Source organism: Coffea arabica, chromosome 3e (genome assembly GCF_036785885.1).
Source record: "Coffea arabica cultivar ET-39 chromosome 3e, Coffea Arabica ET-39 HiFi, whole genome shotgun sequence".
NCBI lineage: Eukaryota > Viridiplantae > Streptophyta > Magnoliopsida > Gentianales > Rubiaceae > Coffea > Coffea arabica.
The window spans coordinates 37,661,706-37,733,794 of NC_092315.1; the positions used below are offsets into that span (position 1 = coordinate 37,661,706).

Genomic DNA, 72,089 nt, shown 5'->3' on the forward strand with positions numbered 1-72,089 from the left:
GTGTATTTTGTTTGATTGATGAACGCTCCTTCTCGGGTTTGAACCACTTGGAGTCCAAGGAAGAAATTTAATTCTCCCATCATGCTCATTTCAAACTGTTTTTGCATGATATTGGAAAAATCCTTGCACAAACTCTCATTAGTAGCACCAAATATAATATCATCCACATATATTTGCACAATTAAAAGATCATGTGAACTTTGCTTAGTGAAAAGAGTAGTATCCACAATGCCTCTTTTAAAACCATTTTCAATCAAAAAATCACTCAAACATTCATACCATACTCTTGGAACTTGTTTTAAACCATACAAAGCTTTTGAGAGTTTAAATACATGATTTGGATAAATTTCATTTTCAAAACCAGGAGATTAATCAACATATATTTCTTGATCTATAAATCCATTTAAGAAAGCACTTTTAACATCCATTTGAAATAGTTTAAAGTTCTTGAAACATGCAAAGGCCAAAAACATTCTAATTGATTCCAGCCAAGCTACGGGTGCAAATGATTCATCAAAATCAATTCCTTCTTCTTGAGTGTATCCCTTAACTACAAGTCTGGCTTTATTTCTTACTACCTCACCTTTGTCATTTATTTTGTTTCTAAAAATCCACTTTGTGCCAATGATAGGATGGTCTTGTGGTCTAGCAACTAATGTCCACACATTGTTCCTTTCAAATTGACTTAACTCCTCTTCCATAGTTAAAATCCAGTTCCCATCTTTCAATACATCAACAACATTTTTGGGTTCAAAGTGTGAAACTAATGCAGAATTATCCATCAATTGTTTAGACATGGAACGAGTTCTGACCTTTTCGGATGGATCACCAATGAGAGCTCCTTAGGGTGGTTTTGAACAAATTTTCAAACTCTTGGAAGATTGTTAGGTATACTAGTGTCTCTGTCATTGTCTTCCCTTGCTGGACTGTCTTGAGTTTCATCTTCTTTTGAATCATTTTCTGGTAAAGCAATGCCTTGGTCAGTGATTGTGAGTTTCTTTTGTTCTTCTTGAATACCTGCATCATCATCTTCACCTCTACTTATGGAAGTGTCACTATTAGATTCATCAAAAGTGATATGCATAGTTTCCTCTATAACCAAAATTCTTCGATTATAGACTCTAAAACCTCTCTTATTCTCATAATATCCTAAGAAAATTTTCTCATCAGATTTTTTATCAAACTTTTCAAGATGTTCCTTGATGTTGAAAATGAAGCATTTGCAACCAAAAACTTTAAAATATCCAACAACAGGCTTTTTATCAAACATCAGCTCATAGAAGGTTTTGTTCAAAATTAGTCTTAAAAGAACTCTATTCATGGTATTTCATGCTGTATTTATAGTTTTAACTCAAAAGTATTTTGGTAAATTACACTCACTTAGCATGGTTCTAGCAGCCTCTTGAAGAGTCCTATTTTTTCTTTCAACAACCCCATTTTGTTGGAAAATTCTTGCAATTGAAAATTCATGTGTAATACCATTATTGTTACAAAATTCTAGAAAGTCACAAAAATGAAATTCTGAGCCATTGTCACTTCTGATTTTGATAATTTTCAATCCAATCAGATTATGAACTTTTGCAAATAGTGAAACAAAGTTTTTGAAAACATCATCTTTGTGTGCAAGAAACATCACTCAAGTAAAATCTTTTGCCATCTAAGCTAGTAGTTTGTGTAGGACCAAATAAATCAAAATGTAAAAGTTCTAGATGTTTTGTAGTGGAAACACATTTCTTGGCTTTAAAAGACACTTTGACTTGTTTTCCAAATTGGCAAGCATCACAAATTCTGTCTTTTTCAAATTTGATCTTTGGCAACCCTCTAACAAATTTCTTTTTGAAAATTTTTTTAACAGATCTATATTGAAATGACAAACCTTCTATGCCACAACCAGGAGTCCTCATTTGCTATTTTGAGACAACTAAGACTAAAAGAATCAACTTTTTCAACGATAACTATATAAATGTCATTAACTCTTTTTTCTTTGAAAATAGTGTTGAATTTTGAGTCAAGAACACGGCATTCATACTTTTTAAATAACACAAACAGATTCCTATCACATAATTGGCTAACACTTAATAAGTTATAGCTCAAATTGTCAACTAAAAGAACATTGTGAACAAAGGTTTGACCATTCTTACCAACATCACTAATTCCAACAGTTTTGCCTTTGTTATCATCTCCAAATGTTACCTTTTCGCTTGCTTTTGGCTTGAACTTGATGAACTGTGATGGATCACCAGTCATATGTCTTAAGCATCCACTATCTATGAACCATTTTGATTCCTTAACAATGTTCATCAGATTCACCTACACAAAAATTTACAAGATAATATTTGGTACCCTTTACTTTTTGGGTCCTTGAGAGTTAGCATTATGTCTGATCATCCACATGCATCTCATGCCATTTCTCATATTTTTTCTAATATAACAATTACTTTTTATATGGCCAAATTGACAACAGAAGTTGCATATAGTCAATGAATTATTCAAATGAACAGGTTTATTAAATCTGATTTGTCTTCTCTTATAGATAGTAAATTCATTTGCACTGTGATTCAACCTTTTCTGATGAGTACCAAAATAAGGTTTTGTATCATTCCTTTGAAACAGTTTTGTTCCTTATGTTGAAGCAACTGACTAAGATCATCCATTCTTCTTTTCAAGCTACTTTGTTCATTTTTGAGCATGTCACAAAAGTTTGTCTTTCTATCAAGTTCAGCATGCAAATCATTTTCAATCCTTTTCAGGTTCTCATTTTCATTTCTCAGACATTTGTTTTGTCGAAAAAGGTTTGCATTGTCTTGAATCAGAAAGTTAATTTTCTGTTTTAGTTCCTTGTTTCTAACATAGAATTCTTTCAAGTGGTTATGCATTCTTTCCATAAAAGAGTTAACATCATCATCAAATTCGTTATTACTATAAGTTTGAGAGTTACAAGTAATTATCTCTTCATTACCAATGGCCATGAAAGTCATTTGGGCAGATTCCTCTTCTTTTTCGACTTCACCTTTTGAATTGCAGTCATTCCAGGTGATATGAAAATTGTTAAATTTTGGTTTTCATTCAACCTTGCTTTCCTTCTTTTTCTTTATTGGACATTCATTTGCGTAGTGTCCAAGTTGGCCGCATTCAAAGCACTTATCAGTTTGGTTTTTGTTGAACTCTAGCTTTCCTTTGTTTCTCGAGTTGTTGAACTGATTTGAGAATGAATTGTTGGGTCCACCTTTTCTAAATCTCCTCTTGTTGAGTATTCTTTTGAAACTTCTTGTGATGAGTGCAATGTCGCTATCATCACCTTCCATGTCACTCCATCTAAGGAAGCTGAATCATTTTCATCTTGTGAGGCTTTTAGAGCAATACTCTTTCTCAACTTTGTATCTTCTTCCTCCTGCATCTTGGACTTGAGTTTCAACTCATAAGAAATTAGAGAGTTAATAAGAGATTCAGTGGGCAAGATATTTAGATCTTTAGCTTCCTCAATTGCAGTCACTTTACTCTCCCAATCCTTGGATAAAACATTCAGAATTTTTCTGTTTTTCTCACCTAGAAAGTAATTCTTTTCAAGTACTTTTAAGTCCTTAATAGGATCATTGAATCTGGAGTACATTTTGTCAATATTTTTATGAGATTCCATCTTAAAAGATTCATACTTAGTGATCAGAATGGACTTTTTTTGTTCTCTCACATTCCCACTTCTTTCATGGATTTCTTTGACTTTATCCCAAATCTCTTTTGCAGATCTATAGCTTTTGACTCTAATAGACTCATTTGAATCTAAAGCACTTATAACACATTCATAGTCTTGGCATTTAAAGTAAGATAAATTCTATCATCACCAGTCAACTCACTCCTTATTTTTGGTTTCAGTCTATGAGTAACTTCATCAATAATAGAGGCATCATATGGACCTTTATTGACAATAAATCACAACTCAATATCAATAGATTGTAAGAAAATAATCATCCTCTCCTTCCAACTCACATAATATGATCCATTGAACATTGAGGGTCTAGTGATGGATTGTCCTTCAAAAAACATGGCATTATTGGTTGTTATTTTTACTCCAAAGTCGATTGAGCTTAATCTCTAAGAGACCAAGTTCTGATACCAATTGTAAGGATCGAAAACAACTTAAGAGGGGGGTGAATTAGGTAGTTAAAAAAACTCGCCAAAATATGAGTCACTCTTTGAGTACTTGCCCTCTTTTCTAAACGACCACACAATGGAGCAATTGATAAGAAAGCGCAAGTGCTCGGAGTAGAGGAGATAAACAATTTATATTGCAAGACAATAAGTAAAGGGATAGTGTGACAGCCCCACCTTCCCCTAAGGCGAACCAAAGGGATTAGCGGACTGCCTGCCCAACTCTTGCCAGGACTAACGAGACAGTTTAATGCGATCTAAAACATTTCGAAACATACAGGCGCGCTTAAACACGTCAAAATTCATAAAATAAAAAAAATGAAAATCGGAGCCGACATGAACCGTGCCGGAACGTCAGAATCCGGCTGGATACTGGCCAGTGAGCAAGGCTGGATTTCCAAAATTTCTCAAGGCAATCCGGCCGCCAATCCGGCCAGTTTTTGGCCGGATTCTTGGCCGGATTTGACCCTGTTCTTTCCCGCCAAAATTTTTCCTTTCGCCGTTTGAAACCCGAATCTGTCCAATGTCCATCCAAACCTTCACAAAGCATATATACCTTGAAATCAACATTTACAAGTCCAAAATAGAATACAAAAATGATCCAACAAGTTTATACAAGAACGGTTCCAAAATTACACTTCAAACAAGAAAGTTAAGTCCGAATCCAATTAGGGTTTGGTCTTTTGAGGAGCACTTCAAAAATTATGCCACTAGCTCAACTCGGTCACAAAATATCAAGGCCATACAAAAGGTGTTCCAATTCCTGTAAGAAAAGCAAAAGAGAATAGGATGAGCTTTCGCCCAATGAGGTACTTCCACTCAAGCAAGGATGTTCAATTAAGCATAAATCCAATCATTCCAAAGTCATTCAATAAGGAAACCAACTAAAGTCACATATCAATACAAGTAGTAAAAGGATACGGACAGCTCTCAAGAGCCCCTTTCCTCGATTGGCATCCTTGATCGTATCTCATTGACCCTCCGTCAATGTGCAAAGTGTAACCAAACGTAGACTCCACTTTACTCCCTTTTCCGTCCACCACACATACCCCAACCGGGCCCGAACTCTAAACAGTTTAGATTTGGTAATACTCGAGTATACCGGAATCGAGAGTCTCATACTCCAAAATTCCATATAACAGTCCCCATGACTCGTCAATTTTCACGACCAAGGCCTTGCCGGCTCGATTCAATCGACCACCAATGGGGTTGAGATCAGTAATAACAGTAATGGCTGTTGGATACTCGTCCAAACGACACCAATTCAAGTATCATTCCAGTTACACAGTAAACAGTCATATAAGATATAAAGGGTGAGAGTGATCAAGTACACCCTCACCTCAATCAATGTCAACAATGCAAATAAGCAATCAAGTCATCGATTTCAAGTGTAACAAAACCACATAGTAACAATCAAGTGAGTAGTACACTCATCAAGCAAGCAAAAAGAGTTTTCACAAATTTCCGTCCGAGTGTCTTGAAGCACCGTCACGCCCTAAAACATTAAACAAGTATAATGAGACTCGATTACGAGTCATAAGTCCAAACCGCACATTACTAATGTAAAATCGTAATAACTTACAAGTACTATAAGTACACTTGGGCTAAAGGTTTAGACAACCCTAGGGTTATTCATTACCCCCCTAAAGCATCCCAAATCCAATAAAACACAAAATATTACAGTTTGGACAGCATTTTCCTTTAAACTTCAAGTTTCCAATCTATGAACATTCACCCTTACTTTCCAAATACAATCCCCAAACCATTACAAGTCATAAACCCTTCAATACACCTTACTAGAGTCTCAAAACTTTTCAATCCAAGCCAATTAAAGTGCTATATAGAAACCCTAGAAAAGCCCCAAATTCAAACCCTAAATCTGAAATTTTCCGAACAATGCGGAAATTTTCCGCAAACAACCACAATCTACGCACTATAGCCTCATTCTAAACCATTCCAAGCCATCATCCATGGCCCAACAACATTAAACATATAAAAATAGAAAAATCATGAACAAATATAAAAATTCACCAATTTCTACCAAAAGTCATGAAACAACACCTAAAATCATCACTTTATCTCACATAAGTCACTAATTAAGCATTATTGAGAAAAAAAGAGAGGTCCCTTAGCTACTCACCTTACCAACCCAAGAAAGGAAGCAGCTTAGCATCTTAGTCTTCCAAACCACTTGATAACCAACCTTGCTACCACTAGACTAGGAGTTTTTATAGAGAAAATCCAAATTTAATCGGTTGAATCACAAGATTTAGGCAAGATTAGAAGCAAAAGGTTGAGAGTTTTCTTTTCTTTTCTTTTGAGAGAGAGAGTCGGCCAAGAGAGGGAGGGAAGATGATGAATTTTGGGTCAATTTTTGGTTTATTTAGTAAAGTTAGTCAATTGGTCAAAGTCCAAGAATAAATCACAAAGTGACACTTTTCACTCTAATTAATGCATGGCTATCCTTTTGTCCCTCTCACACTAATTCATTTAGCAACCTCTAGTTATCTCTTAACACCTGTTAAATTAATCCCGGTATATGAAACTTAACCTAATGATAGCATCATGATACGTGGGCGCGCCAACAGTGGTTCGAGTGCTCGAGGAGCTGAGGAGCGCGCACAAGCTCCAAGCGGACCCATTACTAGGGCTCGCGCAAAGAAACTTCGTGAGCAACTCAATGTACTTATTCAGGCCATACACAAGTCCTTTGAAGGATTCATACACTCAAGTGAAGGTGGTCGCGGTCCAGTAATGAGCATTGAAGTTACACCTGAGGATTAGGGTTTTTGCCAAACCCTAGTTTCCGTTTTAGCATCATAAGTTTGTTATTTCCACATTAGTTGATTAGATTGAATAAATGGCTAAGTGCATGTTGCACGTAGAATCGCCAAGGGCAGGATTACTATTTTGTTCATCATTTAGTTGCTAGAGTGGGCTACCTAGGCAGGAAAGCCCATGTGAGGCCTAACCCGTCGAGGGATGAGCCCGTAAACGTCTGTTGTCGTTTCGTCATTTAGTAGGCCCATATCAGCCGCACCTTTAGTTCTTTCCCTTACTAGATTAGGTTTTTCACTTGTAGCCTGTATAAGGCACCATATTACATCAATGAAGGGTAGACACTTTTATCATAAAACCTAGTGTGAGAATTTTCTCCATAGCTTTCGAGCAACCCTTGAACAACTTAGAGTTTTACTCTAGTGTTCTTGTTTTGCTTATCAATTCAAGAACCACACTTGAATTGTGGCGCCTTCTACATTTGCCTGAGGTTCGCTAATTCGTTTGATTACGAGTTGAGATAATATCAACAAGTTCGTAGTCACGGGAATTAGAGGGGTTGTAGGGTTTCCGCTGCTACCGTTGCTTGCGTTCGAAGTCAAATCCAACAAGTGATCTTGGGTCGCGAATCTTCTCACCAACGAGATTCGTATCAACTGGCATCAGAGCTAGCTTGTTGGTAAAATCGTTATCCCTCTTTTTGTGCCTTAATTCATATCTGTCTCGGTAGCGCAAAAAAAAAATATTTTTTTTTGCACGTTGCTTTCTGTCCGCGAGTTCCTGGCCGCGAGTTTCCTTTGTTTTCAAGTCTGGTCGTCATTGTTTGGTTCTGTTTTGTTGTCGCCTTCAATTTCTGGAATTCCTAGGAGTCACTTGTGTGGTGTCTGGGTTATTTGTGTGTTCCATCGTTTGTTAACAAAAAAAAAAAAAACCGCTGGTGTCTTAGTTGTCGCATCCTTATTACTGTTTTCTATTGACTCGTGGGCAACCTGTCCGTGTCTTGTTTATTGTTAATTTCTATTGAGTCTTGTGCGAAATCTGCTCGTGTCTTGCTGTCTTTGTTTCCACCATTTGTGTCCAGCAAATTAAAGAATCAACTAGTGTTGATAGTCGTGTCCCAAGTCGCACATAAAATATTGAGTCATTAGGAATTTCTGTCTTGGCGCACTTGCATTGATAAATCTGTCCGAATTGTCTCCTCATTGTTTGTGCGTGATAATTGTTCAGCAGCTTGCTATCTTATTGTTCTTGTGATTGAGCCCAATTTGAGTCAAACAAATAAAAAACAAAGGGAGGCAAGAAAATTCTGGTCGAAGTCTCCTTCCAAGTCGCGAAGTGCAGTTTGAAGTTTCCAAATTCTGGTCGTGACTCTTGTTGAGTTGTGGTTGCTCCTAAGCCCCAGCTTGTTCCATTCCAAGTTGTTTTTTTTCTTTATCTAGGAGAATATTTGTACCTTGTTCTTGAATTTCGTAAGCAAAACTTCACGGTTTCTTGGAGCTCTTGAAAAGGTTCTTGATCCTTTGAAATCTGGAAATTTGCAGCGATATTCTTGAAGCTATTTGCTGGAAATTTTTGTGTTTGGTTTACAACTCTTGATTGTTAAAGGTTGGTTTATACCAGGTGCTGAACCTTGACCCGTTTGGGAACCAAAACCTAGCCTATCTGATTACCAAAAAAAAAATAAAAAGAGAACAGTCGCTAGATTTCCAAACCTGATTGGTTCCTAAAACCGAAGGGGCTTCCAACTTCATTTTGTCTCCCAATTCATAGCCACCGCTTGCCATACTTATCACCAGTCTTGGTACCTTTCTCAAGCACGCAGGAAAGGAACTCACTCGACTGAACAGCTAGAGCAAAAAAAAAAAAAAAAAAAAAGAGGAACAACTGTTGGAGGACTTCCAATCCTGATTGACTTCTAAATCCAAAAGGGACCCGACAAGACCAAGTGGCCCTCCAACTCACTTGTCTTCTATTTGGTAGCCGACCCTTCCCTAGAATTACTCCTAAGATGTGTCCACACCTCTGCCAAAAAGGAAACCAGCGCCTTGAGTCAGCTAGAACAGGAGTAAACATTCCACAAAAATCTAGCAAAGCAAAAGGACCGACTTCCTTGTCGGTTAGGGCCTTGAACGTCATTCTTAATTTTTTGTAGCTTTTGTGTCCATTCTTTTTCCAATTTTCATTCTTAAATATATTCTACCACTCCATTCTTAGTGTCTTAATTTTGTTTTCCAAGAAAATCTCCACTCTTATGAGCCTCAAATTCTAGCGTGAACTTGATTTTTGAGCTAAACGTGAGCACTTGAGGAATTCTAATTTCTTCAAGGTTTGCAAGGGGCTGTGGGAAAATTTTGGTGAGCTCATTGGAGTGATCTGAGTGACCATATACGAGTGTGAGAGTATACACTTAGGGAGTGAAGTGAAAAAAAAAGGGGGGAGAGACAAACGTTTCTCCTCTCTTTTCCCTTTTCTTTGCTACTAACTCTTGCAGGTACACTTGAGACTCCATGTCTAGTGGAAACGATGGAGTATCCCACCCCATGGACTTTGAACAGATGATGGAGCAAATGGAGAGGCGTTTCCAACGCATGCTAGAACCAATCAAAGATGAGTTGCTACAACTCCGGGTGTCAGGAACACCAAGAACGTCTAAGTCCACGCGAAGGCGAAGGGACGTGGAGGAGTCCCATGGTTCCAACGATGATGATGAGGACGGAGAACCTCGCATTCTGCCAAGGCAAAGGAACAAACCTGGACCTACCGATGTATTTAAGGGCATCAAGATGCAAATCCCTGAATTCAAAGGACGGTCCGATCCCGAGGCCTTTCTCGAATGGTTATCCAAGATCGAAATGTCTTTTCTTGCCAAAACTACACTGAAGTGCAAAAGGTGCAATTGGCAACCATGGAATTCACTGAATATGCTGTGGTTTGGTGGGATCAAATCAAGAAGTCTAGAAGGAGAAATGAGCTCCCTGAGCTCGTTCCATGGCCCGAGTTTCGAGCCATGATGCGCACCTACTTTGTGCCTGGATATTACACTAGGGATTTGTACCACCGACTACAAACCTTAGTCCAAGGCAATCGGAGTGTGGATGAGTACCACAAGGAGATGGAGATCCTGATGCTTAGAGCGGATGTACAAGAGAACCCCGAAGCCATCATGGCCAGGTTCTTGAACAGGTTAAGACCCGATATTGCTGAACGAGTGGAGCTCCAACACTACATGGAGTTGCATGAGCTTGTCGACAAGGCCATTAAGGTCGAGCAAAGGCTCAAGAGGAGGGGGGTACTACTCGATCGAATTTCGGCAATACCACCTACCCTACCAATCGGCCATTCCAACCACGAAATGATTCTCGGCCTTCGTCAAATGCGCCTACACCTAAGCCGAGATTCGAGGGAGGTAAGGGGGGCAATTCTAGTGTTAGTAAACCATCCACTTCTACTCCAAAATTTGAGGAGCCTAGGGCACAAACTAGAGCTCGTGATACTCGATGCTTCAAATGCCAAGGTAGAGGCCATATTGCTAGTCAATGTCCCAATCAAAGGACTATGGTTATGATGCAAAATGGCGAGATCGTGAGCGAGGACGAAGCCGAGTACGAAGGCATGCCACCCCTTGAAGGAGGTAGTGATGGTGAGTCACCAAATGAAGAGGAGTTTAGTGCACCCGAGGGTCACTTTGGGACCGCCTTGGTTGCAAGGAGAGCATTAACTGCACGTGTTAAGGAGGACGAGCTTCAACGGGAGAACATCTTCTACACTAGGTGCTTCGTCAATCAAGCACTTTGTAGTGTGATTATTGATAGTGGGAGCTGCACAAATGTAGCTAGTTCACTCATGGTGGACAACTTGAAGCTGCCTACGAGGGATCACCCGCGACCCTACAAACTCCAATGGCTCAATAATTCTGGGGAGGTTCGAGTAACCAAACAGGTTCTTATATCCTTTCAAATTCATAAATATACTGATGAAGTATTATGTGATGTAGTTCCTATGCAGGCTAGTCACATTATACTAGGTAGGCCGTGGCAGTTTGACAGGCAGGTAACTTTTGATGGTGTGACTAACAAGTATAGCTTCTTGTACAATAGTAAGAAAGTCACCCTAGCTCCCCTTTCTCTAAAACAAGTGCATGAGGACCAATTGAAATTGCAACAAGAGTTTGAGAAGTATAGTGCAAAAAAGAAAGAAAATAAGAAAGCCGAGGCAAAAAAAGAGAGGAATAAGGCTTTAGATAGCTCGGCAAGTGAGGTAAAACCCGAGGGAAAACAAATGCTCCTGATAAAAGCCAAGAAAGTGAGGAAATTAATGAGAGATGAGCAACCGCTTCTTATGCTTGTTAGCAAAGAAGTAGCTCAGAATGTGCATGAACTTGATACTAACTTACCGCTTGAGGTTAAGTCTCTTTTGCAGGAATATGCTGATATCTTTCCCGAGAACGTACCAAGTGGATTGCCACCGCTTAGAGGCATTGAGCATCAAATAGACTTCGTACCTGGAGCTTCATTACCAAATTGGTCAGCTTACAAGAGTAACCCGGAGGAAACTAAGGAGTTGCAAAGGCAAGTGGATGAGTTGCTTGGCAAAGGCTGAGCACGTGAGAGTTTAAACCCGTGTGCGGTTCTAGTCATTCTGGTGCCCAAAAAAGATGGTACGTGGAGAATGTGCATCGATTGTAGAGCCGTCAATGCCATTATGGTAAAGTATCGCCACCCTATACCTCGCTTAGATGATATGCTTGATGAGTTACATGGAGCTGTGTTCTTTACCAAAAATTGATCTCAAGAGTGGGTACCATCAAATTAGGATTAAGGAGGGGGACAAATGGAAAACTGCCTTCAAGACTAAGTATGGATTGTATGAGTGGTTAGTGACGCCTTTTGGGCTAACTAATGCACCTAGTACCTTCATGCGGTTAATGAATCATGTTCTGCGTCCATTCTTAGGAAAATTTGTGGTAGTTACTTTGATGATATCCTAATTTATAGAAAATCTTATGATGAACACCTAGAGCATATTAGGGCTATTATGGATGTACTTTGACGAGAGAAGCTCTATGCCAATCTCAAGAAGTGCAATTTTTGCACTAATGAGCTTGTGTTTCTAGGGTTTGTTATAAGTGCGCAGGGAATGAAGGTAGATGATCAAAAGGTGAAAGCTATTCAGGAGTGGCCAACACCCAGGTCTGTGGGCGATGTTCGAAGCTTCCATGGCCTTGCGGGTTTCTATAAGAGATTCGTGAGGGACTTTAGCACCATTGCTGCGCCCTTGACCGAGTTGATCAAGAAGAATGAGAACTTCCAATGGGGAGATTCTCAAGAACAGACTTTTCGCGCTTTAAAGCACAAACTCACACATGCACCTGTACTTGCTTTACCTGACTTTTCTAAAACATTTGAAATTGATTGTGATGCTTCAAGTATTGGGGTTGGAGCTGTGTAGAACCAAGGTGGGAGACCTATTGCCTACTTTAGTGAGAAACTCAATGGGGCTGCACTGAACTACTCAACTTATGATAAAGAGTTGTATGCCCTCATTCGAGCACTACAAGTGTGGAAGCACTACTTAAGGCCTAAGGAATTCGTGATACACACTGATCATGAGTCCCTTAAATACCTTAAGGCCCAGCACAACTTGAGCAAAAAGCACGCAATGTGGATCGCTTTCGTGGAATCCTTTCCATACGTGATTAAATACAAGGCTGGTAAGTCTAATGTGGTTGCGGATGCACTCTCCCGAAGGTACTCTCTACTCACCTCCTTAGATGCTAAGTTATTAGGGTTTGAACTGATTAAAGAGCTCTATACCCAAGATAGTGACTTCGGTGAGCTTTACACTTCTTGCAAACACACTGGGCAAGTTAAGTTCTTCATTTCCGATGGTTACTTGTTTTGTGCCAATCGGCTTTGCATCCCACATGGATCACTCTGAGAACTCTTGGTAAGGGAATCCCACTCAGGTGGACTCATGGGACATTTTGGGGTTGATAAGACTCTTGCCATGCTACAGGAACGCTTCTATTGGCCGCACATGAAGAGAGATGTTGCACGGGTGGTGGAGCGATGCTTAGCTTGTAAGAAAGCTAAATCCAAGGTACACCCGTATGGCCTTTACACCCCGTTACCTATTTCTAGTGCACCATGGGTCTATATTTCTATGGATTTTATACTTGATTTGCCTCGATCCAAGCATGGCCATGACTCCATTTATGTGGCAGTTGATAGATTCTAAAAAATGGCACACTTTATTGCTTGTCATAAAACAGATGATGCATCTCATATTGCTAACTTATTCTTTAAAGAGATTGTGAGATTGCATGGCATCCCTAGGACCATTGTATCTGATCGAGATGTCAAATTTTTAAGCTACTTTTGGAAGACACTCTGGTCTAAGGCACCAAATTGCTATTCTCTACTGTTAGTCACCCCCAAACTGATGGTCAAACTGAGGTGGTGAATCGTACGTTAGGTACCTTGTTGCGTGCCATCACCAAAAAGAACTTGAAATCATGGGAAGAGTGTTTACCACATGTAGAGTTTGCTTATAATAGGGCTGTCCATTCTACTACTGGTTTCTCTCCATTCGAGTGTGTTTATGGTTTTAATCCGCTAACACCACTTGATCTAGTGCCATTACCTAGTAATGAGTGCGCGCATTTGGATGGTAAGAAACGTGCAGAGTTTGTTAAGCAACTGCATGAGAGAGTCAGGGCCAACATTGAGAGGAGAACTGCTCAATATGTGAAGCAAGCCAACAAAGGTTGCCAAAAGCTAATTTTCGAACCCGGGGATTGGGTGTGGTTACACATGCGCAAGGAACGATTCCCTGTTCAAAGGTGAAATAAATTACACCCACGTGGTGATGGACCGTTTCAAGTGTTGGAGCGCATCAATGACAACGCCTACAAAATTGATCTTCCTGGTGAGTATGGAGTTAGTGTTACATTTAATGTTTCTGACTTAGCTCCTTTTGATGCAGATGATGCGTTTGATTTGAGGGCGAATCCTTCTCAAGAGGAGGGGAATGATAGCATCATGATACGTGGGCACGCCAACAGTGGTTCGAGTGCTCGAGGAGCTGAGGAGCGCACAAGCTCCAAGCGGACCCATTACCAGGGCTCGCGCAAAGAAACTTCATGAGCAACTCAATGTACTTCGAGATTCGTATCACCTAACTGGCCAAATTTTACCGAACTTTCAGCGCTAGCGGGTCCCACGCCCGGTATCCACTTCTAAAATCTCATGAACTAACTTATACTAGGAAAATAATTGAAAAACCATATTTACCCATAAAAATGATTTAGAAAATTTTCCTAATAAAGAAATTATAGAAAAGCGTGCGATTAAATAAAATAAAACCCTAGAAAATAAGAAAATTTACGGGTTCTCACACTCTCTCCCCCTTAAAAGAATTTCGCCCTTGAAATTTCCTCACCTTGATTCACGAACAGTTTAGGATATTTCTTTTGCATTTCTTCCTCCACCTCCCAGGTAGTCTCTTCTACCCCATGATTTCTCCATAATATCTTTAGCAAAGGAATCTGTTTGTTCCTCAGTTTTTTAACTTTGCGGTTCAGCAACTGTACAGGTTTCTCTTCATAACTGAGCGATTCATCTATTTTGACTTCCTCCGATTGTAAGATATGAGACGGGTCGGGATAATACTTCTTAAGTATCGAGACGTGGAATACGTCATGAATTCAAGAGAGACTTGGCGGCAGTTCTAGTCGATACGCTACGGTACCCACTCTCTGGAGAATCTTGTAAGGTCCGACGAACCTCGGTTGCAATTTCTTTCCTCTACCCGCCGTGATACTCCGTAATGGCGTAACCTTGAGGAAAACACGGTCCCCAACTTTGAACTCCAAATCTTTTCTTCGATTGTCCTCGTAGCTCTTTTGTCGGCTTTGAACCGTTTGGAGTCTTTGCCGTATCAATTTAACTTTTTCTCGTGCCTCCTCCATCCACGGAATAGCCGTTGGGTCCAGAACTTTCCTTTCACCGACTTCATCCCAATAAATTGGTGACCGGCACTTTCTCCCATAAAGTGCCTCGTATGGAGCCATTTGTATCGATAAATGGTAGCTGTTATTGTATGCTAACTCCACTAAGGTCACGTGTTCTTCCCAATTCCCTCCAAAATCCAAAATACAGGTTCTTAACATATCCTCGAGAGTTTGGATTGTTCGCTCCGATTGTCCATCCGTCTGAGGGTGATAGGTGGTGCTTAGATTGAGTTTAGTCCCTAGAGTCCCTTGGAACTTCTGCCAAAACCTAGATACAAAGCGGGGATCTCGGTCGGAGACGATACTCACTGGGACGCCATGTAACATCACAATCTCGTCCATGTATACCTGAGCCAATTTGTCCATGGAATACTTCATGTTTACCGGCAAGAAATGAGCCGATTTGGTTAATCGATCAACGATTACCCATACGGCATCGTGTCCTCGTTGCGTTTGCGGCAACCCTGAAACGAAGTCCATGGTGACGTTCTCCTATTTCCATTCGGGTATCTCGAGAGGTTGTAGTAAGCCTGATGGTTTTTGGTACTCTGCCTTAACCTGTTGGCAAACGAGACATTTCTGCACGTACAGAGCGATTTCCTTCTTCATATTATCCCACCAATAGGCTCCTTTTAGATCCTGATACATCTTCCTACTAATCGGATGGATCGTATACTTGGATCGATGAGTTTCCTCTAAGATCTCCGTCTTCAACGCTTCGTTTTTAGGCACCACTACGCGGTTTCGGTACTTTAAAATACCCTCAGGACTAAAGTTGAAGTCAGTTGATTCTCCATTTTTCACCTTCTCTCCCCATTTCTGCACCATTGAATCCTCCTTTTGAGCTTCCTTAATTCGCTCCAGTAGGGTGGATGTTACCTTAATATTGCCAAAAACCACCTTATGACTCCCAAGGCAGGGTTTCCACTCACACAGGATTCTAACAAATCCCACGCTTTAATCATTAACCCTGCTACCTGAGCCTTGCGACTTAAGGCATCGGCCACCACGTTTGCCTTCCGTGGATGGTAGTTGATAGTGCAGTCATAATCCTCCAGAAATTCCATCCACCGCCGCTGCCTCATATTCTATTCCTTTTGTGAGAAGAGGTACCTAAGGCTCTTGTGGTCTGAGTACACCTCGAATGTTATCCCGTACAGATAGTGCCTCCACTTTTTCAGAGCAAAAACAACCGCGGCTAATTCCAGATCATGTGTTGGGTAGTTCCGCTCGTGGGGTTTTAACTTCCTAGAGGCAAAAGATATCACATTTCGATTCTACATCAGTACACACCCTAGGCCTTCCCATGACGCGTCGGTATAAACGGCAAACCCGTCAACTCCGTTAGGCAGGACTAGAACTGGCGCCATGGTCAACCTTGTCTTTAATTCCTGAAAACTCGCGTCGCATTTGGCATTCCACATAAACCAGCCATGCTTCTTCGTCAGGTCGGTTAAAGGACTGGCTAGTTTAGAAAAGTTTTTGATGAAACGCCGGTAATACCCCGCTAAACCTAAGAAGCTACGAATTTTGGTGGGGTTTTCTGATTTTTTCTAATTAGTCACGGCCTCTACTTTCGCCGGGTCAATCGAAATGCCCTCTCGAGAAATTACGTGCCCTAGAAAGGAAATTTTCTCCAGCCAAAATTCGCACTTACTGAACTTGGCGTACAGTTGATGGTCTCTTAGGGTTTGTAAGACAACCCTCAAGTGCTGCTCATGTTCCTCACGCGTCTTAGAGTAGACCAGAATGTCGTAAATAAAGACAATGACGAATCGATCCAGGTAGGGCTTAAAAACCCTATGCATTAAGTCCATGAAGGCGGCAGGGGCATTGGTCAGTCCGAAAGGCATAACCGCGAACTCATAGTGCCCGTATCTCGAATTGAAAGCGGTTTTCGGAATATCCTCTTTTCTAATCAATAACTGGTAATACCCCTGGCGGAGGTCCAGTTTCGAGAAGACCACCGCTCCTTGCAACTGGTCGAACAGTTCATCTATATGGGGCAGGGGATACTTATTTTTAACCGTGACATTGTTCAGGCCCCGATAATCAATGCACATCCTAAAACTGCCGTCCTTTTTCTTCACAAACAGTACGGGAGCTCCCCAGGGAGATCTACTCTCTTGAATGAACCCTCGCTCCAGAAGGCCTTGTAACTGCAATTTCAGCTCCTTAAACTCCACAGGGGCCATTCAATACTGAGATATGCGAGGTTCCCGGTAGTAAGTCGATCTTGAATTCTACCTCTCTCTCCGGAGCCAAAGCTACTAACTCATCAGGAAACACGTCCGGGTATTCCCTCACTATGGGTACGTCCTCCACCTTCAATTTATCCGTGGGGGTGTTAATTAGAAAGGCTAAAAATTCTTGCGCCCCTCTATTTAGCAGTTTCCTAACTCGAATGCCCGAGATCAAGGCGGATGAGGCTAATCTGCCCCTTATATCTAATCTTAGGGTCGCCTTCCTAGGAATGCGGAACTCCACCACTTTCTTTTTGCAATCTAGTTGGGTATTATACCTGGCTAACTAATTCATGCCTAAGATCACATCATACCCCTTGATGGACAGGCTAATCAAGTCCCCTAACAACCTCCTCTCTGCTACCCAAATTTCACAATCCTTATAAACCAAACTAGTAACCAAACGATGATCCCCCGTAGGCGTACTAACTTCTAGGTCGTAAGGTAAACTAGCAGGTTTTATATCGATGCCACACATGAAATTAGGGTTAATGAAGGAATGAGTGGCACCGGGATCTACTAAAACTTTTGGAAAGAGGTGAAATATAGGGATCGTACCTTCTATGTTCTCAGAAGAGTTTGGGACCTACTGTGGCTCTAATGAGTATACTCGAGCCGCGACCTTGGGTTTCGTCCCCTCTCCCTTAGCTGGTCCAGCGTTAGTCCTCGACGGTTGCTGACTCCCCTTTCCATCTTGCTTTAGAATCGGATAGGTGGCAAGCTGGTAGTCTGAGATTCTGCAACGCAGACATTTCCCCTCTTTCTTTCAGCAGTTATCCTCAGAATGATTTGGCTTCCCACAGTACCCACAGGATCCACGGGACGCCAAACCTGAACCCCTCTAGAAATTTCCACCTTGGCCTCTCCTAGCTGGGCCACTCCTGGATGGATTCCCTCTACCTGCTCCTGACTGTCGTCCATCTCTGACGCCCCATCCGAACTTGGAAGGGGTTCCCTTATCCCCCTGCCCTAAACTGCTTCCAGGAAAGTCTCGTTTCTTTGCCTGGAAGTTCCGTACTTGTAGCCTAGCGCTCTCCACCCGTTGAGCTTTCTCCACGGCCTCGCTAAAAGCATTAATCTGGGCTACCGCGAGGTCCTTCTGAATTTCAACATTCAGGCCCTGGATAAAGCGCCTTATCCGCCGTTGCTCGGTCATCATCAGCTCAGGGGCAAACTTAGATAAGCGGGTGAACTGGCTCTCGTACTTCGCTACAGACTGGGCCCCTTGGCGAAGTCGAATAAACTCATTCTCCTTCCGTTCCTGGACTAGATGAGGGAAGAATTTAGCATTGAACTCGCGCATGAAGTTCACCCAAGTCCGAGGCGTCTGCTCCCGTTCCCACTTCTGTCGGATGACGTTCCACCAGGAATGGGCCGCCCCTTCTAGCTGGAAGACGGCGAAGGTCACCTGCCTTTCTTCGGTGTAATGCAAGGCCGCAAAGATATCCACCATTTTCTCTAGCCACCTTTCGGCGACATCCGGATCGGGCCCCCAAATGAATTTCGGTGGCGCAAACTTCTGGAATCTCTCGAGAGCCCTGTCGTAGCTCTCGACGTGGTTTTCAGGGTTAGGATTAGGGTTTTGACCCTGTTGCTGCACCACCTGTGCCAGTAAGTTGGTCATTTGCTGAATTGCAGCAACTATTTGAACGTTGGGGTCAACCTTAGGTTCAGGATTAGGTCCAAATGAGGTTTCTCCAGCGCCCCTGTCCGATGTGGGTTACCTAATTCCGCCCACATCCCCGTCCACTACGTGTGCCTTCCATGAAATCAATTTGATCTAGGCAACCGTAACTAAAACAGTAAAATAACAATGCATGTAAGTAACACCCTAAAAGTTTTCACAATAACTCATATATACATTCCAAACAAAATCAAACAAAACACATATCAACAAGCAGTCAAGTGAAGTACACCAAAACAGTCGACAAGGGAAAGGCATTATCAAAAGCAATATACACATTGCTAGTTCAAACGTACAAAACGGCTAGCTAACGTTCTTTCCCAGGTCTACCCGTCCCTATCTGTCCTATATACAGTAGTCAAAAGCCTCCAAAATACTCCAAAGGTGGTGACGGCCTAGTCCGTCGTTGGGCTTGTGGACCCACCCGACGGGGTGGATTCACCTCTAACCCCGGGCCCCGTACACGACGTCTCGTCGCTCTCCTCCTCGAGCATATCATCGCAAATGTTCAAGATCGACTCGGCTCGAACCCTCACCTTCCTAACCCTCTTGGTCATACGCTCGTGTGCCTCCCCAAGTTGAGCGCAAAGGTCATCCACTGTATCTTGACTTTCGATCACGTCATACTCCAATTCCTTGATTCGCTCAGCTTGCTTCTCGTTGACATCCCTCAATTGGTTCACCTCGGCCTCGAGCCTAGCGTTATCCCTTGCCAGCTCCTTTCGTTCCTCGACCACGGCCAACACGACGGTGTGGGGGTAGGCGTAGGTGTGGCGGCACTCACATCATCGGAGGCGGTTAGCCGGGCTCCAACGTACGACGGTACCTCGCTGCCGGATCTGATACTTAATCACCGGAAGCACTCCACGTGGTCGCTCCCCAGCGGGGCTACCACTCGGCCTACTAGATCCGTCCATTCTACACCCAAAAACGCAGTTAACTTAAGGATTCTTAAAGAAATAACCAAATATAACCCTCAAGTCGAACATTTCTAATACGCCCAGGCTAATTCAAACCTAGACTCTGATACCACCTGTGACAGCCCCACCTTCCCCTAAAGCGAACCAAAGGGGTTAGCGGACTGCCTGACCAGCTCTCGCCAGGACTAACGAGACAGTTTAATGCGATCTAAAACGTTCCGGAACATACAGGCGCGCTTAAACACGTCAAAATTTACAAAAATGAAAATCGGAGCCGACATGAACAGTGCCGGACACGTCAGAATCCGGCCGGAATCTGGCCGGATACTGGCCAGTGAGCAAAGCCGGATTTCCAAAATTTCGCAAGGCAATCCGGCCAGTTTCTGGCCGGATTCGACCCTGTTCTTTCCTGCCAAAATTTTTCCTTTCGCCGTTTGAAACCCGAATCTGTCCAATGTCCATCCAAACCTTCACAAAGCATATATACCTTGAAATCAACATTTACAAGTCCAAAATAGCATACAAAAGTGATCCAACAAGTTTATACATGAACGGCTCCAAAATTACACTTCAAACAAGAAAGTTAAGTCCGAATCCAATTAGGGTTTGGTCTTTTGAGGAGCACTTAAAAAATTATGCCACTAGCTCTACTCGGTCACAAAATATCAAGGCCATACAAAAGGTGTTCCAATTCCTGTAAGGAAAACAAAAGAGAATAGGATGAGCTTTCGCCCAATGAGGTATTTCCACTCAAGCAAGGATGTTCAATTAAGCATAAATCCAATCATTCCAAAGTCATTCAATAAGGAAACCAACTAAAGTCACATATCAATACAAGTAGTAAAAGGATACGGACGGCTCTCAAGAGCCCCTTTCCTCGATTGGCATCCTTGATCGTATCTCATTGACCCTCCGTCAATGTGCAAAGTGTAACCAAACGTAGACTCCACTTTACTCCCATTTTCGTCCACCACACATACCCCAACCGGGCCTGAACTCCAAACAGTTTAGATTTGGTAATACTCAAGTATACCGGAATCGAGAGTCTCATACTCCAAGATTCCATATAACAGTCCCCATGGCTCATCAATTTTCATGACCAAGCCCTTGCCGGCTCGATTCAATCGACCACCAATGGGGTTGAGATCAGTAATAATAGTAATGGCCATTGGATACTCGGCTAAACGACACCAATTCAAGTATCATTCCAGTTACACAGTAAACAGTCATATAAGATATAAAGGATGAGAGTGATCAAGCACACCCTCACCTCAATCAATGTCAACAATGCAAATAAGCAATCAAGTCATCGATTTCAAGTGTAACAAAGCCACATAGTAACAATCAAGTGAGTAGTACACTCACCAAACAAGCAAAAGGAGTTTTTACAAATTTCCACCCGAGGAGTGTCTTGAAGCACCGTCACGCCCTAAAACATTAAACAAGCATAATGAGACTCGATTATGAGTCAGAAGTCCAAACCGCACATTACTAATGTAAAATCGTAATAACTTGCAAGTACTATAAATACACTTGGGCTAAAGGTTTAGACAACCCTAGGGTTACCTATTACCCCCCTAAAGCATCCCAAATCCAATAAAACACAAAATATTACAGTTTGGACAGCATTTCCCTTTAAACTTCAAAATTTCAACCTATGAACATTCACCCTTACTTTCCAAATACAATCCCCAAACCATTACAAGTCATAAACCCTTCAATACACCTTACTAGAGTCTCAAAACTCTTCAATCCAAGCCAATTAAAGTGCTATATAGAAACCCTAGAAAAGCCCCAAATTCAAACCCTAAATCTGAAATTTTCCGAACAATGCGGAAATTTTCCGTAAACAACCACAATCTACGCACTATAGCCTCATTCTAAACCATTCCAAGCCATCATCCATGGCCCAACAATATTAAACATATAAAAACAGAAAAATCATGAACAAATATAAAAATTCACCAATTTCTACCAAAAGTCATGAAACAACACCTAAAATCATCACTTTATCTCACATAAGTCACTAATTAAGCATTATTGAGAAGAAAAGAGAGGTCCCTTAGCTACTCACCTTACCAACCCAAGAAAGGAAGCAACTTAGCACCTTAGTCTTCCAAACCACTTGATAACCAACCTTGCTACCACTAGACTAGGAGTTTTTATGGAGAAAATCCAAGTTTAATCGATTGAATCACAAGATTTAGGCAAGATTAGAAGCAAAAGATTGAGAGTTTTCTTTTCTTTTCTTCTTGAGAGAGAGAGTCGGCCAAGAGAGGAAGGGAAGATGATGAATTTGGGGTCAATTTTTGGTTTATTTAGTAAAGTTAGTCAATTGGTCAAAGTCCAAGAATAAATCACAAAGTGACACTTGTCACTCTAATTAATGCATGGTTATCCTTTTATCCCTCTCATACTAATTCATTTAGCAACCTCTAGTTATCTCTTAACACATGCTAAATTAATTCCGGTATATGAAACATAACCTAACTGGCCAAATTTTACCGAACTTTCAGCGCTAGCGAGTCCCACGCCCGGTATCCACTTCTAAAATCTCATGAACTAACTTATACTAGGAAAATATTTGGAAAACTATATTTACCCATAAAAATGATTTAGAAAATTTTTCTAATAAAGAAATTATAGAAAAGCGTGCGATTATATAAAATAAAACCCTAGAAAATAAGAAAATTTACGGGTTCTCACAGAAAGAATATCAAACCAAGTTTCAAACTCCACTTGAGTTTGAAAATCACTTTATATAGCAAGGTTCTTCAAGTTGATGAACTTATAACTAATCTCTTGTGTACAAAGGAAGGATCACTTTCTCCTCACCCCAAACCGCACTTGGTCAAGCGAGGAAGTTTTACTATCACTCGAATAACCCTCACAAAGTTACACTATTGAAGAAATTGAAACACACTTGAAAAGCTTATTGAAAGTTACACAACTAAGAGTACAAATCTTCTTTAAAGAGTATTCTCACACTTGAATCACTTAAGATCTAATGTAGTCTCAATGTGTAAAGTCACTTTGAAGTAGTTGACTTTGTTCTATTTATAAGAGACCAAAAAATTTTTCAATTAATGCTACAAACAGATAGAAGGCAGCTGAAGAGTCAACTAGCCGTTGGTGGTGTCGGACGTCCAGTAGGCTAGTTTTCTGCGTCCGAATGCAGGCAGTGAGTTCAAGAAGTTTTCTTGAAATATTTAGGACATCCGGTACCTCCAGAATATGCGTTCGAAGGTATGATGTAAAACAGGGAATTCTTCTTTAATTTTTCGGACGTCCGGTGCCTCCAATGCTTTGCGTCCAAAGTGTCGCAATGTTTGTCGGACATCCGGTACTCAGGTGTTGTACGTCCGATCGAGGTCAGTGAGCTTAGAGGACTTGGCTTATCATCTTTGGACGTCCGAGGGTGGATTCTTTATGCGTCCGAAGTTACTCAATAGTTGGCAGACGGCCGATGCAATCTTTTTGTGCGTCCGACAGCTATTTCAGCATATGTTAGTCTTTGAACCTGTTTTGCTCTAATTCTGAAAAAGGTCTAATAAGAGAATATTAGAAACATGCATTTGTTTTGTAATCATCAAAAGTTACGGATTGAGATAAACATATATACTCGTAGAAAATCACGTAGGAGGTAATTAAGAATTTATAAATGTAAACTTAATTGTGAATGAGCGAATTGTTATATATATACCCCACGCTCGTACAAGATATTTTTATATCTCCTAGAAACTTGGTAGTTGTTGTTGCTATATCAATTTCAACATTTTTGGCATTTTAGAGTTTAGGAGAGACACTAGCATAATGGCCATGCTTGACTTTCTTCTTTTGATATTGCATTTGTGTTGACACCTAATGTAGTTGTTGTATGCTTTTCAAGTTTTCGTTTTTAAGTTTGTTTGGCTTGGGCTAATGCTAATAACTTTAGTTGAACTTTGTCTTTTCATTTCTTTTCTTTTGCATTTAAAGTTAGGAACGACATCAACAAGTGGTTTTGATCATCAATGCCTTAATAAAAGGTCGAATGTGTGCTTTATCGCACTCGTTATCTTTTATGTGAATTTATAATTGAATTGTGTGAAGTGAATTGTTAAGTAAATTAAGTGAATTGTTGCAATTGTAAATTATACTTGGGTTGGATCAATGTCGATTGGAGTGAATCTCATCGACTTATACATATAATCGTGGGGAACGCAAAAACTCATTGGCCGACCTTGCAATTTGAAGCGGCATGGGCTTGGTCGAGAAGTTCGGTGAGCCTTGAGAACATCATAAACTTGATCTATTTGAGAGATCTCACTTTGCATACTCGAGTAGTGTTGCCTTTTATATCTGAAGAGCGGGCCCAGTACAGGAGTTGTAACGACGTTCGGAATTGTGAAATAAGCGGAGTTTTATGGACTTAATAACTATCCGATTGACGGAGTATCATCACGTGGAGGTATTGGATCAAGTCTCGACAAAGCAAGTGGAATCTATCTCCTGAGAGCTCTCGTATCCTTATTGAGTGTGTTTTCGTCACGCCCCTATTTCTCCCTAAGGCGAACCTGTCGCGCCCCATTTTTTAATAAAGAAAATAAAAGACGAGTTTAAAAATGGCTTTTGATTCAATTTTTGATTAAAAAATGAAATTTTGATTTAAAAAGAAAATGAAAAAAACATGGGTCTAAATGGGACTTGAAAATGCGACGATTTGACCCAAAATATAGCTTAAAAAGGGTTTTTTTGAATGAAAAATGGAATCGCCACTTGGTATAGAGTTAAAGTGTACCAAGTCACCAAAAATGAATTTTTAAAGAAAAAAGTAGAAAACCCTTTTTAAACGACTCCAAGTCTACGAAAATCAGAGAAAAAGATTCGGGAGTCACATTTGAAGAAAGGGAAGGCAAGGATAAGAATCCAAGGCACCCTTTCAACCTAGCCAAGGCTAGTTGCGCGATTTAGTCAAAGATTTTCTCATTTTACTCTAAAGATTTATCACATTTGGATGTACTATATGAATGCATACCCTAGACCTAGGAAGGTGTCGGGGGGTCGAAATGTATCTTCAAAACTTACTTGATACCAATCACATTGATTGTGATGCCCAATAAAGACTCTTCGAAGAAGTCACGAATAATTCAAGTCATGAGACTCGAAAGAAAGAAAAAGTAAAGAAAATAATAATATACAAATACGTATGACCTAAAGGAATGCATCATAATGGGTGCGGGGGACTTATACTCATGACTTTCAATGTTCCCTTTAATAGAGGGCATACGAGCGTGCTAAGGCTAGAAAAGCCAAACTCATCCATATCCCATATCCAAGGGGTAATTTCCCTAATCTAATCATGCAAATGTACTAGCCTAATTCTAATGCTTAGATGAAATGCAAGTCTAATGTCATGTTTCATACAAAGGGGTAAGTAATATACATATAAGGGAAAATATGGGGGAAGGGATATATGTATAAGGAGGGATGTCATGCAAAAAATGATAAAAGACCCTAAAAAGTGAAAAAATATGCATGAGAATGTAATGTAGTCATACAAGCATGATCTAGCGTAGGAGGTCCCTAAGAGTCTAGCATTGGACTAGCCCATATCTATGAATTCTCACTAGCATTGGACTAGTGAGAAAAGACGGATCAAAGGACCACAACTAGCGTTGGACTAGTGTGTATTCGGGAAAGAGACCACAACTAGCATTAGACTAGTGTGGTGACGTCACACATTCATTACAATCAAATAAATCATGTAAAGCCTAATAAAGCAAAATAAACACATAAATCACATATAGCACATAACACATAAGCATGGTATCTAGATGCAAACCCCTAAGAAAGCAAGTAACACGTAGCACATAAGCATGCAAATCACACAAGAAAAAAATGAAGCAAATAAAACCCCTAACTATTACACTTGGGAAGGCCCTACTACAATCTAAGGTGGGGAAAGGAAGAAATAAATAAATAATAACCTAGCTATTACAATTTTGGCATTCAAGTGCCTTCAAATGACTTGCCAATTAAAGAAGGCAAAATAACAAGAAAGCGAAACAGGCAATTAAGCATTAATAAAATGAAAAGCGAATTAAAGCATGCATATCTGATGTGAACCCCCGATCTAGACAACCAAAACATCATGGCTTAGGCAGCGGAAATTTAACCCAACTAATCCCTAGAAGTCACGAACAATTTTGATATTATCTCAACCCGTCACTACTCTAATTAACGAACCAAATTAGAGGTAGTAGAACGCCACAATCAAGGAGATACTCGATTGATAAGTTCAGGTGAATAACTTGAGAAGATTCTCAAGTATTCAAAGGAAACTCTCTTGCCAAAGAGAAAGTGAAAACTCACTAATTGTATTTAATAGTCAAAAACTGATCCCAAACAAAGAGGAAGTGGGGCTATTTATAGCCCTTACAAGCATTAACCCTAATCCAAAAGTTGACCAAACTACCCTACATATTTAAGAAAGATTTTGGCCTTACTTACTAACAAATGGGCCGCAATTAAACTATCTTAATTACCTAGGCTTTTTAAAACGAGAAATAACCAAAATCAACGAGAAAAATCAAATAATCCTACTAAACTCAAGCATTCGTGCAATCAACTAGTCTTCACTTGAATCTTCCAATTCCCCATGTGCTTGAATGGGCCTTGGTCTTTATATTCTCATCATTCCCCTCCTTTTAAAAGCAATTTGCCTACAAATTGAAGCACGAATGGTGACAAGACGAGTTACATGCCTTCGACTCAATCTTGTTATGATGGCTACAGATGGCATCCAATGCAAAGCCCATGTGCTAAGTTGGAAAATAACCCTCGTCGAACCTTGACTCTCACAAACCATCTTCACTGTATGCTCAACTTTATTGTTTGTGGTCATGAGGTAAGGGTCCTCAAAGTGGTATGAAGTGTATCCCGTGAAATCGAACTCCGGCTCGATCACACTTGCAAGGCACCAAGGCAGATTTGGTGATGTTGGAGCTGCATGTGGACTAAGAGCAAGACGAAAATCATAATGGTCATTGAGGTACTTGTTCTTTAAACGAACCCTTGGTACACAACCATCCCTAAAATATGGAGTGTTCCCTTCAAGATGAGCTCGAATCAACTCCCCTTTGGTGTGGACTGATTTGAGTTGACATTGTTCCATGAATGGATACCAAGGGGGTTTAACTCTTGGAGTACCAACTCCATGGAGGCTTGCAACGTCTACAATTGATTTTGGAATGGAACACACCAAGATCAGCTCAACTTGCCTTTGCTTGATCTGTATAAAAGAAGAAACACTAAACAAAACAAAGGTAAGTTTGTTAAGAAAATAATAGGCCTTCACCGGGTTTCTCAAGATCAGCCCACTTTCTCTTCTTTCTTCCCTTTTACCACCCATGTCATTAGATTTTTCCATCTCTTTTTCTAGTTCAACAGCTGACCCTTTTATCTCATTACTTTCAACTTCCTCGGATTTTACCTCTGCAGGCACAATTCCCTCATCTAGCTTTTTCTCCATTCTATAACGCTCGAGCTCACTTTTCATGCATGCTAGATCAATACAAAGTTGGTCATAAGTAAGTGATACAAGTGCAAGACGACGACTATTAAATACGAAGGAATACTTATTAGTATGTCTATCAATTTTAACTTCTCGCCTCGACATCCATGTTTTGCCCAACAACACACGTGTCACTTGAATTGGGACTACATCACACAACACCTCATCCATATATTTGCCGATTTGAATAGGTTCAAGTGTGTGCTTAGTAACCCAAACATCCCCATGAGTGCTCGTCAACTTGTACGGTTGAAGATGATCAATGGTTGGAAGATTTAATTTCTCAACCATGATAGCACTTGCAAGATTGACTTCACAACTACCATCAATGGCCAAGCTACAAATTTTATCTTTGACACCGCAACGAGTATAAAACCAACCAAGCAACTGAGATTTGACGAGGTCCAATTATCATCTACACCACGTAATGCCACTTCTTTGACTCCCTTAGGATCAGGAAGACAATGTTGTGGGCTAGCTTTTATGCGTCTTATACTCGCCATGACGTATGAGGGAACCTGTAAAAAGTTAGCAACGAAACCGAAGATATTACCTTTCACGCTCCCTTACGTGTATCCACTCGCCCTCGTGTATGTCACTCAAAGCGCTCCAATGGACTTACCAAACACCTTTACCTGTTGGGTTAGGTAGTTTGAGAAATGCTGCTCAAGCCCAAATAATTGTCACCAACTTCTTCCTCAAGAGTAATCACGGAGATGTAGGAGAAAGTGTAGGGAAGTGTTCCTAAAAACTAGGAGAAAATATAGGAGAAAATATAGGAGAAAGTGTAGGAGAGTGTTCCTAAAATCTAGGAAGAGAATATAGGAGAGTTTCCTAAAGTGAATTAGAGAATATAGGAAAGATCCTAAAAATGTATGAGAGAATTTAGGAAAGTTTCCTAAAAATAGATGGGAGACTTTAGGAAAGTTCCCAAAAGAAATGGATGAGAGAGTTTAGGAAAATTTCCTAAAAAATGGATGAGAGAATTTAGGAAAGTTTCCTAAAAAAATGGATGAGAGAATTTAGAAAAGTTTCCAAAAAAAAAAAAAAAATGGATGAGAGAGTTTGGGAAAGTTTCCTAAAAAGGTAGGAGAGAGAGTGTCCAAATGAGTACAAAGAGTTATCCAAGTACTTTACTTAGTTTCCTAATTGATTTTAGAAACAAGTTAGTTTTTGGAAACCCTTTGAAAATCCTTTTCCTCTTGAACAACTTTTGGTAACTGAAGAGGTGATTTTCGGCGGATAGGTGAGCCGACATAAATCAATCCTCTCTGAGATGAGGTGAACCTGCTTTTCTCACCTCGGGTGGGAGGAAGTGAGGTTGCACGGTCGAAGTGGAAAGCGGGGCTTCTCCCCTGGGATCACTCCGACGATCAAGTTAGTATGAGAATGAGAAAAAGCTATATTATCAGCAAATGAACAGTGTTCCTACTTGAGGTGTGCTGGAGAGGTATTTATAGAGTAGGAGTAAAGGACAGATCGGAGGGCTCATGCTGGTGGGACCCGCATCCTGATATTACGGCCCCCTGCAGGAGATCTGATTCTGACACTGTAGCCTTCTGGGTAGCATGACGGGGGGACTAAGCACAGTAGCCATCAAGTACCTTCAGTACTTTCCAGATAAAGCACACTGACTCTGGAGGATGTCAGATTGGTTGACATCATCAGCGTGCAGCCGAGGTGGATGTGCCGAGGTCACCTACACGGTAGACTAGGGACCCTGCCGAGCTCAGGGGTCGTGAACAAGACACGGGTGAGCTCCGATGAGGGACGAGGTGAGTTCACCTCGGACACGCGGGGTGGCCGAGGTGAGCATCCTCAATAAGCCCCCCAAGCCTGGGGAGCTCCGGGCCTGGGAGGTACCGAGGCTTCCTTGCGCCGAAGTCATGAAGAGTCGGGGTCCCGAAACTGCTCCGGAAGATGCGGGGACTTGACACGTGGGCGAGTCGGTTGACAGGACGTGGAGGGTCAGTTGACACGCAACCGTCACGTCGTGAAGTAGTGGAACGTTTCGCAGTGATGAGGTGTCAGTCGAAAGGACGGGTCATTAATGAAGAGAGAGAGGTGTGGCGTTTTGAATTCGAAGGTGGCTGCCTTCGCATTCTTGCCGCCTCTTCGGTTCCCTTCGGACTCCTATAAATAGGGGGTCTTTTTCACCGAAGGGCCCATCACTTTCCTTCTTTGCCTGCGACTTGCAAAATTTGCGAGTGTTGCCGAGATCAATCTTGCCAGCCGAGATCAATCTTTCCAGCCGAGATCACAACCGAAGTCATCCACTTCGTTCAATACCATAGTCAACAGTAAGTATCTTTCTTTCCATCTCGTCTTACACTCATGGCCAAAATAGCTAAGACCCATAAAGAAACCGTGGCACCGAGCTTCCAGACCGAGGTGAGGCCGGATCCTGAGGAAGAAGCGACGACATCCAGTTCGGAGGGGTCGACACCGAGCTCTGAGGAAGGATCAACCGAGGTGAGAGCCGGAGAGGTAGCCTCGGAGTTGGGGTCGTCCGAGATGAGCGAAGGTGGTTCCGAGGTGGACTATAATGAGGAGCTCGGCGTCGAGATACCACATGACGAGGACGTATTGGAGCCCGTCGCTCCTAAGGATGTAGCCAACATTGACTTCGGCAAGATGCCGAAGTTTAGAAGTCGCGTGGGAAGAGATAGGGCCGAGAAGGTGATAAATAAGTACCCTTTCCGGTCGGGGTACGAAATTCTACCGCCCGGGGTGGATGAGTCAGCCGAGAAGCCCCCCTTTGGAATGGTGGCCATATATGTCCAATAGTTGGAGGCTGGGCTGAGGATGCCGACGTCGAGGTTTTTAAGAGACGTACTTCGTCACTTCGGCATAAGGATCACTCAGCTCGTCCCAAACGCGGTCCGCATTCTCGTAGGCTTCGAGATGCTATGCCGACATCAAGAAGTGACCCCGAATGTGGACCTCTTCCGCCGATGTTATACCTTCAAGGCACACGGGACAGATAAGGGATGGTTTTACGTTTGCAACCGGAACAACGCCATCCCGAAGTTGGTGATTGGTGCTCCCAGCTCGATCAAGAATTGGAAGCGCGACTACTTCTTCGTATCCGGAGTGGACTTCCCTAGGGGTTTTTGGTGGAGGCCAATCAAGGCGAAGGCCGATTCCTCTGCGGGGGATGCCGAAGAGGAGTCCTTCCAGAAGTTGATGAAGTCTGGACTCCGGCTGTTCAGCCAAGAATACCCCGAAGCCGTGCTCGTCGATGGGGGAATAAGTCGAGCCGTGATCAATACTACCAAGACTCCCTTCTTTTCCACTAAACTTGAGAAACCTCGTAATTTTCTTTCATGGCTTTTCTTTTCACTTCGGCTGTGGCAAATAATAATATTTGTTTCTTGTGCAGTGACTAAACTGTCTGACATCGTCGTATCGGGCTCATCCGAAGTGGCCAAGAGGCAGAAGAGGAAGAGCACCGACGAGACATCGGCACCTCCGCCGAAGAAGAAATCACAAGGACAGGCCGTCAAGACCTCGGTGGCTAAAAGCACTCCCACCAAGGTTGGCCAGAGCAGCTCGGCCACCGCTGCTACTGGGTCCACCTCGTCTGTGCCAGAGGGAGTGCCCCTTGGAGTCGTTACGGCACCTCCGCCTCCTCGTGGCCGAGGCAAGCAGCTGAATCCCCCCGTAAATGCAGTCTCGGGGACCTCGCTATGGAATCGTTTCCATAGCCCCCCAGTGTTTCCCGGGGAAGAGAAGACGCACCCCGGCGAGCATTGGTGTCCGAACTGGAAAATTTCGGTCAACGACAGGTGCCTACATCCTCAGGTTGCCCAAGAGCTAGTAATGCACTCCCCCTTGCCAAGGGATTTGGAGTTTATGAAGAAGCTGTCCCCGGCTGAGATGGTCCAAAGCCTCATGGTGTCCACAGCTTCCACCTCGGCCTTTGTGGCCGAGATGACACACCGGTACTGTGCTCTGGTCGAGGAGCAGGACACCGGAAAGTTGCAGAATCAGATCTCCAAGTTGGAGAAAAAACTGGCGGTGTCCGAGTCTGAGAAGGCCGAGCTTGAAAGACGGCTCAAGGAGGCCGAGGTGAAGGATGAGGAGGCCGTGGCTACTATGAACAGCCTCAGATCGGCCCTCGAGGAAGAGCAGAAGAGAGGGGACGAACTGAAAAAGTCCCATGAGCAAGCCCTCAACAGTGCTGGGGCCTCGGCAGTGGACGCATTTCGGAGGTCCGAGGCCTTCATCAAGGATCTTGGCCAGCTACTCACACCGAACTTCATGTTTGGCTTCACCTCAGCCATAGACGAGGCTGCGGCTCACCTCCCCTCCGAAGTCTTGGAGTCTCTGAAAAACCATGCCAGCTATAACGAGGACTCCAAGGAGCTATGCGATCGGATGGCCGAAGGCATCCAGGCAGGAAGGAACTTGGCCGAAGTCCAGGATGAGTTCAACAAGTGGCTGTCCGAACTCGACGAAGTGTTCGAGGAGGGTGAAGGAGAAGAAGTTGGGGGAGACGAAGCCGGAGGGGACATCGGTGAAGAGCATGGGGGAGATGGGATTCACCCCGGCGGGGGAGAAGATGTTCACCCTGGTGGAGAAAAGGCCGGAGAGAAGGCTGCCCAGGATGGGGCCGAGGCGGGGAAGGGAGCCGGGACGGGGGTCTAGGCTCTTAGTCATTTGGGAGGTGGCCGAGGTGAGGAGTGCTTAGTAGGACTCCGACCTCGGTCTTGTATTCTTTGTAATACCTTTTTATTGAATGGAATATCTACTTCTTCTCATCTCGGCTCTTTGAATTTCTTGCTTCGTCCCTTGTTTGTCCCCCTTATTTTTTAATAACGGATGCCGGGCATCATATTGTTGAAAAATAACTAAATAGCTGAAGTCATAACTTGACAAGATAACTGGATGAAGTCAACTTTGATGAAATAACTGAACGAAGTCATAACTTCAAGTATAATACAATCTAAGGTTCTCGGCGTGCCAAGACCTCGGCACTAGTGAGCCATCTCGGTAGCTTAGTTTACAATATCCCTTAAGATTAGACTCGACAACCCGGTAAGGGCCTTCCCATTTCGGGCACAATTTGCCTTGTGGCTCAGCTCGGCTGACTGAATTTTTCCTAAGAACCAAGTCTCCAGGCTGGAATCTACGGTGTCTGACGCGGGCATTGTAATAGTGCGCCAGTGTGTTCTTGTAGGAAGCTATTCGGGCTGAGGCGAGGTCCCTTCGCTCATCGACGAGGTCGAGATCCAGCTGTCTCTCTTCGTCGTTCACCTCGGCTGCATAGGCAGCTAGCCGAGGGCTGGGGGTAAGGATCTCGGCCGGGATGACGGCCTCGGCGCCGTAGGTCAAGGAGAAGGGGGTCTCTTGCGTGGCTGACCTCGGCGTGGTCCGATAAGACCACAGGACACTGGGGAGTTCCTCCACCCAAGATGACCCAACTCGGTGTAGTCGGGTCTTGAGACCATGCAGGAGAGTTCGGTTGAAGTTTTCTGCTTGACCGTTGGCCTGGGGGTGGCCCACCGAAGTGAAATGTTGTTTGATGCCAAGGTTTGTGCACCAAGTCTTGAAGGGGTTCTCGGCGAACTGCCTTCCGTTGTCCGAGATGATGACTTGAGGTATGCCGAAGCGGCAGACGATGCATTTCCAAAAGAATTTTTGAATGGCCAGCCCATTGATGGTCCTCAGAGGCTCAGCCTCAACCCACTTGGTGAAGTAGTCCACAGCGGTCACCAGGAAGGTATAGCCCCCGACCGCTTTAGGGAAAGGACCTATGATATCCGTCCCCCATTGCTCAAACGGCCAGGGTGAAGTGATGGGAATCATGAAGTTTGAGGGCTGGTGGTGCTCGGGTGCGTGGACTTGGCAGGAAGGGCAGCCGAGAACGAGGTCCTGGGCGTCTTGTCGAACTGAGGGCCAGAAATATCCAAGAAGCAATGCCTTCTTGGCTAGCATTCTGTGGTCGACATGAGCTCCACACAAGCCTTCGTGGATCTCATGGAGGACGTGGCGTCCTGTCTCGGGAGTGACACACCTCAGCCATGGGCCGAGGTAGGAGCGTTTGTACAGCTCTCCATCGCAGAGAGCGTATCGAGCCGCCTTGCGTTGTATTTTTCTCGCCTCGGCTCGGTCTTCAGGGAGGGCTCCCTGACCCAAGAAAAGGATGAACGGGGTCATCCAGGTTTCTTCGGAGTGCACGGGGCAGGCCACCTCTTCCACGTATCCTGGTTCACTCAGGACTTCCACCAAGACTGTTTTGTTGAGGTCAGAGAAAGAAGTGGAAGCCAGCCGGGATAAGGCGTCGGCTCGCTTATTCTGGGACCGGGGTATTCTTTGGATTTCGAAAGACTCGAAATACGCGGTGAGTTGGTGAACTTTGGTGAGGTACCGTTGCATGGTCTCATCCTTGGCTTCGTATTCACCAAGTACTTGGCGTACAACGAGTTGGGAGCCACTGCGGACGTGGATTTGCTGAGCGCCGAGCCTACGGGCCAGCTGGAGTCCAGCGATCAGAGCCTCGTACTCGGCTTCATTATTGGTGGCCGGGAAGCCAAAGCGGAGGGCGTACGAGCACACCTCTCCTTGAGGTCCTTCCAGGAGCAGTCCGGCTCCGCTACCATCTCCATTAGAGGACCCATCGACATACAAAATCCACGAGGATGGGGTGAACACCTCGGCACTGGCGGAGGTGGACTCTGGACCTTCCGTGAAGGTCAGCTCGGCCAGGAAGTCTGCCAGAGGTTGAGCTTTTATGGCCGTGCGGGGCTCATATGACAAGTCATACTCTCCCAGTTCGACAGCCCACTTGGTGAGGCGACCAGAAGCTTCGGGTCGCACCAATATTTGCCGAATTGGCTGGTCGGTCCTGACGGAGATGGGATGAGCTAAGAAATAGGGCTTCAGCCGCCGAGCTGCGTGGACAAGCCCCAGTACCAGTTTTTCCACCTGAGTGTATCGAGTCTCCGGCCCGCGGAGAGCTCGGCTGACGTAGTAGACTGGCACTTGGGTGCCCTCATCCCGGATAAGAGCGGCGCTGACAGCCTCGTCGGCTGCGGAGAGGTAGAGGTAGAGCTTCTCCTCGGGCCGAGGTGAAGCGAGAGTTGGTAGGTGATGGAGGTACTGCTTCAGCTGGTCGAAGGCAGCCTGACACTCCTCAGTCCAGGCGAACTGGTCAGCCTTTTTCAGCACTTTAAAGAAGGGCAGAGCTTTCTCAGCGGATTGGGACAGGAAGCGGTTCAGCGCGGCCAGGCGTCCATTCAGCCTTTGGACTTCTCGGACGTTCCGAGGTGGGGACATGTCCTGAATGGCCTTGACTTTGTCGGGGTTGGCCTCGATTCCCCGGTGGGAAACCAGATACCCCAAGAATTTTCCCGAGGTGACGCCGAAGACGCACTTCTTGGGATTCAGCTTCATCCTCGAGTCTCGCAGGACACCAAAGACTTCCCTCACGTCTGATAGGAAGGATGAAGTGGCGAGACTTTTGACAAGGATGTCATCCACATAGGCCTCCACATTGCGGCCGATCTGATTCTTGAAGAGTCGGTTGATCAGCCTTTGGTAGGTCGCTCCGGCGTTCTTTAGCCCAAAGGGCATGGTTGTGTAACAATAAGTACCTCGGTCGGTGTAGAACGCCGTTTTCTCTTGGTCCTCTTCACTCATTCCTATTTGGTGATACCCTTTGAAGGCATCTAGGAAGCAGAGGACTTCATATCCCATCGCCGAGTCGACAAGGGCGTCTAACCTCGGCAGAGGGTAGCAATCTTTGGGACAGGCCTTGTTGAGGTCGGTGAAGTCTACACACATTCTCCATCCACCGGTGTCCTTTTTGACCATGACTGGGTTGGACAGCCAGGTGGGATATTGGATCTCGTGGATAATCTTGGCCGGCAAGAGCTTGTCGACTTCATCCGATATGGCCTTGCTACGTTCGGGGCCGAAGTGCCTTCGTTTCTGCCGCACAGGTCGGGCCTGTGGGTTAACGTTGAGTTGGTGAGTCATGAGCTCAGGTGGCACTCCGACCACTTTATCTGCGGACCACGCGAAGATGTCTCGGTGGTCCTTGATCAGGGAGATCATTTCTTCTTTCAGGGGTGAGGGGAGTCCGGCCCCTACTTGGACTAGTTGGTCAGGTTTCGCTTCATCCAAGACCACTTGTTCCACCTCATCCCCGGGCTCAAGCCTGCTAGGCTGTCCAGCCTTCTGAGGGTCGATGCAGTCTATGGAGAGGACCGCTGGCCTCTTTTCTTCTGACCTCGGCGAGGGCCGGGGTGTGACTGCTGCTTGAATGGTGGCGAGGTAGCACTCCCGGGCGGTTCCCACATCGCTGCTCACCTCGGCCACCCCATCGGGCGTTGGAAATTTGAAACTCAAATGGTAGGTAGAGTACACAGCTCTCAAGGCGTTGAGTGTTGGTCGGCCTATCAGCATGTTGTAAGGAGAGTCCGCTTTGACCACCGCAAAGCTAACAGGCACAGTTCGGCAGCGGGGATGGCTCCCAATAGTCACCATCAAGGTCACCATCCCCTCCGGGTGGACGACGTGTCCCCCGAAGCCGACAAGAGGAGTTCTGACCGGAGTGAGTTGCTCCCGGTCAGTTTCAAACTCTCGAAAGTTCGGTAGTACAGGACATCTACCGAGCTTCCGGGGTCCACATAGACCTTCTTGACTATGTAGTTGTTAGTGAGGACTTCAATCACGAGGGACTCGTGATTGCTGGAGGCGGCGGGGACGGGGTCGCTGGGACCGTAGGTGATCACTTCGGATAACCGGGAGTTCGGCTCGGCAGCTTCCATGCCGGCCTGGCGGTATGTCCGTTTCCGGGAGTTCTGACTGTCTCCTCCCGTGGGGCCACCCGAGATGGTGTTGATCACCCCGGCGATGTTTGGGCCGTAGCCTGGTGATCTGTCGCGTGGAGGCCTCTGTTCCCCCTTAGGTTCCTCGGGACCTCGGCAATGAAGCTTCGTATCCCGCCTGTCCTCTTGGCGGGGATCTCGGCTCTCCCGGTGGGAGGCACTTCGGTTGAAGCCCCCATCCTTGCGGACGAATTGCTTCAGGTATCCTTGTCGGATCAGGTTTTCAATTTCTCGCTTTAAGTCGTTACAGTTTTCAGTCTCGTGCCCCACATCTCTGTGGTAGGCACAGTAGAGGTTGGAATTCCTCTTATCCCTTCTTCCCGGGATCTCAGGAGGGGTTCGGCCGAGGTGGTTCTGTCTCATCACAGCCAAAACATGGGATCGGCTGGAATTTAGCGGCGTCAGCTCGGCGTCCGAGATGGACGATCTTCCCTTCACAATCCGGTCGAAGACACTCCGGCGGTCTCGGAACTGGTTTGAAGTGCCACTCTGGCCTGGTTCACCTGGACCGGTGTCTTTTCTCCTCCGAGGATCTTGCCCCGTACGAGATGCTTGGGTTTCTCGCTTCATGCGGTTTACATCCTCACTTCGGATTCCCTGGTCCACTCTTTCCCAAAGTTCCCGAAGTGTATGGGGGTACTCCCGATGGATTTCGGTGTTGAAGATCCCTGCCACCAACCCGTTGGTGAATGCAGCAATAGTTACCTGCTCGTTCTGATCAGGGATCTGTACATTCTCCTCGTTGAACCTTTGGGCATACGAGCGAAGAGACTCGCCCTGACCCTGTTGCAGGTTCAAGAGGTAAGCTGAAGTCTTTGTTATTGGTCGAGACGACACAAAGCGGTGGATGAACCGGTCTATCAGTTCATCCAGGGAGGAAATGCTCCCCGGTTCTAAACTCCAGAACCACTTTCGGGCAGTCCCATGTAAGAAGATGGGGAAAGCCCGACAAATCACGGCGTCAGGGACGCAGTAGAGGCGGAATGAGGAGATGAAGGCGCGGAGGTGATCCTCGGGGTCACCTCGGCCGTCATATGTGTGCAAGTTTGGGAGCTTGAAATTCGGGGGAACCATCTCCCCATTGATGTCATCAGTAAAGGGCGGAGCCCTCATGTAGTCAGAAGCTAGACCCCCGGGGCGCCGAGGTGGGTCCTCGGCTCGTTTTCCTAGCAGTCCCCGGGAAAACGCCCGGGAGATAGAGGCAATTTTGGAGGTCGCCTTGGTGGAGGCGCGCCTGGAGGTACTCCGAGAGAGACGCCCTCATCGGAGTCTTCACCTGAAGGTACCTCAGGGGACTTCGTCGGCCTCCTCTTGGAAGACTCGGCCTTTTCTTTCCCCTGTCTTTTGAGGTACCTTCCTAGCTCCTCAAAAATGTTGGGGTTATCTGACACGAACTCGGCCATCTTGGCGATGGCGTCCTCGTTGTTGGGCTGGGTCCTTTGGGACCCTTGCTCTTCGGAGATGCGATCTTGCTGGGCTCCTGAGGTCTGCCCAGCCCCAGTTGAGGGAACTCTTCCGCCTCTGGAGCGCGTGGATCTCATTTTAGTAATAGTCTTCACGTTCCCACAGACGGCGCCAATTGAAGAGGTGATTTTCGGCGGATAGGTGAGCCGACCTAAATCAATCCTCTCTGAGATGAGGTGAACCTGCTTTTCTCACCTCGGGTGGGAGGAAGTGAGGTTGCACGGTCGAAGTGGAAAGCGGGGCTTCTCCCCTGGGATCACTCCGACGATCAAGTTAGTATGAGAACGAGAAAAAGCTATATTATCAGCAAATGAACAGTGTTCCTACTTGAGGTGTGCTGGAGAGGTATTTATAGAGTAGGAGTAAAGGACAGATCGGAGGGCTCATGCTGGTGGGACCCGCATCCTGATATTACGGCCCCCTGCAGGAGATCTGATTCTGACACTGTAGCCTTCTGGGTAGCATGACGAGGGGACTAAGCACAGTAGCCATCAAGTACCTTCAGTACTTTCCAGATAAAGCACACTGACTCTGGAGGATGTCAGATTGGTTGACATCATCAGCGTGCAGCCGAGGTGGATGTGCCGAGGTCACCTACACGGTAGACTAGGGACCCCGCCGAGCTCAGGGGTCGTGAACAAGACACGGGTGAGCTCCGATGAGGGACGAGGTGAGTTCACCTCGGACACGCGGGGTGGCCGAGGTGAGCATCCTCAGTAACCTTCTTGAAACAACTTTTGGTAATCTTCTTGAAACAACTTTTGGTAACCTTCTTGAAACAACCTTTAGGTAACTTCCAAATTCTATTCCAAGAAAGATTGCACAAATCAGATTTGGTCCCCTATTCAAAACAATTCAGTTGCCATTTTCTTTCCTTTCCTTTTTTTTTTCTTGCCAACCGATTCCTCTTTTCTTTCTTTTTCTTTTCGTTTTTGTTTTCTGTTTTTTTTTTCTTGACTACAACTATCAACCACGACACAAAACAAGGAAGTCCACAAATAATAACTACCAAGAACTCCAAGATCTTTCAAGAACTTTCAAGGAAGTTGTCAAGAACTTCAGAAATTTCAAGATTGTGATAAAAAATGCAAGAAACTCAAGATTATTATAAGTTCTCTTCAAGATTCACAAAATTCCAACAAGTTTTGCCAAAATTCAGATTTGAAAACCAAGTAAACAAGTTGGATAACACAAACAACAAGGCTGGACAGATTTGTATTCGGTGAACAGTAACTATAAACAGTAATGGTGAACAGTGTCGGTGAACAGTAACGGTGAACAGTACGATGAACAATAATAAATTTTTTTTTATTCTAAACAAACGAACAGATTGGGATAAACATATATGACTCGAAATAAACGAAGAGAAAAAAAAAAAGATATAACCTGGTGGTTGTCGACTAGCTCTGATACCAACTGATGTGAACCCCCGATCTAGACAACCAAAACACCATGGCTTAGGCAGCTGAAATTTGACCCAACTAATCCCTAGAAGTCACGAACAATTTTGATATTATCTCAACCCGTCACTACTCGAATTAACGAACCAAATTAGAGGTAGTAGAACGCCACAATCAAGGAGATACTCGATTGATAAGTTCAGGTGAATAACTTAAGAAGATTCTCAAGTATTCAAAGGAAACTCTCTTGCCAAAGAGAAAGTGAAAACTCACTAATTGTATTTAATAGTCAAAAACTGATCCCAAACAAAGAGGAAGTGGGGCTATTTATAGCCCTTACAAGCATTAACCCTAATCCAAAAGTTGACCAAACTACCCTACATACTTAAGAAAGATTTTGGGCCTTACTTACTAACAAATGGGCTGCAATTAAACTATTTTAATTACCTAGGCTTTTTAAAACGAGAAATAACCAAAATCAACGAGGAAAATCAAATAATCCTACTAAACTCAAGCATTTGTGCAATCAACTAGTCTTCACTTGAATCTTCCAATTCCCCATGTGCTTGAATGGGCCTTGGTCTTTATATTCTCATCAATATCCACACAAAACACGTAGGAGCACGTATGAGAAATAAAATCAAGGAGATAGAGGTTACCTCCCTTGCAATGGTAATGAGATGAAGGAAATATTAGCTTCAAAACAATAAAAGGGTCAACGCACCAATTAAATAGTAAAGTATAAACAAAATCACCAAATCCCTCCCAATTACAACTCAAATGAAATCACATAATGCATAATTCCCAAGCAAGTAAATTATTAATCAAATTTCTAAAATAGAAAAATCACCAAGGACCCAATTGCAAATATTAACCAATCACTCCAGCCCAATTAAAACATTTTAGGAACTTCAAGGGTCCAAGAGCAAAGAAGGGGTCAAGTAATGATTGAAATTGAAATTACTCTAGGACCTAATTGCAAGAAATTAGAACATGATTGGGCCTTTGTAGCATAGACAGAAGCTAAGGGGAGTAAAATGCAATTTTTGAAAGCCATTTTGCATGCAAGTTCCATGCAAGAGCCATGAAACAAGTTTCTGCAACCGAAGGAGAAATCTGCTGCATTTTAGTTTACAAAACTCATGTCCCAGACAATTTTTGATCAACCTTTTCCAATCAAACCCTCAAAAACTTAATCTAAGCAACGTGACACACAATTTCAACATCCCAACAAACCAAAACATAGAAGGAAAAACACACAAATGCTGGAGAAAATTCCAGCAAGCATTCGGCAATCTGATTTGTTCATTTTCCAGCAAGGTGTTTGATCATAGTTCAAGTATTGCAGACTCCAAACATACAAACTCATCACCAAAACCTTCCATTCCTTTCCCTTCAAACCAGATTAAAAATGCAACTCAAGTGTAAAGGTTCAAAGAGCAGCCACGGGGAAGGAAACAACACACAAAAAATGTAGCAGCTTTTCCTTTGCTGTGAATTTCGCAACTTCAACTCGCGTATGTTAAATGCTGAAAAACATTGAATTAAACTCCCCATTTATCCACCAAACTCACACACATATTCACTCACCCATTGATCAATGCTTAAGCATGGTTATCTTCCCTTAACTATCTCAAGCGAAAGTGTTCCAGGTCCAAGAAAGCAAGAACAACAACCAAAATGCAGCAAAAAGCCTTATTACTTTGTTTGAAAACGTTAAGCTACAACATTCAAATTCTTGAACCCAATCTTGAATCAAACCCTGAACTCATCATGAAGGTGTAATGTTAACACACAAAAGACAGCTTCAAATTCTTGTTAATCCTCCTAAACTCATCGTCAAGCTATCAGATTTAGCCCACCCGAAAAAAAAACAAGTAACAGTCATAAACTCCCACTGATTTCCAGATTTCATGTGCCAAACAAAGGAAACCAAAATCCTAGCAAACATAAAACCTACAAGCCAAAATGACAACATTGCACAAAACCAAGTTCTGCTCTTTACATTCCTAAGAGTTCTTAGACGCAAATCACACAAGCAAAAATGAAAAGTTCAGCCTTTAATTCACCAACTACGCAGATCACATATCATGCCCATTGGATCGACTCTACCGTTTCAGATACTTGTTAGACAAACCAAAGAATCAATTTATGGAAGGCGTGCTTCTAGAGCTTAAGAATTCTGTGCTTAAAAAAAAGGAGAAGGAAAAAGACAGCTTACAGCTCTCTCTCTCTCGGTGAGGATTCGCAGGTAATGATGGACTGAGGTGATTGCGGCTCCTTGTCCTCCTGATCCTCGATGAGCAGCACCAGATTGCTTTCTACGAACAGCCACGGCTTCGCACCACCGCAACAATCACCCTCACTCATATCCTCTGAGATGGCTCCGGCACCCACAGTTTTTTCTCCCCTTTTTCTTTCTAGCCCTCTCAAGCTTTCTCTCCTATCTTTTCTTTTCCGTCCTCTACTCTCCTCTCTGGGTTTTTTGTTCATACCCTAGCCGTCAACTCTCTTGATTCATTAGCCGTCCGTTCTCACTCTTAGCTCACTTTTCTTTGCTGGTTTTCCTTTCTTCCGTCACACACTCACTCCCCCTCGCTTAGTTCCCTTACTCTCCAGCCCGCCACCTTCCTTTTCTTTTCCCGTTCCTCCAGTCCACCTCCGTAGCTCTCTCTTGCCCCCTTGGTTTTCCCTCTTTCCTTCCTCAACCGACAGATTATCCCCCAGCTCTCTCTTCGCTTTCTTAATTTTTTCCAGCTGCTGTTCACTTTTGCCCCCTTGGCTGCGTTTCTTTTCCACAGCCTTTTTATATCAAGTGGAAGACCCTAAACCCTCATTTCAATGGTCACAAGCAAGCCTCAGCTCAACCCTTCTCACTTGGCCATCCGATTGGATTCTTGCATGAAACAGCTTTTTTTTTTCTTTTTTCTTTTTTCAGTTAATTAATAATAAACAAAATATAAAGAAACATAACAACTTAAGTAAACTCGAATAAAATGAGCAAAACTAAGCATAAAAAGATAAAAAATGAAATGCTAAACTTTTTTTTGTGTATTGATTTTCCTTTTTTTTTAATTAAATAACAATGAACTTGAATCTAAAATAACTAAAGCATATTTTTGTGATTGATTTTCTTTTTTCTTTTTTTTTTCCGATGAATTCTATGCTAAAATGACTTTAAAAAATAAAAATAAAAATAAAAATAAGTGACTAAAAGTAAATAAAAACTAACATGAAAAATAAAAAAAATAAAAAAAATAATAGTAAACAAAAATACACTAAAAATTTGGTGTCTACAGAACCAAAGGGTATCAGTGGGACGCCTGCCCAACTCTCGCCAGGACTCACTACAATCCACAATTCAAAAGCTCGAAATACTTCAAATAACTTCAATATATAATTAAAGTATTCCAAAATATTGCATGCTTACAATTAGTTAGCTTTCAAACTTAATACAATCCAAAAGAATATGTACTACAACCATCCGCTATAATACAACTTAAGATTTTCAAAAGAAAACAATCTAGTACCATTCATGAGCACTCTTGGTCTCGACCCTATTAAGGAAAATAAAAACATGGAATGAGCTACACAACTCAGTGAGGTTCCAAGACACTCTAGCAGTTCTAATAAATCAAATAATTTGAGCATACCACATGTATGGTTCAAGATTGCATATTTGGCACATTAACATGAGATAGTTATCATTGTACAAATAATTTGAGTATAACATAAGTATGGTTCAAGGTTGCACATTGGCACATTAGCATGATACAGTTATCAGTATGCAAAAATAAACACACATTGAAGGATACGGTGTTCTAATGGAACCATTTTGGTCAACTTCATCGTATAACTTCCGGTCTGTAGACACCAAATTTTTGGTGTTTTATTATTTATTTATTTACTATTCATTTTTTATTTGTTCTATTTTTATTTGTCACAATTAGTTTTATTTACTTTTAGTTTTAGTTATTTTAGCCATTTTAGCGTAGAATTTCTCAAAGGAAAAAGAAAAGCGTTCAAAAAAATATGTTTTAGTTGTTTTAGATTTAGTTTCATTATTTAAAAATGAAAATGAAAAAAAAATGAATGAAAAATTGAAAAATGAAAAAAAAGGAAAAAAAAAGAAAAGAAAAAGAGGAAAATCTTAGCTTTTTATTTTTTATCTTTTGGTTATTAATTTTGTACATTTTATTTAAGTTTAAGCTTGTCTGAATTATTTATCAATTTTGTTTTAATTAATCTCAAAAAAATAAAAAAAATAAAAAAAAACTGCTTGCGGCATGCAAGCTGCGTTTTGTCGCAGCTTGCAAGGAAGGGCTCAAGGCAGCCCTTGGCTGCAAATATAGAAGAAAGGACTGAAGGGTTTAGGGTGATGATTCCCATATAAATAGAAAAAGAAAGGCAGCCGGCCGTAGGAGGGAGAGAGGGTTAAGCAGATGACGGCTGAAGTCTTGGGAAGTTGAGCAAAAGAAACCGAGAGCTGAGTGGCGGAGAAGAAAGCTTGGGAGGCAGTAGTGGGCTACGGGTTGGAGCTAAGGAAAGACGGCTGGGTTTAGAGGGCAACAAAAATGAAATAGAGTGCGGCGGCGGATAGAGACAAGAGTAAGAGAGAGTTGAGAGGGGGAGGTCGGCTGAGAGAGGAATGAACAAAAGGGTTTTGTGTGAGATAGAGAGAGGGGATGGCTGCAAATCTAGGAAAGTGTGGAGGTGACGGCTAGGAAAAATCTGGAACAAAAGAAATGGAGAACAACGGCAGCTAGTTCTTGGGAGTGAGCGGGCACTATAGTGACGGCTGAGAAAGGATAGAGAGAAACTGAAGGAGAAAGGGAAGAGCTTTGGGAGGATGAAGATCTGAAAAAGGGGAAAGCTTGGGCAAGAAACAACAAGAAAGGAGAGAGTTTTGTGAGGGATAGAGTTGGGAGCGGCGGACAGAAAACAAGAAGGGGAAGAAGAAATTTCTGTAAAAGTTTTCGGCAGAACGGGCTGATTTTCGGCACACTTTGCGGCATGATTATCTCTTTTCTGGTTGCTCAATTCGATTGGATTTTGGTTTCTGCACACTCTCCAACATCAGAGGGGCAATTCTTGTTCAGAAATCTCTGAGAGAAAACATTGATAAAGTCTTCGAATCTGCCCCCAAAAACCGCTGCCTGGCTTCGCTGGTGCGGGTTCGAAGCTGCGACGGAGCAACCCCAGCGCCTCGTTCACGTCTTTTTCTGCTCTGTTTTCGATCCAAAAGCTTCCTCAGGTATCTTCTTAAACTAATTTCTAGGCTCTATCATATTCCTTCGAGGTTGAGTTGGGTTCTTGAGTTGTTTTGTGTTTTGTTGTTTTGTCGCTGCTGATGCTTGTAGTTACTTGCTGATTTATGTGTTTCCTTGTTTGCCTGTATTGTTTTAATCTTGCCTGTGAAGTGTTCAGTCATTAGATTTCGTTGAGAAGTGAGTTTGAATTCTTGATGTTGACCTTTAGGGTAGAAATTCTGCTGTTATGGTTCGTTGCAGCAAAGGAAATTGCAGAAATAGTTCGAATGCTTGCATGAGAAAATGTTCAGTCCAGGTTGTGCGTGCTTGCTGTCTTTCGTTGTTCCTGTTGCTTTCTTACTGTTTTTACCTGTTCAAAAGCTGCTCTCATGTCTCTCTGTGGAGCGTTGTCGACATTGCTCAGAGTTGCGGGAATTTGGCGTTCCTTAGATTTTTGTATGCTCTGTCATGTTGAATATTCTTGTGTGGATGCTGTTTAGCTTTGATAATGAACCGTTGCAAGTATCTTATGAAAGCTTTTCGGCTACATTTTGTGTTTTTTTTTCCTCTTGCCTGCTTGGCCTGAAGTCTCTCCATGAGAATTAAACAATCATATCTGGATATAGAATTTGGGCATTTAGGTAATGTCGGCTGAACAAGTCTCGAGCAAACTTTATGTATTTGAATCTGAAATTCGAATTTGAAGCAAAAAATGTAGCAGGCCTTCACTTTAAGTTGCAGAAAACTTGCGGTACTTTTCCCTTTTTCCTCTATTGCTGTTTTGCTGTTTGCTTATATCCTTGATGATCAGCTTCATTTCCTTTGCTTCAATCCTGCAATAAAGTCGCATGAACCCAGAAATTGCACAATGCTTTTGGTTGCAGAAATGAATCCCTTGTAGCCTGCATGCATGCAATTCCTTCTTAAAATTGCACTTCAGCCCCCCAAGTCTCTCCTTGTTCCACTAGGACCCAATCAATTAAATAATTTCATCAATTTGGTCCTTGGTAATTTTAATTTGTGCAACTTCATTGCTTGTTTGCTTCAATTAACTACCATGCTTTGTCAATTGCACTTAAGTCATGACTTTAGGGGCTTTATGATTAAGTGAGCTTTGTATTTGCGTATTTCTTTTAATTTTCCCGAATAAATTGGTGCCTTGACCATTTCTTTTCTTTTGGAGGATAAATAAGTGATTTCACTCTATTTAAGGCATCAACTCAAGGGAGGTATAACTTCTTTTATCTTTTGTCTCTCTCCTATGTGATCCAATGTGCTAAATGAGAATTGCATGTCTACTTGCTTTCCTTGCCTTTCTTTAGTTCCTTTATTTTATTTACTCTTACTTTTGTTAAGTTATTCTTTTATGGGGTATGTGTACACCTCTTGGCTTGTAATAGATAGGGCTTGGAGGAGCATTTGATGAAGACCTATTGAAGACGTGCGCCTAGCTAGCAAATGTAATAGATTTATTAGTTTGGTTGCTTACCTTTGTTGCTATGTGTTAATTTGCTTTATTAGACTCTTGCATCTAGTCGAGCATGCTAAGTGTTACTTGCTATGTGTTTATGAGTATTTGGCATGTCTACTTGCTTTCTATAGTCGTGGATGAATGTGATGGATGAATGTACGTCACCACACTAGCCCAATGCTAGTTGTGGCTCATTATTCTGTTAGGAATTCATAGAAAGGGCTAGTCCAATGCTAGACCCAATAGGCCACCCCTTTTCGTTAGTGCATATTTGCATGTTCACTACATGTCATGCATTTTTCTTAGTTTTATCATTTGGCATGCTCCTCAAACCCCTTTTCCCCTTATTTTGGGTTTTTTTTTTTTTTTTTTTTTGCATCTCATGCTAGTTATAGGGTACATTTGTTTGAAGAGTCCCCTTTCGATAAGGGAAACGAGCGAATTTGGCTACAAAATAGCCTTAGCATGCTAGTTCTCCCTTCTAATCAAAGGGAAAATTAAAGTCACAAAGTTAGGACTCCCCATTCCCGTCTTGATGCATTCCTATAGGATTCATGCATTTTACTCATTCGCTATCACATACACTTCTACTTTATATTCTAACCCTTTTTCCATATTCTCACTTCACACGACTTTAATTTTGCACGTTTTCACTCAACTACTTACACTTTATAATATCACTCGCACACATGCACTTTATGTTATCTCACATACATTTTCACATTATTACTTTACTCACCTTATCTTGTACATCCATTTGCACACTTCCACTTACACACTCTTGTTTTTATCACTTTTTCACTTCACACAAACTCACATTTTCATATGGCATGCATTCATTTCACTCATTTTTGCATCATTTAGGATTATGTGTGACATCTCCAAAGGATCATTATTGGGCTTCACAATTAATGTGATTGGCATCACTCAAGCTTTGGAGAGAAATTTTACCCCCAAATACCCCTAGGTCTAGGGTTTGCATTCATGTAGTACATCCAAATGTAATAAATTCTTTGGTTAAAACAAGAAAATCTTTGATTAAATCACGCAACCAGCCTTGGTTAGGTCGAAGGGGTGCCTTGGATTGTATCCTTGCCTTCCCCTTCGTCAAATGTGACTCCCGAACCTTTTTCGTTGGTTTACGTAGATTAGGAGTCGTTTAAAAGGGGTTTCTTACTACTTTTTCCTATTTTTCTTTAAAAAATTCATTTTTAGGTGACTTGGTACACCTTAACTCATTACCAAGTGGCAACTCCGATTTTTTTATTTCAAAAACCCTTTTTAAACTATAATTTTGGGTCAAATCGTCGCATTCTCAAACCCCCATTTAGACCCATTTTTCTTTTAAATCACAATTCATTTTCCAAATCACAAATTGAATCAAAAAATACATTTTTAAACCATTTATTTATTTATCAAAAAATGGGGCGCGACAGTGGGCGACTCCGCTGGGGAAATTCGAGAGTCCGAGCAAATTTGATTTAATCAACCTTTTTCTTCTTTTAACCTTTTCATATATCACATTTGGGTGTTTTAGGGTTGCATTTTTTCCTTTTTTAGGATTTTGCATTTCACGCGTCTCAAACTACTCCCTCGCTCACGAATGAATGATTGGTTGATTGGATGTATGTTTACTTGTTTATCTCGCGCTTGAATTGCATTTGGGTGGGGGACATCACCCTAGAGCCTCGCGTTGGTTCTTGATCCCTCCCCTCCAAACGAGCACTAGCATACGTGCATACGCTTTAAATTTTTCACCCCTCATTTATTTTTCTTTTAGTGGCTTGTCACGTCACTCCACCCTATTAGGATTTTAGGCGACCCACTTGGACGTGTGATCGTGTCACGACGTGTGCGTAGCACGAGCCGAGGGGTCACTTAATCTTCCGCTTTAAGCTTTGGGTTAATAGCCTTTAGCTTTTAGTCGAAAATTGAGGATTTTTGATAGATTCACTCAGACATGTGGTCGTGACACGACGTGTGCGTAGCAATGTCTGGGGAATCGCTCGAGCCACAGACAAAGAATCTTGGGATTGATGACCCTTGGTTTCCAAGTCTGAAGGCTCGGGGACCTAAAACCTATCGAGTCTAGATGCATTAGTGAGCCAATACCTCATGCATCCATGATAGTTTGCCTAGGGTAGAGTCGGCCTTATCCTGAGCTAGGGACACTATTCACGAGGGGAGGGATCCAACCCCTTTTTCCCTTTTATTGCTTTGTATTAATTGCTTTATCTCGTTGCTATAATGTGTTATGTGTATTTATCTGCCTGAACTAACTTTTCTTGGTTTTGTGTCCCCATTGCATTCACAAACCCCTAGCAAATAAGAGGTCTGGCATGACCTTCTTTTAGAAGCCTACCCGTGTAGATAGGATATTGCACGTTTAAGAAGTTGTGGTATATTTCATTCATAAATTAATAATGTCATATCATTTTAGGCTTACCCTGGCAAATAAAGGGTCCCTTAGGTCATGTTTCATTTCAAATTGCATATTTTACTGCTTTAATAAATGGCATCATGCATAACCCTAGAAAGGGAATGACATTTAGGGGATCACGTATCAGGAATAAACCACCTTGTGTCTCGGATACTTAATCCAAAGAGACTTGCACGTTTACATTTTGTACCATCCAAAGAGGTAGTGCACAAGGTAAGGTAGGATCCGATCGTCTTCATAAGAGCAATTTTTGGAATATGAGCGTCTAATAATCACTTTTTGGCCATTTTATCAAAGTTGGTAAAAATCCCTTGCGCAAAGGACATTAATTTGAAGAAATTCACAAATAATTCCTCCTATTGAGACGATAAATGAATTAAGGCCAAAATTTGATTTTAGAAGGCTCATAGACTAATGCATCGCAATAAATTTTTGAAACTATCAGTGGATAGCTTGATTTTTTTTAATAAGCTTCCAATTCCATTCAATCCATTGGATCATTTCCTTCATCAATTTCATCCAATCCATTTTATCAATTTGTTCATTTTTAGGGCAATTTAGTCGATTTTTGAATAAATCACCAATGTCATTCAATTCATTTGATTAGTTAGGGCAATTTTGTCGATTTTCGATAAATCATCAATATTGTCCGATTCATTTGACCAGTTTACCCTTTTAGGGCAATCTGGTCAATCTTGAATAAATTCTCGATTTCATTCAACTCATTTGACCAATTTCTTTTTTAGGATGATCCGGTCAATTTTGAGTAAATTGTCAAATTTTCATTCAATTTGTTTGACCAGTTTACCCTTTTAGGGCGATCCGGTCAATTTTGAATAAAATTCTCAATTTCATTCAGTTCATTTAATCAAGTTCCTTTTTTAGGATGATCCGGTCAATTTTGAGTAAGTTATTAAATTTCACTCAATTCATTTGACCTGTTTCCCCTTTTAAGGTAATTCAGTCGATTTTGAATAAACGGTCAATTTCATTTAACCCATTTGACTAATTAGGGTTTCAAGGTCGAATGTCAAATTGGGAAACCTAGTCGATTTTTGAGAAAACCATCCATTACATCAAGCCATTTGATCAGTTGGGGTTTTGACCCGTGCTTCACTAAGAAAATTTTGTCAACAAATTCCAATCTCTTCGATAGGAAGTTCGTTAAGGTCAAACTCGTGCGTTTTTGCAAATTCTTGTATCGATCAAAAGTGATCAATCCCTTCGGACGAGGTCCTCATTTTGACAAATGTCTTTCGTCTCTCCAATTGACCAAATTCTTCAAAATTATTTTTCACTCAAGGAGTTGATCGGATCCATCAGGTATTGTATAGTGCCTACTCTGGAGGATTGCATTCTCATTCTAGGCCTACCCTTGGCATAAAAAGGGTTCCCCCATAGGACATGCATACCGATTTTTTATTCTTGCTTACTGACTCTGGGTATTTTTCCTTTTGTTTTTCCCCTCCACCTGCTTTCATAAAAATATTTCAATAACAATTTTGATCTAATAAAGTTTGAAAATTACAAGTATTACTTGATTCTTAGGCAGGCCCTGCAATGTGAATTTGAAAATTCATCTGAAAACGCTTGTGTAAAACATTTAAGAGATTTCATTGCTCAAAGGGAGAAGGGGGCTATTAAGAGGGAAAAGTGTGTATACTTGTGTAAAGAAGTTCCTTAGAATGTTTTTCATATGTATTGCTTTTAAAATTTTTCAAACATTGGCAATAATGAAGCTTTTGTTCAGACAATTATTTGTTTTGTATAATACTCGTGTACATTTCATTCTTTATTGAGCTCATTGGAGATTTCATGATGAATTTTAAGAAATAAGACTAAATTGGGATTTGTTTTCAACCTCCAGCCTGAAAATTCGCAAGTGTATGCTTCTAAAATCCTTGTGTACACTTGATTGGTGATCCGAGCTATACAATAAGAGTGCTCAGAAAAGGGTGAACGGTCACTCAAAAGGCCCAATGAGATACCTTTTCTCTTTCACTTAACCCCAGAATAAAATCAGTCACATTGATTGATAAATTGCAAATTGGGACCATCTTTGCTTGAAAATATCCATTGTGTTTAACCGATTCAATTCACATCTAAGTGAAAGCAAAAATGTGCATTATTCTTGTTTGTTTTGAAAATTTGGAATAATACTTCGAGCATTCTTTTCTCTATCTATACAGAGTTTATCATTTGCTCTCCCGTTTGAGCCTTTGAAAGAATAATTTCGTTTCAAATAAGCGCCTTGATGATCACTACCCTACATGAAAAATTTTCAAATATCAAAAGGGAGTGGATTTTCAATGAGCATTGCGTCACGTTGATTGTCATGAAGTGTAAGAATGATGCTTTGGCCGTCATTTCTACAACCTAAACACTGATCATCCCTTGCATCCTCATTTGAGCTAAAAAAAAAAATTTTGGTGGTTCTTTTCGAGTGCACATATGATCGCACCCCACTTTGGGGAAGGAGATTGGAGAATTTTGAAAAAAAGAAAAAAAGGAAAGGGAACCGCGAATTGGGGAAATTTGATTCTACCTGGGTTTCAATTTTGAAAAGAAAAGAAAAGAGGAAAAAGGACAAGTTCTGTCCGGCGGATCACTTATGTTGCATAGATATGGATGAACAAGGGTCTTCCTCAGTCAGTTAATTCAGATACATGCCAGAAATTTCCCAGTAATGAAAGTTTCCTTTCAGAATTATTGTAAGGAACAGAATAAAAGTCAGGCCCTCTTCTTTTCTGATCAAACATTCTATCCCTAATTATCCCTTTTGAACCTTCAGAATAAAATATTTCATTTGGCAACCCCTGAGAATCGCAAACCCCACACTGGGGGCAAGTTTGAGTTGAAAAGGAAAATTTCAAGAAGTGAAAAAGTGAAAAGTCACAAAATCAAAAGCAAAAGAAGAAAAGAGAACCTCAGTTCACAAATAAACTGGGGCAAATTTTGTGAAAGTTCAAAAAAAAAAATGGCAGAAGGCCGAAAAATCGAAAGAAAATGAAAGAGAAAAAGCCTCAATTGAGCACAAGCTCTGGCAAATTTTGATTTAACCCTAAAATAGGGTTGGCACAACAAGCGATCTCAGATTACTTAAACCACTCTTGAAATCTGCCTTCAAGCCTTAACTTTTCTAAACACCCCACCAGACCCCATTACAAAAGCCGAAAGTCCTGACTTCTGTTCTTTGCAATAGCCCTGTCAAGAAAATTTCTGATGTCGGAAAATTTTAGCTGTATTTTTGAATTGCTTGGGTATGGGGTTGACGCTACTCACCATGTGAAAACCCACCAAGTTGAGGGAAAGGAAAAAGAGGCAAAAAGCAAAGCAAGAAAAGTAAATGCAAGGAAAATGCAGAAAAAATTCGACGCTGAAGTCCCTGGTGAATGATGAGAAAAAATGCAAACAAAGTCTGAGATTTTTGAGTTCAAAATAGGGGCAATTTTGAAAAATGCGATCTTCGGTGCAATGTCCTTGAAAGTTTTATTCTTTAACTATCGTTTTCAAGCTACATTACAAGCTAATAAAGTCCATCGTTGACTTATTCCTTCATGACAATCCAAAGTGAGGATTATGCTCGTAAGAAATCCATCAATCATTTGTGATCATGGGGGTATAACCAGTTTTCACATGTTTAGCTATCGCTTCTACCCATGTTGTTGCAAGCCTATAAAGCTTATACGTTGACTAAGTTTTCTTAAGAAATAAGGGTGACGAACTCTTTGCTTTCACTAAGATGTGATATTGAATAGAGTACATAAAATTGGGGCACAAAATAAGACAAGTCTTGGCCTCCCATTTCCTTTAGTCACTTCCAAGTCAGAAATAACGCCCATTTGATTAGTCTTGAAAGATGGGCCAACCAGAAAGTGGTGACCCGTTACCCTAAGCACCAATGCTAAAAGTGAGGAAGAAATCTTCTTGAATTTGGTGTTACTTCGAGGAATTCATCATGAAATTTCTGCATGAGTTCAAATTTGACGTTTAAAGTTTCTTCACATTGTTGTATATGTGCATTCTTTTCTAAATTTTAGAAAGTGCGGTTTTTCTTTGTTCAAATAAATGGGAAATCATCTGAACAAATTTTTGCAATCAAGGGAGCCCACACTGGGGCAAAAATTTTATTTGTGAGATTTCATGAAATAAGCCCATACTGGGGCAAAATTTTTGTAATACATTTGAGGATGTCAAACCAATCACGCTGTTCTTTCCAAATAAGAAATTTGAATGCATGTCATGCTTTGTTAAGCCCCCCTGTGCAGGTATTCATGGTTCAAAATGACGAAAAGCATCCAGTGAGGCGGAAGGCCGATACTGCAAAGAGAAGCAAGAAAAAGGAGGGAAAAATGGACCCGACACTGGGGCAAATTATTTTGAAAAAATTCTCTCGGAAAAATCCGAAAGGAAAGAAAAAAATCAAAAGGAAAAATCAGAAAAAAAAAGAAAGAAAGAAAAAAAAAATCAAAAATCATCAAAAAATCATAATCAGAAAAATCAAAATCAAATCCAATTTCTTATTTCTTGAAAATCCATTTTTCATTTCTTGTTGGCAAATCTCAGCGTCCGCTGCGCACCTTTCTACCTCTTTTCTTGACAACCACATTTAATTTACTGACTTCAACCACCGTTAGCATCGAGTCTATCTCACTAACGCGTGCGTTTTCATTCAACCACCGTTAGCATCGAGTCTATCTCACTAACGCGTGTGTTTTCATTCCACCACCGTTAGCATCGAGTCTATCTCACTAACGTGTGTGTTGTTTTTAGTCTATCTCCGTTAGCATTGGGTTCATCCCACTAACGTGCCTTTCTATTTCCGATTCTCAAGGCAGGTTCGGGTTTAATCCCACTGACCAATTCATCACATTGGGGCAAATTATTTCGACAAGTCTCTCTCAGTCAGGAAAAATCAAAAAATCAAAAAATCAAAAAATCAAAAAAATCAAAAAAATCAAAAAATCAAAAAATCAAAGTCAAAAATCAAATCAAGTTCATCACGGCAGGCTCGGGTTTGATCCCACTGTCCGATTGTCAAAGCATTTCATTTTCATTGCTATTGGAGCTGGGTTTGTCCCGCCAGTAAGCATTTCATTTTCATTGCTATTGGAGATTTTCATTGCTATTGGAGCTGGGTTTGTCCCGCCAGTAAGCATTTCATTTTCATTGCTATTGGAGCTGGGTTTGTCCCGCCAGTAAGCATTTCATTTTCATTGCTATTGGAACTGGGGCCAGTAAGCATTTCATTTTCATTGCTATTGGAGCAGGGTTTGTCCCGCCAGTAAACATTTCATTTTCATTGCTATTGGAGCTGGGTTTGTCCCGCCAGTAAGCATTTTCATTGCTATTGGAGCTGGGTTTGTCCCGCCAGTAAGCATTTCATTTTCACAGCCACTGGAGCGTGAGGTGAGTCCCGCCAGTGAGCATTTCATTTACCCCGCCGCTAGCCGTGGGTCAGTCCCACTAGCGTGCGTCCCATGATTTTAAGTTTTATTCGGGTCAGTCCCATGATTTTAAATTTTATTCGGGTCAGTCCCATGATTTGAAAGCTTATTCGGGTCAGTCCCATGATTAAAAGCTTATTCGGGTCAGTCCCATGATTTAAAGCTTATTCGGGTCAGTCCCATGATTTTAAGTTTTATTCGGGTCAGTCCCATGATTTGAAAGCTTATTCAGGTCAGTCCCATGATTAAAAGCTTATTCGGGTCAGTCCCATGATTTAAAGTTTATTCGGGTCAGTCCCATGATTTTAAGTTTTATTCGGGTCAGTCCCATGATTTTAAATTTTATTCGGGCCAGTCCCATGATTTGAAAGCTTATTCGGGTCAATCCCATGATTAAAAGCTTATTCGGGTCAGTCCCATGATTTAAAGCTTATTCGGGTCAGTCCCATGATTTTAAGTTTTATTCGGGCCAGTCCCATGATTAAAAGCTTATTCGGGTCAGTCCCATGATTTAAAGCTTATTCGGGTCAGTCCCATGATTTTAAGTTTTATTCAGGCCAGTCCCATGATTTTATGTTTATTCGGGTCAGTCCCATGATTTTATGTTTATTCGAGTCAGTCCCATGATTTTAAATTTCCTGTTCGGGTCTATCCCGTTTTAAATTTCATGTTCGGGTCTATCCTGTTTTAAATTTCCTGTTCGGGTCTATCCCGTTTTAAATTTCATGTTCGGGTCAGTCCCGTTTAAATTCTGACCGGGTCAGTCCCATGATTTTAAATTTTCAGTTTCGGGTCAGTCCCGATTTTAAATTTGGGTCAATCCCATTTCAAAATTTTTTTGTCAAAAGAGGTCAGTCCTCATTTCAAAAACAGCAGTCGTTCGAATAAGTGACAGCCAAATAACACAGGTAAATATTTGGTGTCTACTTCTTTGTCTCAAGTTTTTTCAAAACTCAGACAAAGAGGGGCAAACTGTAGACACCAAATTATTGGTGTTTTATTATTTATTTATATACTATTCGTTTTTTATTTGTTCTATTTTTATTTGTCACAATTAGTTTTATTTACTTTTAGTTTTAGTTATTTTAGCCATTTTAGCGTAGAATTTCTCAAAGGAAAAAGAAAAGCGTTCAAAAAAATATGTTTTAGTTGTTTTAGATTTAGTTTCATTATTTAAAAATGAAAATGAAAAAAATGAATGAAAAATTGAAAAATAAAAAAAAAGGAAAAAAAAAGAAAAGAAAAAGAGGAAAATCTTAGCTTTTTATTTTTTATTTTTTGGTTATTAATTTTGTACATTTTATTTAAGTTTAAGCTTGTTTGAATTATTTATCAATTTTGTTTTAATTAATCTCAAAAAAAAAAAAAAAAAAAAAAAAAAACTTCTTGCGGCATGCAAGCTGCGTTTTGTCGCAGCTTGCAAGGAAGGGCTCAAGGCAGCCCTTGGCTGCAAATATAGAAGAAAGGACTGAAGGGTTTAGGGTGATGATTCCCATATAAATATAAAAAGAAAGGCAGCCGGCCGTAGGAGGGAGAGAGGGTTAAGCAGATGACGGCTGAAGTCTTGGGAAGTTGAGCAAAAGAAACCGAAAGCTGAGTGGCGGAGAAGAAAGCTTGGGAGGCAGTAGTGGGCTACGGGTTGGAGCTAAGGAAAGACGGCTGGGTTTAGAGGGCAACAAAAATGAAATAGAGTGCGGCGGCGGATAGAGATAAGAGTAAGAGAGAGTTGAGAGGGGGAGGTCGGCTGAGAGAGGAATGAAAAAAAGGGTTTTGTGTGAGGTAGAGAGAGGGGATGGCTGCAAATCTAGGAAAGTGTGGAGGTGACGGCTAGGAAAAATCTGGAACAAAAGAAATGGAGAACAACGGCAGCTAGTTCTTGGGGGTGAGCGGGCACTATAGTGACGGCTGAGAAAGGATAGAGAGAAACTGAAGGAGAAAGGGAAGAGCTTTGGGAGGATGAAGATCTGAAAAAGGGGAAAGCTTGGGCAAGAAACAACGAGAAAGGAGAGAGTTTTGTGAGGGATAGAGTTGGGAGCGGCGGACAGAAAACAAGAAGGGGAAGAAGAAATTTCTGTAAAAGTTTTCGGCAGAACGGGCTGATTTTCGGCATACTTTGCGGCATGATTATCTCTTTTCTGGTTGCTCAATTCGATTGGATTTTGGTTTCTGCACACTCTCCAACATCAGAGGGGCAATTCTTGTTCAGAAATCTCTGAGAGAAAACATTGATAAAGTCTTCGAATCTGCCCCCAAAGACCGCTGCCTGGCTTCGCTGGTGCGGGTTCGAAGCTGCCACGGAGCAACCCCAGCGCCTCGTTCACGTCTTTTTCTGCTCTGTTTTCGATCCAAAAGCTTCCTCAGGTATCTTCTTAAACTAATTTCTAGGCTATATCATATTCCTTCGAGGTTGAGTTGGGTTCTTGAGTTGTTTTGTGTTTTGTTGTTTTGTCGCTGCTGATGCTTGTAGTTACTTGCTGATTTATGTGTTTCCTTGTTTGCCTGTATTGTTTTAATCTTGTCTGTGAAGTGTTCGGTCATTAGATTTCGTTGAGAAGTGAGTTTGAATTCTTGATGTTGACCTTTAGGGTAGAAATTCTGCTGTTATGGTTCGTAGCAGTAAAGGAAATTGCAGAAATAGTTCGAATGCTTGCATGAGAAAATGTTCAGTCCAGGTTGTGCGTGCTTGCTGTCTTTCGTTGTTCCTGTTTCTTTCTTACTGTTTTTACCTGTTCAAAAGCTGCTCTCATGTCTCTCTGTGGAGCGTTGTCGACATTGCTCAGAGTTGCGGGAATTTGGCGTTCCTTAGATTTTTGTATGCTCTGTCATGTTTAATATTCTTGTGTGGATGCTGTTTAGCTTTGATAATGAACCGTTGCAAGTATCTTATGAAAGCTTTTCGGCTACATTTTGTGTTTTTTTTTCCTCTTGCCTGCTTGGCCTGAAGTCTCTCCATGAGAATTAAACAATCATATCCGGATATAGAATTTGGGCATTTAGGTAATGTCGGTTGAACAAGTCTCGAGCAAACTTTATGTATTTGAATCTGAAATTCGAATTTGAAGCAAAAAATGTAGCAGGCCTTCACTTTAGGTTGCAGAAAACTTGCGGTACTTTTCCCTTTTTCCTCTATTGCTGTTTTGCTGTTTGCTTATATCCTTGATGATCAGCTTCATTTCCTTTGCTTCAATCCTGCAATAAAGTCGCATGAACCCAGAAATTGCACAATGCTTTTGGTTGTAGAAATGAATCCCTTGTAGCTTGCATGCATGCAATTCCTTCTTAAAATTGCACTTCAGCCCCCCAAGTCTCTCCTTGTTCCACTAGGACCCAATCAATTAAATAATTTCATCAATTTGGTCCTTGGTAATTTTAATTTGTGCAACTTCATTGCTTGTTTGCTTCAATTAACTACCATGCTTTGTCAATTGCACTTAAGTCATGACTTTAGGGGCTTTATGATTAAGTGAGCTTTGTATTTGCGCATTTCTTTTAATTTTCCCGAATAAATTGGTGCCTTGACCATTTCTTTTCTTTTGGAGGATAAATAAGTGATTTCACTCTATTTAAGGCATCAACTCAAGGGAGGTATAAATTCTTTTATCTTTTGTCTCTCTCCTATGTGATCCAATGTGCTAAATGAAAATTGCATGTCTACTTGCTTTCCTTGCCTTTCTTTAGTTCCTTTATTTTATTTACTCTTACTTTTGTTAAGTTATTCTTTTATGGGGTATGTGTACACCTCTTGGCTTGTAATAGATAGGGCTTGGAGGAGCATTTGATGAAGACCTATTGAAGACGTGCGCCTAGCTAGCAAATGTAATAGATTTATTAGTTTGGTTGCTTACCTTTGTTGCTATGTGTTAATTTGCTTTATTAGGCTCTTGCATCTAGTCGAGCATGCTAAGTGTTACTTGCTATGTGTTTATGAGTATTTGGCATGTCTACTTGCTTTCTATAGTCGTGGATGAATGTGATGGATGAATGTACGTCACCACACTAGCCCAATGCTAGTTGTGGCTCATTATTTTGTTAGGAATTCATAGAAAGGGCTAGTCCAATGCTAGACCCAATAGGCCACCCCCTTTCGTTAGTGCATATTTGCATGTTCACTACATGTCATGCATTTTTCTTAGTTTTATCATTTGGCATGCTCCTCAAACCCCTTTTCCCCTCATTTTGGGTTTTTTTTTTTTTTTTTTTTTGCATCTCATGCTAGTTATAGGGTACATTTGTTTGAAGAGTCCCCTTTCGATAAGGGAAACGAGCGAGTTTGGCTACAAAATAGCATTAGCACGCTAGTTCTCCCTTCTAATCAAAGGGAAAATTAAAGTCACAAAGTTAGGACTCCCCATTCCCGTCTTGATGCATTCCTATAGGATTCATGCATTTTACTCATTCGCTATCACATACACTTCTACTTTATATTCTAACCCTTTTTCCATATTCTTACTTCACACGACTTTAATTTTGCACGTTTTCACTCAACTACTTACACTTTATAATATCACTCGCACACATGCACTTTATGTTATCTCACATACATTTTCACATTATTACTTTACTCACCTTATCTTGTACATCCATTTGCACACTTCCACTTACACATTCTTGTTTTTATCACTTTTTCACTTCACACAAACTCACATTTTCATATGGCATGCATTCATTTCACTCATTTTTACGTCATTTAGGATTATGTGTGACCTCTCCAAAGGATCATTATTGGGCTTCACAATTAATGTGATTGGCATCACTCAAGCTTTGGAGAGAAATTTTACCCCCAAATACCCCTAGGTCTAGGGTGTGTATTCATGTAGTACATCCAAATGTAATAAATTCTTTGGTTAAAACAAGAAAATCTTTAATTAAATCACGCAACCAGCCTTGGCTAGGTCGAAGGGGTGCCTTGGATTGTATCCTTGCCTTCCCCTTCGTCAAATGTGACTCCTGAACCTTTTTCGTTGGTTTACGTAGACTAGGAGTCGTTTAAAAGGGGTTTCTTACTACTTTTTCCTATTTTTCTTTAAAAAAATTCATTTTTAGGTGACTTGGTACACCTTAACTCATTACCAAGTGGCGACTCCGATTTTTTTATTTCAAAAACCCTTTTTAAACTATAATTTTGGGTCAAATCGTCGCATTCTCAAACCCCCATTTAGACCCATTTTTCTTTTAAATCACAATTCATTTTCCAAATCACAAATTGAATCAAAAAATACATTTTTAAACCATTTATTTATTTATCAAAAAATGGGGCCCGACACGGTCCCCTCGGTATTGTCTGGTCATCACCTTATCCCTCCAGTGATAATACTCGAGTATATCAAAACGGTGGCTCAGAGTTCCAACCTACCCGACCGAACCCAATCCTGACTTGAGTAGGTTAGTAACCAAGGGCAGGGCCTAGTTCAGCTTAGAACTTACAATATGCACAAGTAATCAAGTAAATTGGTGAACGGTAAAAATTTATCATTTTAGTAGGTCGAGTGAGATAAAGTACACACTCGTCTTAAAACAGTGGCCAATTTCATATGAGCAATTATCAGTAACACTTAACAGTTAAACATGTAAACAATATGCGGTCATTTCATATGAACATGTAATTTACGATAATCAAGTAATCAAGTAATCAAATAAGCAGGTAATCAAGTAAATCGGTAAACGGTAAGTAATCACGGTTAACGGTAAACAGTAAACAGTAATCGGTAAACGGTAGTAGTTTACAGTTAATTGGAAGACATTTATCATTTTACCAGGCCACCCATTGGCCGTCCCCACTTTTACCACTTAAGAGTCGAGGAGATTCACTCCAATCGACTTATGCAACCATAGCATAATCAATCATTGAAACACTTCATATAAATATGCACTTCAAGTGTTTCATGTCGAGTAATCCAAGTACACTTCACTTAAATGAGATTGAGTGTGGTAAATTATACACTCGACTCAAAATGATGGAAAAGTCCATAAGAGCAATTATCGGTAGCACTTAATAGTTAAACACATAATGACTATGAAGTAAACATGTCATAAAACTATTCAAATCACGTACTCCTATATGAAATACTCACCTATTCAAAACAAGTGAGTAAGTGCTCAAACAAGTGTTTAGGCGTCCGCTTCGAGTTCCTATTGAAGGTCCCCTTGAGCGCCTGAGCAAATAATAATTAACTTTACTTACAATCATGCATTTACCAAGAAAGGATGCATACTCAATTAGACTAAATCAAAGTCTTAAAAGAGAGTTTCAATTCTCTCAACTCTAGGTTTAAGAGTGAAGTTTTAATGTCCGAAGAGAGACTAGCATCTTCCATGAAATCGAGTTCAAAACGTTCAATCGATATCGAGAAAAGAAGTCAAGTTCCCGAAATTGCATTTTCTAAGAAATTGGCAAAATTCAGGTTTGTGTGTCAAATTTAGAAAAATCATATCTTGCACTTAATAGGTCCAAAAATGGAAAACTTGGTATCATTGGAAACTAGTTCCGAAGTACTAAAAGTTCCTAGAAGACACATTTTCATGATTCTAAATGGAAGACACTCAAATTTGGGCTTCAAGTTGCTATTTTTGGGAATGAGATGTACTTTTGGTATCTTGTGATGTAAGACTTGAATGTTTACTAAGGAAGCGAACTTTCTTTATATTTTCTACTTTTAGTATCGATAGTTACCCTTAATTTTGAATTGAATTTGTATCGAGTCCTGACAAGAGTTGGGCAGGCGTCCCGCCGATACCCTTTGGTTCGCCTTAGGGAGAAGTGGGGGCGTCACAGAGTGTCGATTCATGGTTAAATCTCAAAATATTTTCTTTTCTCTCTCTTCCTCTGGTCAACAATTTTGACCACTTTAGGGTTAATTTAGGGCTAATTACTTCAATTGTAGTGTTCAAGTGGTGTATTTAATTGGTAGCAAATGGTACATGTTGGTTCAAGCCATTTTTACTCAACTCTTGAATGCTTGAATTTTCACTTGTGATTCACTCACTTATTATTAACACTTCTAATCACACACTTTCTCTTATATAAAACTCACTCTTAACTACCAAATTTAGTACACACACCTCCACAATTAATCACACTATCAAAATACATGAAAATCCTAATTTACCCTGACTATAAAACTAAGGGTAAAACTCTTAATTCTCTTATTCATTACAACTATTGAGGGAGTAAATGAGTAGTAAAGATATTATAAAATAATTTAATCAAAATAAGAGGGAATTTTAAGAAAATATGAGCGAATTTTCTAGTCATCACAGTCAACGGGTTTGGATCAAGTAATGCAGTGGGAATTTTGCTCTTGAGAGCCATTTGTATCCTTCTACTTTGAAATAATTGTTACTTATAGTGTTATTGTTTCTTTTTTTTAAAAAAAAAAAAAACTTTACACTCGCTCATTTTGAGATTTGCTACTTAAAATGTTATTGCTCACTTTTATGAACTTTTATACTTGCTACTTTGATATTTCAAGTTTTACATATGACCAACTTGATATTTGGGACTGCATGAAGTTTTGGAACCTTGTTGACCTTTGGCTCACTCTATTCCGTTAAATTTGTTTTCCTTAGAGGGGTTACGAGTGAGGGCGTGAGGCTAGTATAGGCTAGCATAGTCTAGTTATTGAATTTTGCGATTGTACTAGCGCTAGTACTCGGTATACAATCTCAAATATAACAATAAATATAAATTCCAGATACATTCAACCCTAACCGAGTACTAGCGCTAGTACTCGGTTAGGGTTGAATGTATCTGGAATTTATATTTATTGTTATATTTGAGATTGTATGAATGTTTGGAATAGAGATGAATGTACATGTATGTTAAAAACTTGGGAACTGTTATTCCATTTACTCTTGAGGTTGTGAACTATTTTATTTAAAGTAAGTGAGTGAATCCTAGCGAGAGTTGGGTAGGCGGTCCGCTAAACCCTGGGGTATACCCTAGGGGGAGGTAGGGTTGTCACAAATGGTATCAGAACTCTTATCGAGCTCATGCCAGGAGAGGGTTCTCAGACTATGGGAATTTGGCTTGTTAAGTGAGAAACAAATTCTATTGTTGGGGACATTAGGTATGTATGTCAGGTAGGAATCTCTCATATAGGTAATTTACCCTTGGGATCGGCCGGCATGAGTTGTGAATTATCTTATTTTAGATTCTTGTACCTGAGCACCAAAAAGTGGAGAGCACTAAAATATGGGTCTGTATCTTGATTGCACTTGAGATAAGATTTGATGGCAAAGGACAAGGAACGGAAGATTCTAAAATTTGACCTTGTAATTGGACTGATCGAGAGAATTGGATCTAGAAGTGTTATCATGAACTAATCTAGTTATAGTCTAACTAGGGTTTTAATAGACGGTGGCTAGATTGTAGTGTACAAATTTGCACTGAAGACCTTTTTCCCTTCTCCTATGAACGTGGGGACTTGATAAGTGTTTATTTGATTTTGAGGCGGTTTAACTGCAACTATATAGGTATTTCTACTTCCCTTGTGATATCTAATAACGGTAGCTTGGTTCTCAATGAACTACCCTTGCCTATACTTCCTTTGATACCTATCCACTAATGTCAAAGTATAGATTTGGCTTGATTATTATCGTGCTAAGATTGAGAGTTTTGGAATTAGATATGGAAATTTTGAGAAAAAGGATTTGGCATAGGGTGTGAAACTTTTGATATACAAAGTATGCTTTAGGGTTTTGTTATGTACATAAGTGATACGTGGCATAGTATCTTAAGATATTACCCTAACTATGTTCCACTTTCTCATCTGTTTCATTTGAGAATATCTAAGTTTGATCTTTCGTGGTTGGATTGGGAGTGAAGGAACCTAAAAGTTATATGGTTAGAGTTCCACTTGTACTTAGTTACTTATTTTGATCCATTGATTTGCCTGGCAGACTATCACTTGAGTTCCAGCAAATCGGTGAGATGGCACATTTGGCTGAGATGTATAAGGAAACAGAGATTCTTTGAAAGGAAATAGAGGTCCAAAAGAGATTAACTGAGCACTGGGAAGGGCGATGGAAACACGAATATTCAGAGAAAATTGAGCTATTGCACAAGAACATAGAACTGAAAAAGAAATACGAATAGATCCCAGAAGAGGCTTTAGCAGCGGCACAAACTAATACATTCACAGAGGTTCTTGGGAAATCCCAGAGAATAGAGAATGCAAGGGCACAAGTGAAGGTTTTTCATGCAAGAAAGAAAGATGCGTCTAGTGGAGACCAAGGGCAAGAACAAGAGGGTCTAGGTATGCCACCCTCTAAGATGGGTCGAGGAGTTAGGGGTGTGAGAATTTCGGAGATATCCAAGGGAGTTACTCTGAGAGGAGCCCCAGGTGGAAGAAGACAATTGAGAAGTGTCTCACAAGGAGATCATACCTCAATCCCTCACTTATCTTGTGGCTATTGTGGGAAAACCAACCATACTGAGGATAATTGTTGGCAAAAGGCATGGAAATATTTACGATGTGGTAGTGCTAAGCACCAGCTTGCAACCTGCTCCTCAAGTCAAACCTAAATCTTAAACAACCAAATGTAGAAGGAAATAAACCCAAAATACCTGCCAGAGTATATACCTTAAATGATCAACCAATGCCTAACCCGTCTATAGTAGTAGAAGGTACGATTCACGTTTTCCATTGTTATGCTAGAAAAAAAAATACCCTGAATTATTTCCGAATAAATGTATAAATTTTTGAGGTCGAAATTCTTTTAAGGAGAAGAGAGCGTGTGGACTTGGAAATTCACCTATATTTTCCTTATAATTCTCCTTTTTTGAATAAGTTAGTTTATAAATTCCTTTTTATAAATTCCTTTTACTACCAATTTACTCTCTTAATAAGTGTAATATATACTAGAATCGACAGTTTACCTTTACGTTTATAGTTAACATAAATTAGGGTTTTTGTGCACTTTGGCCATGTGATCACTTGGTGACCTGTGTGTACTAAATTTTGTGGTTAAGAGTGAGTGTTAGATAAGAGGAAGTGGGTGATTAGAAGTACTATTAATAAATTAGTGAATCATAAGTTAAAAACACAAGTACGAGCGTGTTAAGGAAAATAGGTTTGAACCGATGCATATCGTTCTTTAGTGATTAAGTACACCATTTGACCACTACTTTCTTACCCTAATCTTCTTGTTATATTTCACCTAATCTTCCTTAAATTACCCCTTAATCCAACCATCTTTGTTGGCTAAGGAAAAGGAAAGAAAAGAAAAAAAAAAAGAAAACTTGGCTTTGACAAGTGTCAAAGATCTAAGGTTAGTTGACCAAATGAGTTTTCTTTCTTCTTATCTTTCTTCTTGGTTCATTTTTCTTCATTCCCTTCTTGTGTTGGCTAAAAATTGGGAGAGAAAAACAAGAGAGAAAACCTCCAACTCCAACTTTGATTCTTGCCTTGTTTGAGTTGAAACCCCAAAACTAAACTTATTAAACTAGCACCAAGGAGCTAAGGAAGCTTGTTGTGGACTTATTTGGAGAGAAATATCTTGGTTCTTCACTTTCTTCAAGTGTTTTGGAAGGTATAAGTCTAAAACTTCCTTTTTCTTTCTTTTTTTAGCAAAATTTTGAATTATGTTGGATGATACTCTAGTTTTGGTGAAGATTAGCAAATTTCAGCTAGGGTTTGTGATTTTTTAGCTTTGATTTATGTTGTTTATCTCTAATGTGTTGGTATTGAGCTTGGGAATGGAATTTATGAGATGATTAGTGGCTTGATTGTGATATTTAGACTTAAAATATAAAATTTCAGTTTTGTCAAGCAATTTTCGACTTTGATGGTTGATATGCAAATTCCAGCATTTGTGGTAAATTTCAGTTCTACCCTGTTTTTGGAATCAACTTGGGCTGTGAATTTCTTCATGTTTTAGACTAAATCAGCTTTTGGACAAAACATGAAAATTATAGGGATTTGAGCTAGCTTTCTACCTGCAAAATTACAGATCAATTGGATTATTTTAGCTTATGACTTAGCCAGAACACTCCTGACTACGCAAAACCTCTAATTTTCCTGACTTGTTTTTCATGTGCTTCTGACCGTTCATTTTTTACCCTGAAAATGAGATAAATGGGAGTCAACATCTTCATAGAAAATGTAGGTCTATGTCTTAGCTTTTAAACACCATAACATTTACCTCGATCCGATATACCTAACTATAGTTATGACCAAAACACCGAAGGATGACAAATCTGCCATTTATAAGTTCTTCTTTAAATCGGTTTCCAGCTTTGGTCCATGGTGATAAGTTATTATTTGGTTTGGTTGGTTGGTTTTGAGGCCTGAATAGATGTATGTTGTTGGTTATCACTTGTGGTAGGATTGGAGATTTGTTAGCTTATGCATCCAAGTTGTACTTGGATGGAAGAAGTAAGAAAATAGGGGAAATGCTGCCCAAATTTCTATTACTTGCTCTTATGAATATTAGTGAGATATAAGGTTTGATTTTGGTTAGTTGGATCTTAAGTTACATATGTATCCTTGAATGCACTTCAATAGTAGTATATGAGTTGTTTTTTACTAAAATTTGGTATCAACTAAGATGAAAAGTATTAGTTTTATCTCGAAAACTTTAAATTACATTTGCTCACGTCAATTGGAGATTGGTTGTTCTTTCAACTACTGATTTCTGGAAATTTCTTTCTCTATGTTTGAATTTGAGACATGACTCAAGATTTTTCATAACTTAGAAGTTTAAATGTTATTATTCACTCTAAAACTGTATTTTCATATTTGCACTAATAATTTCTGGAACTTTGATGGTTCGTCTAGATTTTGATTAGTTGAACCATAATAATTTATTTTGACTGATCTAGGTTTCATTGGTGATCCGGAGTACAACCCGGAAGTAAACTTTTGACATATCTTTTGCTCATATTGGTGAGTATTCCAACTGCATGTTACCTGCTCATTGTTGCTAGAAATTTACTAAACACCTGATTTGATATTTCATAGACGAGTGTGTACTTTATCGTACTTGACCTAATTCAACTAAACACTTGATATCTCATTCATACTGGTACAAGTAACTTGATTTGCATTGATCAGTACTTGTATTTGTACTTGTACTTGACTTGTAAGTGCTGAGTGACAGCATGTACCACACTCAATCCGAGTGAAAGGTGTCTCTTATTCCTGTCTCCGTACTTTTTCCTTGATTAAGTCGATTGGTCATCGACTATGCTGACTACTTGGGAACCCAAACCCCACTGACTAGTTAATCGAGTCGAGTCGGCAAGGCTTGGTTGATTAAATAACGAACTATGGATCTCTTGTTTTGTCGAATGGAAGGTTATCTCTTCGACTAATCGGTATGCTCAGGTATTACCGCACATGTTTATCGTGACGTTCGGACCCAGTAATGGGGTTGATTGGTGGATGGAAATTGGTGTAAAGTGGAGATCTACAGTTGTGGTTTGCTTCTTCAAACGTTGACGGAGTGTCAACGGGTTCAGATCAAGTAATGTAGCTGGAATTTGGATCTTGAGAGCCATCTGTATCCTTATATTTTGAAATGATTGTTACTTGTAGTGTTATTGTTTCTTTTTAAAAAATAAAAAATTTATACTCGCTCATTTTGAGATTTGCTACTTGAAATATTATTGCTCACGGTTATGAACTTTTATGCTCGCTACTTTGATATTTTAAGTTTTACATATGACCAACTTGCTACTTGAGTCTGCATGAAGTTTTGGAACCTCGTTAACCTTTGGCTTGCTCTATTCCGTTAAATTTGTATTCCTTACAGGGGTTACGAGCGAGGGCGTGAGGCTGGTACAGGCTAGCATAGTCTAGTTGTTGAATTTTGCGATTGTACTCGCGCTAGTGCTCGGTTAGGGTTGAACATATCTGGAATTTATATCTTTTTGTTATATTTGGGATTATATGAATGTTTGAAATAGAGATGAATGTACATGTATGTTACAAACTTGGAAACCGTTATTCCATTTACTTTTGAGGTTGTGAACTATTTTATTTGAATTAAGTAAGTGAGTCCTGGTGAGAGCTGGACAAGCGGTCCACTAAACCCTGAGGTATGCCCTAGGAGGAAGTGGGGTCATCACAGTATATTGGATTGAATACAAATGTGGCATTGGTTTTGTGGGATAAATTATGTTGTCCGGTGGAAGAAAATAGCCTTGGGTTTCGAAAACTTGAGATGTATGCATGCTTTTGGTTGCAAGCTTTGGTGGAAATTTTGGTCCTACGTGACCTTCTCGGCAAAATTTTTGACTTCCATGTACATCAAAGGTTTTGACCATGCCTCTATCGTGAAATTGCAGTAGTTAGACTCACAAATTTGGTGGAAAATGCTATGAGCATGCCACGTTGTGGAAAATAACTCTCGCATGTTTGTACATGATGGTTCATCATCATCTTGGTTTGAAATCTGGCTTGGCGATGGTCCTCTTGATGTATCTTTGTCAACCATTCCTTCTCCTGAGGCTTGCATTCCCAATTTCTTAATGGTTTCTAGCAAATAGACGCACTGATGACATATGTCTCTGCTGCCTAGCAAGCTAAAATAAGGCAGCAAGGATGAGCTCGCGTGGTCTCCAGTTGCTTCTGGTTGCTTTTTGTGAGAACCCGGAAAAATTTTTTTAAAATTTTTTTGGCATTATTTTATTCCTTTGCATACGTTTTCTATATTTTCTTTATTGTATTAATTTTATTGATATTTTTATAAGTAAATATATTTTTTAAATCATTTTTCTAGTATAAGTTAGTTCATGAGAAATTAGGAATGTATATTGGACGTGGAACCCGCTAGTGCGTTAAGTAAGAGAAATTCGGCCAATTATATTAAGTTTTGTATAAAGGAATTTAATTACTAGGTGTTAGGAGATAATTAGAGGTTACCTAGATGAATTAACCACGGGGAGACAAAAAGATAACTTTAAGCTTAAAAGGTGCCACGTGTCACATTCCGATTTGAAGTTGGACTTGCCTAACTTTCTTACCTTTACTAAAAGACCAATTTTGACCCAAATCATCTTCATTTCTTTCCCTTCTTGGCCGAACCATATAAGGAGAAAAAAGAAAGAGAGCTTCAACTTTTGGCTTTCGATTCTTGCTTACATCTTGAAAACCAACCGATTAAATCTTGAATTTGTCCACTAAAGTTTTTTTTTAAGGGAGTTTCAAGGTCTTGGTGGAGTTGTTTTGGAGGAGGAACCCCTAAGCTACTACCTTTCTTGAGGTGTTAAGGTATTTTGCTTGGAAACTCACTTTTGTTCCTAATAATGGTATATTAGTGACTTATGGTGGCTAAATATGTTGTTTTGTGGAAAATTTCATGGATAAAAGTGGAGTTAGCTAAATTTCTTTTTTTTTTGGGAATTTTTCTGTTTTTATATGATGATTATGGTTGGCCATGAATTGATAGCTTTAGATTGGATAAAATGGAGCCTTTGTGCTTTAATTGCGGTTATTTGCGGAAAATTTCAGTTTTGTGCGGAAAATTTCAGTTTTAGGGCTTCTAATTAGGGCTTTCTTATGGTTGGTTGTTGAGCTTCTAATTGGCTATTATTGAGGGGTATTGTGACCCTAATGAAGTGTGTTGAATGGCCTATGAATTGTTAGTGTACTTGTGGTTGTTTTGGATGAATTTCAAATGGTTGTTTGTAGGATGGAAAAGATGAAATTTTAGGGGAAATGCTGTCCAAATGTTTAAGATATTGGTTCTTGTGAGTTTAGGTTGAGGTTGGATAGAAATGAAAGGTTTTGGGGTTTGTTTCTACTTTTAGCCCTAAATGTTATGTATTTTCCATTTCAAGCTATATTTGGCTTTGCCTTAATAGTTTATTTAAGAGGTATTCGACTCGTGTCCGAGTCTCAATTGTGCTTTCTTGATGGTTATAAGGCATACTGGTGATCCGAAGCTTACATCGGGCGAAAACTTATGAAATTGCTTTGTTGACTTGGTGAGTGTACTACTCACATGATTGTTACTTCGTGGCTTTATTGTACTTGAAATTTGTGACTGGACTGCTTGTGATTACTGTTTATGTGAGTTGAGACGAGAGTGTACTTTACCACTCTTGTACTCTATGGCTTATTTAACTGTTTACTATAGCACTTGGAATTCTCTTGATTGTACTTGATTTGGTGTCGTTTGGACATGTATCCAACGACCTTTACTGTTAACTCTGAGCTCAACCTCACTGGTAGTCGATTGACTCGAGCCAGCAAGGGCTTGGTCGGGGAAAATTGAAAAGCCATGGGGACTGTTTTGGGAATCTTTGGGTATGAGACTCTTGGTTCCGATATACTTGAGTATTACCATTTCTGCTCTGACTGGTGTTCGAGCCCGGTAAGGGGTATGTGTGGTGGACGGAAATCGGAGTAAAGTGGGGTCTACGGTAATGGTTACTCTTAAGCGTTGACGGAGAGTCAACGAGGCACTATCAAGTACGGCAAAAGAGAAAAAGGGCTCTTGAGAGCCGTCCGTATCCTTTTACTCTCTAAATGATGTATGATAGTTGTTCCTGGTCATTTGATGAATATAATTGACATAAGTAGCATTGTATTTTTGGTGATCCTTGAATGCTTGAGTGATGGTACCTCATTGGGCGAAAGCTCACCCCGTTAACTTTGTTTTCCTTATAGGAAACCATCTTTTGGACCAATGATCATTTCGAAGAATGAATTGATCTAGTATAAATACTCTTTTGTATAGCTCTTTGGGAGTTGCGAAACCCTAAATGTACCTCGATCCAAATATTCCCCTTTTGATTTGTAAATTACAAATGTGTGTATATGAAACCATTTAATCATGTTCATGTATTATGTTTGGTTTGGAAATATTCATTCTCTGGAGTTATATAACGTTATCTATATTAGATTGGGTTCCGGTCGGATGGTGACGTGGCAGTCACTATTCACCTTTAGTTTCGATCTTCATTTTTCCGTTTTGTGATTGTTGAATCGTTTAGGAGCACTATTATATATTTCCGAACGTTTTAGTTTGAGTATTGCCGTCTTAGTAGTCCTAGCGAGAGCTGGACAGGCAGTTCGCTAACCCCTTTGGTACGCCTTAGGGGAAAGTGGGGCTGTCACACTTTTCACTCTCGTTCGCTTACGATCTTATTCAAAATAAGAGGCCGACAATGATATCAAGGCTTTACATTTGAAACTTGCAGATCCTAGTGGCAATTTCGATCTTTATGTGATGGCTATTAAACAATGTCATTCCATTGTCTGATGTTCTCCAAAGCTTGGGTTTCAACATGCCTTCAAAATGCCCTTTCTGCACTAGCTGTGAAATGCTAGATTATTTGTTCTCTTCGTGTCCTCTTGCAAATGAAATCTATTCTTTGAGCATCTGTTACACATTTAGGGCATACAACATGCTGACATTTTAGTCCGATTGTAGGGTCTATGGATTCACTCTTCTACCTCTTTTGTGAGGGGGTATCTTCTGTAGATTCTGCCATCCAGTGTTTGTTGGGGAATTTGGAAAGCTAGGAGTCTCCATTTTTTTGAAGGAGTAATCACCTTGGCTGCACAACTTAGTCGTCGTATCCTTGCTAAAGTACTGGTGATACTACATGCTTGGCCTCTGACATGCAATGTCTCTGATAGTAATCTCCTTACAACAGATATGGTTCCTTTTCTTATCCCAAGAAGACCTCATTCTATTCAAACCCTTATTTGGCAAGCGCCACCATTCCCCCTAGCAAAATTAAACATGGATGGGTCCTCTCTTCGTAACCTTGGGCACTCAAGCGGGGGAGGTATACTGCAGCACCACACAGGTCAAGTGATTGCAGCTTTTTCTACATTTTATGACCATTGCACAAGGTTAGAAGTTGAGAAAGTTGAACAAGTTGAGAAGTTGAGAAAGTGCCACCATTCCCCTTGTTCATCATCCATGAAAAGTTGAACAAGACTAAAACTCATTCTATCACAACCAAGCTTCCATTTCAACACCATTTCTTTCTTTTCTTGCAAGCCTTGAACGAAATTTAGGGAGAGAAAGAGTGAGAGAAAAACACAAAAGTTAGAATACTTTTTATTATATTAACAACTTTACAAGGGCAAAAAGAGACGAACATCATAACACGTATTTTGGCAACTCTACTTATGATGAAACGAAGATATCAAATATACTTCAAAATATGTTCTTGAGATTGAATTTTAACTGGGGCTTTTTTCGTTGGTGTGTTGGGGTGGGGGCTTTATGTGGTTGTAGTATTTTTCTCAAAATGTAGAAGTGCATCTTGTAAGTTTACTTTTAGAAATTGTACATATATATATATATATATATATATATATATATATAATTAGCATTCTTATTTTACAACGGAGGAACTCAACTGAGTTGTATAAAGGGCTAGAGGGAAGACTGGGCCATTTATGCCAAAAGAATTTGTTGGCACATTCTATGGATTTTTTTAATTCCAAGGAGTGAGATTTTAATCTCCAACTTATAGTCCAAATAGAGATTTTGAACCCATTTCGGTGACCAACTTGTTCAAGATAAATTGGTTAGAAAAATTATATATACGTAAACAAACTAAATTGGACGTTGAAAAATTCTAGGAGACTTATTCTAAGAAGAAAGGGGGGAGACAACACATATTCGTAAATCAGTCGGAGACTCAGGTATTTTTTATTTTTTTATTTTGTTTATTATTGAATTCTTGATGATTCGATCCATTTTCCCTTATTGGGTTAGAAATTGCTCTTCCCACTTAGTCGGTTGATATGGGCTTGCTTAGATTACCATTCTATTTCAAAAAAATTTTACGTGTTTTGTGATCATATTTTTCAATTATTTTTTCACCTTATATATATCGAGTTGTTATAGTATTTTTTTCTATAGAAACTAAATAATATAGAAATTCAAATAGAACTTAAATTTAATTACGTTCATGCTCACATTCCAAACAGCTGTTCTAGTTTTCCAACTCAAGAATTCAGATGGAAAAAAACAAGCTCATAACTTCTCCAATGGCTGTATATCCCGAATCTCAAATTTTGGAGCCTAAAATTAGGTTTCAAACAGGGTAAAATTAGGTTTCAGGAAGGAGATTGACTATTAGCTCATACAAATATCTCATGCTTTAGATGTATATCAAGGACATTTGAACCAATCGTCACAAATAGAAGTTTTCTTCATTCACATAAACACAGAGTGGGTGTTAAATAGATACTCTTAAATAGGAGAATTATGTGGTAAAATGACGAGAAAATAAAGAATCATTTACCCAAAAAAATGTTTATCCTAGGGTTAACAGTTAACCTCTTCATGCATGGTAAAGCAATTTCAGGATTACAATTTCAAAATAAAGTTAAAGGATTTTAACTGAGAATGATAGGCATAAAAATCAAATATAGAATTTGTTGAGCAAAAATATCATGTATAATAAATAATTTCTGGACGGAGTTGCGACAAGAATTGACCAGTGACTTTTTGTGTTCAAATCCACGCAAT

The 72,089-nt window shown here is 40.8% G+C and overlaps 1 protein-coding gene across 1 annotated transcript; it reads right to left on the bottom strand.

Annotated features, from left to right (window-relative positions):
- Positions 1-35,835: 35,835 nt before the first annotated feature.
- On the bottom strand, positions 35,836-37,287 carry LOC113737585 (uncharacterized). Its single transcript, XM_027264793.2, has one exon. It carries the CDS (start codon positions 37,285-37,287, stop codon positions 35,836-35,838), a length of 1,452 nt encoding a protein of 483 aa, XP_027120594.2.
- Between the last annotated feature and the right edge of the window lie 34,802 nt (positions 37,288-72,089).

What these genes read in the sequence shown, in the direction of transcription:
- LOC113737585 (XM_027264793.2), bottom strand. Translation starts at nt 37,287, where the DNA reads ATGAGGGCTCCGCCCTTTACTGATGACATCAATGGGGAGATGGTTCCC.